Source organism: Pecten maximus, chromosome 16 (genome assembly GCF_902652985.1).
Source record: "Pecten maximus chromosome 16, xPecMax1.1, whole genome shotgun sequence".
NCBI lineage: Eukaryota > Metazoa > Mollusca > Bivalvia > Pectinida > Pectinidae > Pecten > Pecten maximus.
The window spans coordinates 10079470-10151558 of record NC_047030.1 but is presented as its reverse complement, the minus strand read 5'-3'; the positions used below and the strand labels follow the sequence as shown (position 1 = coordinate 10151558).

The 72089-nt window shown below is 34.9% G+C and overlaps 2 protein-coding genes across 2 annotated transcripts; one reads left to right on the top strand and one right to left on the bottom strand.

Moving 5' to 3' along the window:
• Nucleotides 1-37492: 37492 nt before the first annotated feature.
• LOC117344455 lies at nucleotides 37493-50743 on the bottom strand. Its single transcript, XM_033907199.1, has 2 exons — nucleotides 50440-50743; nucleotides 37493-38121 (listed from the first exon to the last, which is right to left on the bottom strand). Exons 1-2 carry the CDS (start codon nucleotides 50536-50538, stop codon nucleotides 37750-37752), a joined length of 471 nt encoding a protein of 156 aa, XP_033763090.1. The 5' UTR covers nucleotides 50539-50743; the 3' UTR covers nucleotides 37493-37749.
• Nucleotides 50744-69175: 18432 nt separating this feature from the next.
• On the top strand, nucleotides 69176-71425 carry LOC117314615 (uncharacterized protein K02A2.6-like). The gene has a single exon (XM_033868684.1). It carries the CDS (start codon nucleotides 69176-69178, stop codon nucleotides 71423-71425), a length of 2250 nt encoding a protein of 749 aa, XP_033724575.1.
• Nucleotides 71426-72089: the final 664 nt, after the last annotated feature.

Sequence of the window (72089 nt, the reverse complement as noted above, 5' to 3'; positions counted from 1 at the left end):
AGACAGTATAAATGGCACTTCAGTAAGTATATGGTAATGAAGATAAGTACTTAAAGTTTAAATCTTGAAAGTAAGATTGACGCTCTCTTTTCATCGCGAATAAATAATATTTAGCTAAATAGTTTAAATAGGTGTTACGAGTAAAATAAAATACATAACTTTTCATCAACGTATTACTGTCAATGTAAAACGACCTAAATAAAATATGCTAAGATAATTGTATACTATTTAAGAATTAACTTGAAATATGTACTTTTCTTTATGAAGGAATACAATTTTTTTTCTCTAAATAACAAACTTTTTTTGTGGTATGACTCCATAACATCGAATGTCTGCCAAGTTGATTCTACAATGATATTATGACTGCTGCGTCAAAATGGCACTGGAAAGAGAAAAAAAGGATGGAAGTAAAACTACGTAAACCGAGGAAGACATAAAAGAAGAAAACAACAAACAAAACCTAGCCGGAGTACATATTTAACTGACAGAAAGACAAAAGAAAACACTAGAAACAAAACGGAAGGAATGATAAAAACAGGAACTCGAGGAGACGAAAACGGAAGGAATGATAGAAAACAGGAACTTAAGGAGACACAAACGGAAGGAGTGACAAGAACAGGAACTTTAGGAGACGAAAACGGAAGGAATGATAGAAAACAGGAACTTGAGGAGACGAAAACGGAAGGAATGACAAAAAACAGGAACTTGAGGAGACGAAAACGGAAGGAATGATAGAAAACAAGAACTTGAGGAGACGAAAACGGAAGGAGTTGCCAAGAACAGGAACTTGAGGAGACGAAAACGGAAGGAGTTGCCAAGAACAGGAACTTGAGGAGACGAAAACGGAATGAATGATTAAAACAGGAACTTGAGGAGACGAAAATGGAAGGAATGATAGAAAACAGGAATTTGAGGAGACGAAAACGGAAGGGGTGACAAGAACAGGAACTGAAGAAAAAACAAAAGGGAAGAATTAAGTGGACAGGAACTGAGGAGACGAACAAAGAGGAAGGAACTACAAGGACAGGAACTGAGGAGACAACGCAAAACGAAAAAAAAAAAACTGAAGTGAGGAGACAAAAAGAAACAAAACGAAACAAAGCAAAACAAAAAGTGGAGAGAAAGATAAAAAAAAAAAAAGAAGAAGCAAAAACATCACAGAAACCAATAACAAATTTCGAAACGCATTATACACACACAGAAGCTAATGTAAAATGAACTAAGGAGATACATAAAAACAATAGAAGAAGACAAAATGAACTTTTCAATTCCCATATGAATTTACCGACAACAAGTAATCTGCTGCGAGTGTTTTGCACAAAAAAACCAATCAAAACAAACAAATAACAAAAACAAAAACAAAAAAGTGAAGAAAAAAAGCCCGCTATCAGTGAGTTCACGTTGGTACTACGTGTACTCTCTAGTACACACCCGCACATATCCTATTCCAATTGTAATCCGTAGGCAAATTGATACGTAAAGGGAATTTAAAAGTCAATATACGTTTAAATCGGGATCATCTAAATACACACGATGTTCCTTACAAAAGATAGGCTATCTGTAACTGGTTCGTCTCCAAATTTGGGTTGTTGTCGCCACGAAACAACGGGCATGGCATGATACAACCATACCTAGTATAAATGTCCTAACTTTCCAATTTAAAAATAAAATCGAAAAAGAAAAAAAGACACTTCCGAATTGAATCTCCCGGTGAACCGTAAGATGTCCTAAAGGAGACACGTTAATTTATTGTACTGGAAACTGGAAACATCTCTTGACACGTTTAAATAGAAATAAGATATATGTCACAACTCCAAAATAATCCATATGTACCACTGAAATGTAATATTCAAGTTAATTCTTCAAACAATGGCTCTAAAATTAATTTAAAGCATAGTTCAACTATATTCTTGTATAAGATAAATAAAAATAATAATCTAGTAGGTCATAAAACTAATAACATTGACGGTTTGTTTTTTAATTACAAAGCGGTATCCAAGAAAATACATATTGTCTCTGCTGTATTGTGATACTCCATATTGTATTGCGATACTCTGATTTTGTCATGTCCTATATAATCGCCATTTCATCACGATCTGTATTATGTAACTGTGTATGGGAGTTATTTCCCTTAGATAGCTCAGTAAACAAGATCATTACACTGAATCACTGGATGACATCAATATAAGTCTTGAGTGACTTCTATGATGTATGGTGGCGTTTTCCCATAACTGGAAATTATCTTTCGTGACTTCCTTCTGGTTGCACACACACTTTAGTATCATCAGATTGTATTTACACTTTAAAAGTTCTGAAACACATAATATATACTCAGAGTATGAAGTTGAAGTTGGTCCTAAAAACTAGTTTATGTCGTTTATGAAATGAGTGATTTATGCACATTTAACCAGCAAATAACACAATATCAGTATGAAACAGTAGAGACCCGTATTATAGTCTGAACACAATCTGTGTACATAATGTATATCTAACAGAAGCGTAAGGGTATATTCAGCCTTAGTTGTCGATAGGACGTTAAATAATAATCAAACAAACTAAACTAGTATATGCAGGAGGTTTATATTTAAACATTTTAACGTCACATATAATACTTCACTTAATTATAGACACATTTATATACATATGTCTCAGTACGTATCATGAGAAGCAGTGAATTCAAACGTAATGCAAACTCTTTTCGTTTCCTTCTCAAAATTTCTTGTAGGGCTATTTGTTCCACAAGCATGCCAATCTAGCAGACAGAAAAAAAAAAGAAAAAAAAAGTTAGGACATAATCAAATGTTGCTCATTTGGTCAGTTTGTGACAGATTTTTCCAACTCTTTTATTGAAAACAACAAAACATGCATCTCTACAAAAGAGTACTAATTAATATGCAACCCCGAATTGGCTTTTATACCTTTTCCATTACCCGGTTTAATTCAAGTGCAATTTTGCATTTTTTTTGTCTTTTGGGACATTAATGAAATCAGCGACACAACAAATGTTTAAGGCATCGACATAATTTAAAGGGCAAGCGTACTTTGGTTCGATTTCAACGTTAATGTCTCGATAATAGAAACACGAGTTCCCCTATGGATAGTGTCATCCAAGGTGCAGGAGTTACGTCTCAGTTTAGGACACCGATATTAGTTGTTAAACACGTGAATCAAATAACATTGATGCAAAAATACGAAAACAATGATAAAAAGAAAATGCAAAATATATTGTATTTTTCTTCATCAGCAATATCTGATTAACGACAAATGGACAAACTCCAAATAACGGCACGTTCTCAGAAGTAGAATCAGGAAAATAGTGGTTAATGAACGAACTAGCATCAATACGTCGATCTCCATATCGAACAAAGGAAAATAATAAATAATAGTCGGTCAACGATCCCGCGCGATCATCAGTTTTAATACTTTGTCGTCAGCAATACAATTAACCACGTAACTGATAAAAAATACTGGTGATTAAAATAGTTCAAAACTAGTCTGTCCAATATGCTCGCAATATGATCTATCAAAACAATTGTAAAAGTCCTTCCATTTTTTTCTTTGCAAAGCTGATCAATTTTAAATGACTTCTGTACAGCCAGAAGCTACTAGTGAATTTAACTCCCGGGATAACACGAATGTATTGGATTAACGGGAAAGTAAGCCGGGCCTTGATCATTTTCTCTACAGAGTTTGGACAATGTCTTGGTTCGGTTGGAAACATCGGTAAGATTCAAATTTGATTAGGATACATTGCTGCTGGGTTGTGTCAAGGAATCAGTCTCTCCTTCAAGTTCCACGACAACAATGAAACTAACCTTAACGGAAAAAAAAAATAGAAAAAAAAAATAGAAAATAGAAAATAAAGAAATGACGCAGACACTCTTTACATTAGAAGTACGATTTCCGTCACCGAATGGAAAAGTAAACTGTCTCATTTTGTTTTACCTTGATACGAAATATTCGACAAAATGCATAAGATGTTGAAGTCACGATTAAGACACTCAATTAAGTATAGGTACAGGGTAATTTAGAAACGGTCGTCATTGTTTTCTTCTTTTGATGTTTACCTGTACCAGTGTTGTTTAAGAAGCCTTTATCCTTCTACAAATATGTCTCCTTCTTACAAATCGTTTACAGCACGGCAGTAGGTCCTTTTTTATTAACAAAATGACTTTTTATATTTGCCTCCTTAGTGAGGAGTTCCAGGTGAGGAATACTATCTTGGACACCTTATTTCTTTCTAAAATTGTTATAATGCGCAACGCGAAAAATAAATAATGTAATAATATTGATATATAAGACTTCCCTCACAAGTAAATAATGTACTGTTTCTATATGTGCTCCAATTACAGGGGAAATGTAAATTTATCACATGATATTCCACAGACATTTGGATAATCTAATTGTATTCATATGCTACTCCACTTACAGACGCTACACCTGTTACATGTAAATAATGATATTGTATTGATACACGGTACTACAATTACAGGTAAATAATATGATTTTATTGATACACGCTACTACACTTACAGGTAAATAATATGATTGTATTGATACACGCTACTACACTTACAGGTAAATACTAAGATTGTATTGATACACGCTACTACACTTACAGGTAAATAATATGATTGTATTGATACACGCTACTACACTTACAGGTAAATAATATGATTGTATTGATACACGCTACTCAACTTACAGGTAAATAATATGATTGTATTGATACACGCTACTACACTTACAGGTAAATAATATGATTGTATTGATACACGCTACTACAATTACAGGTAAATAATATGATTGTATTGATACACGCTACTCAACTTACAGGTAAATAATATGGTTGTATTGATACACGCTACTCAACTTACAGGTAAATAATATGACTGTATTGATACACGCTACTCAACTTACAGGTAAATAATATGATTGTATTGATACACGCTACTCAACTTACATGTAAATAAAATGATTGTATTGATACACGCTACTACACTTACAGGTAAATAATATGATTGTATTGATACACGCTACTCAACTTACAGGTAAATAATATGATTGTATTGATACACGCTACTACACTTACAGGTAAATAATATGATTGTATTGATAGACGCTACTCAAGTTACAGGTAAATAATATGATTGCATTGATACACGCTACTACACTTACAGGTAAATAATATGATTGTATTGATACACGCTACTACACTTACAGGTAAATAATATGATTGTATTGATAGACGCTACTCAAGTTACAGGTAAATAATATGATTGCATTGATACACGCTACTACACTTACAGGTAAATAATATGATTGTATTGATACACGCTACTACACTTACAGGTTAATAATATGACTGTATTGATACACGCTACTACACTTACAGGTAAATAATATGATTGTATTTATACACGCTACTACACTTACAGGTAAATATTATGATTGTATTGATAAACGCTACTACACTTACAGGTAAATAATATGATTGTATTTATACACGCTACTACACTTACAGGTAAATAATATGGTTGTATTGATACACGCTACTACACTTACAGGTAAATGATATGATGGTATTGATACACTCTACTACACTTACAGGTAAATGATATGATGGTATTGATACACGCTACTACACTTACAGGTAAATAATATGATTGTATTGATACACGCTACTACACTTACAGGTAAATAATATGATTGTATTGATACACGCTACTACACTTACAGGTAAATGATATGATGGTATTGATACACGCTACTACACTTACAGGTAAATGATATGATGGTATTGATACACGCTACTACACTTACAGGTAAATAATATGATTGTATTTATACACGCTACTACACTTACAGGTAAATAATATGATTGTATTGATACACGCTACTACACTTACAGGTAAATAATATGATTGTATTGATACACGCTACTACACTTACAGGTAAATGGTATGATGGTATTGATACACGCTACTACACTTACAGGTAAATGATATGATGGTATTGATACACGCTACTACACTTACAGGTAAATAATATGATTGTATTGATACACGCTACTCAAGTTACAGGTAAATAATATGATTGTATTGATACACGCTACTACACTTACATGTAAATGATATGATGGTATTGATACACGCTACTACACTTACAGGTAAATGATATGATGGTATTGATACACGCTACTACACTTACAGGTAAATAATATGATTGTATTGATACACGCTACTCAAGTTACAGGTAAATAATATGATTGTATTGATACACGCTACTACACTTACAGGTAAATACTATGTTTGTATTGATACACGCTACTACACTTACAGGTAAATGATATGATGGTATTGATACACGCTACTACACTTACAGGTAAATGATATGATGGTATTGATACACGCTACTACACTTACAGGTAAATGATATAATTGTATTAATACACGCTACTACACTTACAGGTAAATGATATAATTGTATTAATACACGCTACTACACTTACAGGTAAATGATATAATTGTATTAATACACGCTACTACACTTACAGGTAAATGATATAATTGTATTAATACACGCTACTACTCTTACAGGTAAATGATGTAATGGCTTTGTTTGTTTTTGGTTTGTTTTTGTTTAACGTCCTATTAACAGCCAGGGTCATTTAAGGACGTGTCAGGATTTGGAGGTGGAGGAAAGCCGGAGTACCCGGAGAAAAACCACCGGCCTACGGTCAGTACCTGGCAACTGCCCCACGTAGGTTTCGAACTCGCAACCCAGAGGTGGAGGGCTAGTGTTAAAGTGTCGGGACACCTTAACCACTCGGCCACCGCGGCCCCGGTAATGGCTTTGATATACGCTCCAGGTAACGATGTAAAGATGTTGCATTTCTTACTTATTATGCGATAATAGTGGGATCCTATTTTTAAAAAAAATGAAATAAAAATGAAATAATACCCCAAATATTTTCCCATTAAAACCATGATATTACGAAGCTATCACTTTGTTGGTAATGGATTCCGCTAAAGTTGAAATGTCAAAAAAAAAAAAAAAAAAAAAGGAAAGAAGAAAACAAATGTTGCGAGGAGCTAGACCTCAAATCTCAAATCAAAATTTCCCTGGTCAGATACCAGTCGTTTACTTGATGAAACACATGAAGTAATTAGTTTTAGCTTATATCTTACATGCATATAAATGTAAGATACCAGGCTGTATAGTCATGGTGTTTTCATTTCTTTCTGAACAGATGCTTGCTTATGGGTATTATGTCTTATTGCATAACTGGTCCGATTCATCGTTTGATATGGCTATGTCATAAATAATGTAAGACACGTTTGTTAACATTATTGTGAGAATAATTTCAAGAATGCAATAATTTATGGCGTCACAATAAATAAATGACGTCACAGGATTGTCTTAATCCGCCTGTCTTAAGTAGAGATTATTCATATTATCAGAAATATGAGTTATGTGATAAACTGAATCTTTAACCCGTGAATATGCAATGTAATATTTATTAATGTCAACTCAAAGTTGTGGCGTATCAATTTTTTGAACTCGATTAAGAAATAACAAATAGCATAGCCAATCACATAAGATCCTCTGTGTATATCACATCTAAGTATGTTTGGGCTTTAACTTCTTGAATGATTTATTGCTATTTTGAACAAAGTAGATTTTACCTGTAGTTATGCCTGGCATCGATTTTTTATAAGAAAACTATTTAAGTTCTCATCAGATCTCTAGGTGTTGATTTCTGCTACAGCCTCATCTCGAAATACACCGAGATTTACACATCAACGAGCAACAACAAAAACGTATCATGACGTTTATTCCTCTTTGGTGAGGAATTATAATTAGTAATCTTCCAAACGGAAGTGGAAATCGATAAACAACAAAAATAGTACGAAGTCGGTAGTATTTTTCCGGAAATTTTAAACGCCCTAATTGTAGTATTACATGAATCGTGGCAAGGTGTCTGGCAAAGACCTCCTTCACGAACAATACATTTACGACAAATAATTACATCGTCTTGTTTCCAGGGGTATTCTAGACTGCATCTAATAACTAGGTATTATCTATGGCAAGGCTTGGTAGATAAGTGTGGACAAGGTGTCGAACAATCACACCTGGACTCATTTGCATACCGTGACAAGATGTGTATGTTGCCAAGGACACACGATATGGGTATGCAGCTGCTCCTTATATTCTGAATGCAACTATGATTAACACACTTGTATAAAAGTAATCTGTAATACATATACTTTTTTAAAAATATTTTAACACTGTTCAGCAGATTAAAGTTTGTATACATTTTTCATACAGTAGCTTATAGAAATATACAGAAAATATTTTGAAAATAAATTTTATCGGGAGAAAAAATAATACTAGTAAACTAGTAAAAAGCAAATTATCAGAGCATTTGTACCAACAATGATTAATATAAACAGTGCTTTATATTGGGTTAGACACATTTAATCTAATACTTGTTAATAGGTAATTTTCCTATAAAACATTCAATTGTATGAGATGATGTGATATCTGATCTGACAATGTCTCTCGTCAGCAGATTTAATGTAGATCATAAATTCATGAGAAATGCTGACGTTCGACTTACTAATTGGCACAAACAGGACATTATATAAACTGGGGCGACCTTGGTGCGTGTAAACAGTTCAGTCGATAATTCATTGGTATAACGTGCACTGTAACGCATAAGTACACCAGACCCAGAGCTTCGTGTGTTCATTTATATAACAATGGAGAAATCTTCAAAAATGAAAATCAAAGGTATCGTATCATATAGCATAACATACCTACTGGTACTACCTATGGCCGACTGCCTCACTATGCTTTTGTTTAAGATAAAGGGGCGCCCTAGTGTTTGATACCGGCGATTAGAACCCGGAACCTGAAGTATTTTTCCTTTGAACAATACCCCCTCCTCTGAAGAACGAAAAACTATAATACAATTATTTCTAGATTATATCAATCTTTTCTTTTGTGTTGCATTATGTGTTGTATACACTCCAGGTACGGGTGGCGTGCCACCTCGGAAATGTACTATCTATACAGATCGAGGCCACTTTGTATCAAAATGAGCGTCTAAGTATATAACGAGTCTAACATACCACCAAGGGAAGTAATTTGACGAGACAGGTTAATTGTTTATATGTGGTTCTGATTCACGCATATTTAATACAAAACGTCTTCGATGATAAGAAAGAAAATTGATATCAATTGAAAACAAAAACGCATAAATCATCAAACAATTATACAATCATTGAATGCTTGGCATTTACTGAGCTGGTTGTGTTTGTTAATTGTACTTCAGGTGGGTACTATTTAGTACTAGCATTAGTAGTAAGTCCTTTTAACTCGACACAAAGTAATATCGATTGATCGTAATTGCTCCACAAAATAACTAATTATGACACATTATTGTTCTGTGGTAGATCATTGGGATCACTCGGTAAGACCAAGTGAGGTCGTACAACAGTATTAACATATATGATAGTAATCGCTATCATTGAGTAAGGTTTATCTCAAGCTTTTGTATTGATGACTTAAATGTCGAGCAAACTAAACCGGTGAACTAACCTCCACGAAGAAACACTTTGTGTATATACATTGACATTCCCGTGATATAACTGTTTAATCTCAGTAGGTATAACTTGTTAGTGTCACTCAAAGCCTGGCATGTCTACAGAATAATAAAACACATTTTCCTTTTTAATTATTACAAAAACGATTATTATTCATGCGATCATTCTCCTGCCACCAGCACGGGGTTTATTTTTACCCAATGGATCCTCTCTATCAGGCAGAGTTAGAGTTTAGAAAATTAGGTAAACCCTGCACTAACGTGTTATATCTTTGTTCGAGTTCTCTGGAAAAGAACAGCGGACCAGTTGACCTGCCCGTTATCATGGATAATTTGATATGTTTTACTTCCTGAGGCAATCATATTGATTCTGCTTGATTTTGAGAAAAGTTATTTCCATCATACTTTATTGTGTACCCAATATCTATTAGAGTATTACCAGTATAAATTGTAGTAATACCGGCATAAATTGGAGTATTACCAGTATATATTGTAGTAATATCGGTATAAATTGGGGTATTACCAGTATATATTGTAGTAATACCGGTATAAATTGGGGTATTACCAGTATATATTGTAGTGCTACCAGTATGGACTGGATAATAACAGTATAAATGGAGTACTACCAGTATTTATCGAGTATCAGCGGGTCATTTTGAAGTTTTGTTCGTTTTCACATAAAAAAAACTTTATTTTCACTACACCCAAATAAACCTCTGTTCTTTAGTACATTCTCAGATTAAAATCGCGAGAATTACTCTTATATTACACATGTAACCATGGTACCGAATGTTAATGAGTTTATATGCTGTTTACGATAAAGTACGATCCGTGATGTAAAGCGGTGAACTGTATGAATTTTAAATCTACACACAGAATAAAGTTTGTCTCTTTAATAGTATATGTGCCATACTACTTACGTTTTGTATCCGGCAAAGTTTCTTTCGTAATGTTCTGAAAAATAAGGTATTTGTTTGATAGGCTTCAATGTACCCATATGGATTGCATCCTGAATAGACTAAAGTGCTACAGGACACAGTTCGCCATTTACCAGGTTAAAAACAAGGACATTCTGGACACATACTTACATGTAGTTCACCAATACTGTAGAAGAAACTGCCGTTTTACTAAAAACATGTTTTATATCAAACAGGTGATATGATTATGGAAGTTAATTAATTATTTATTTATTTTACATTAAATATACTAGCATAGCCGATTATTATGATTCTATGAGTGTCATAACAGAAAATATACAGCCAAAATTCTATCCGTTACTTCTTGTTGTTGGTATCGGATTTTGTCTCACTATCGGCCTGTTATACAGTGGATTCATTATATATATTTGCATGTCACCACTCTAATATAACCTTCTAATTATTTTGTTTTTCATTTCATTTTTCTTCTGGGCCAATCAGAAATCGATTGTGACACCTGTCAAAATGTAAGGTAAGAAAAATTATAGTTAATATGTTTTCAATGTATATGAGATTTCAACAAACTCGCCTTGGATTTTTTATTTTTTCTAAAACTCATTTCATAACATCTCATATGCAATAAAAACCATTCAAGATCAAATGTTATGTATATACATTTATTATCGTTTTATGTCTAAATATGTATATGCGTATGTGTATATGTGTACCACTAGCCCTCCACCTCTGGGTTGCGAGTTCGAAGCATACGTGGGGCAGTTGCCTTGGACTGACCGTAGGCCGTGGTCTTTCTCCGGGTTCTCCGGCTTTCCTCCACTTTCAAAACCAGGCACGTCCTTAAATGACCCTGACTTTTAATATGACGTTTAACAAAATAAAACCAAACAGAGGCCTACGTTCCTTTGGTGTATTGAGTTGTCGTGATATTGTTATCTCTTCTTCAATTTCACCTGGGTTTCATTTTGGAGACATATACCATAACTCATTTATTTTGTGTGTTTGATACCATTTTAAACACTTTTACATGAAGAGCCAGTGAATGAAGGCTGGGTTGAAAACACGTGTCTATATGTAATTAACGAATAAAAGTAATGCATATATTAAAGAACACGCACCACTGGCAGTATAAGAAGATGCTCACTACGACATCAATATCATGAACTTTCTATTACGGAAATAATTTTGAAGAGAACGGGAGGACTGCTTATGATGTTACTATTTGTATTTTATCAAACTCGATTTAACATTATTTTTATCATCTTTCCACTTTAAAACTGAAGACTAAACTGAAATAAATGATATATTTTTGACCACGCATTCCCATTACCTGCTAAACTACCGATGAAAATGATCTCTCGAATGCCAGTCATATGTTTTAACCTCTCAGGGTTCAACTTGACACCTAATTTTTATTTCTAAGTTTAAAGATTGGCGTTCTTTTATTGCTGAAACATATGTCCTAACCAATTAACACTCAGCTTACCATGTAATCAAATGAAAGTAAAACAATGTTAGAGCATTGTCATGACATCAGTATTGGTTCAATAGGCGACGATATAAGTCATTAATGAACACTTTACATCTCCAAAACTTAATGGAACTGACACGTTTGATAACTAATATATTAGTAAATGCCGTAACATTCCTACTTTTCCAGCGATTTCGTAATTCCATTATGTAATTTCTTCAGTTTTCTTTGTTCAAAGTGTTGGCCACCTTCAGCATATTGCACCCTAATCTCTTAATGCAAAATATGTTGCTTTTTTGGGATGTATTTCTGATTTTTTCACCTATATCACATTTTCAATTTAAAATATGAAGGTAAACTTTACATGAAAAAAGGAAACAGTTATAAAGTGATTTAACACAAATTGGTATTTATTTATTTATTTATGTATTTAAAGCTCAATAGTTTGCCCTTTTGGCATTTGACAAGTGCATAGTTATTTTGTTAATTGATTTCACGGTCAAATAGACATCATTTTGTGAAAGAATTGGGGTAGAAGGCTTTTGTGAAATAATGACAGCCTTGTCAATGTTCTTGTCTTTTACATCTTGTTGTAAGTAGCCAAAGCTAACATCAGCACATGAACCCAATATGCATTAATGAATGGCGACATCTCCATTTTTTTTTAAACCTGAAAATTACAATTTTAAAACTGCATTGATCAGGAGTACATATCGCCCCAGTGATGAGGTTCGTACTAAGCTGTTCCTGTCTCCAAATGCCTCCGTTTTATACATGAATTGTTTCAAAGAAGATGTGTGCCTGCTATTAGACAGTGTGATCGCACTGTGATGCTTCTATAATGATCAGGTACGGTGTTAAGGGCCATTTCCTCTGTTATCACGCATGACTGAACAGCTCCTCGACTCGTATTGGCTCTGAAGTGACAAGAATGGGATGGTGACCGAGATGCTATATTTGTACTCAATTAAATAGTATAAATCATACTCGTGCCACTGGCTCCGAAGAAAACTATCCCTAACTAGTATCTCAGATGGTTCTAAAGCTCTTCATGTCAGGCCTGTGTTTAAAATGATACCCATGGTCTGTTATTTGATGGTAAAGACATACCTCTAATGTCTGTTACAATGGAATAGTATACCCTTTGTTGTCTCATCCTGGTTTATTTATAGATTTGATGTCTATATTAGTATACACATAACAATCTGTGTGAAATCAGTCATGCTCAACATCACAACACTGGGTATGTTCGGAAACATAACAAGCTATATCACTAAATATTAACTGTAATTTTATTCATTAAATTTTCTGTGACATGTCAAGGGAAAGTGATATTTTATTAAATCTTCCGAAACAGAAAAAGAAAGTTGATAAAAACGACAACAGCAAACAAGGAAAAAACACGTTACACAAAACGAGCAATGCTTGACAGGGAAGAGGTATGAATTGCTTATGTACTTAGCATCAATATTTTACTTTATTCAATTTATTTCCACAGGTAGATTAACAACCATTGCAAAACAGCAGATTCCACTAAAACTAAAAACATACCCACAATGCATTGCATATAAACAGCCTCTTTGGTTTTCTGCGGCTATGTATTGACTTGCTATCACAGATTCACATGTACGGTCTTCTTATTGATTTAAGCTTCCTTGATATGTTAAACTCTTTAAATAGAATGCGAATTTGGATTTGATATTCAAAACGTTTTACAAACTTTCTTTTTTTCAATTTTATTAATTATGTGCATGGATCAACTGAAACCGTATAACATTTATAAGTCTCTTTGGAGAAAGGATTGTTGTTTGTCGGATGTTTTACGTTTTTTTAGTAAAAACACTTACTATGATAAAAAGTAAACTATTTTTTTCATCTTGAAAACTATTTAATTCTAAAGAAACACCTGTATTTATTACAGATCACAAAACACTCAATATCAATTTACAAATACCATAAATGATTAATTAAATAATGTTTAAATGAAAAATTCGAAACAAAAAAAATCATATATAGACTGAATACCTAGAAACAAAGGTATACTAAGACAAAATCATTCTTCCAGAATGGAGTCGAAATGGATGAAATTCTTTACTGCATTTTCGAACAATTCAAAACACATTATCCAGGATATCAAGTGCGAATTTTCGTAAAGACATTAAAAATTGTCATGACAAAAAGATAAAAAGGCGAAACAAAGAATTGACATACTCATATTTGTTTGTCTCATAAGATAAATAAGTATATCGAATATCAATAAATCATGAAATCAATGAACAATTTTTGAATGCGGAATAGATATTGTTTTGATTGTGGGACCAAAGAGATATTTGAGAATACTGCCTTATACAGAAAACAATAGTCAGGACTCAGTTGTTTGACAAAGGAAGCTGATGACAGCTATTATCAGCCCTTCGACATTTATATAATCAATTTCCCCTGGTAACGATGATCATAAAACTGGATCTTCAATCTCATCATCGGAATATCTGCGTAACACATTTTGCATATTGAATGCCAGAAATGCAAATATAGTAACTGTCGAGGAAGTGGAAAGTTCAAGATCTGAAATTTCGGTCCGGCTAGGACGTAGTGACTTAACACTTTCAAGGATTAAAACAATGCGATCGGTGTTTTAAATAAAGTTCTTGTTATATGAAGACAACGTCACCGATATACCTGAACGTTAAATCTTATGACGTACTGATTCAATACGTATTAAAATATTGCTTAATTATGTTAGTATACAATGTACCTTGCTTGTTATTAACAAGTCTCTAAGTTCATATATTTCAGTAAACATTAATCTCATCGATTTGAAAGAAACGCAAGAACGGTCGTATTGCTATTCTTATGTGGTTTTAGGTGCAACGGCATTGTTATACCCTACTTGGATAAGAAACAAAAAGGTATGAATTTTTTTTTTTAAATAACAAAATGGCGGCATTGTTTCAGTTAGCCTTTATGACTTTAGCCTTTATGACTTATACTTTTCGGTTAATATTGGGTGTTTTGTTTTCACAAAATAAAGATCAATTAAACCTGATAAAACTATTATTGATTCGATTATCTAGAGCTTCTGATGTTACTGATGAACAAAACTGTTATTTAATATAATAACTGTATAATATCACTGGAAATTCTGCTGGGCACACAGAGCTATTTTAACAGTTGTATTTTTATATTTCATTTATTTTTACTCCATTCTGGAAACTAATGAATTGATTTTCAATATATCTGATAATTATATCTTAAGATTGGCCGTGTTAAATGTCTTCAGTAATTATTTGAACTCCCGTTATACCAAAATGCATATAATACTTGGAAGTTTTAACGAAAATATGACGTTAGTAAAGCTATGGAAAGATTTTAAGTAATGGATATAGATTTGTGCAGTATCATACAACGATTTCATCATTCCCAGACAGTTCGGTAAGGCTAGGTGCCAAGCGTGAGGGCATCGAGACAGGAAGTAAGGAAAAACATGGTAACTTAATCCAAATTACTTTGTTTTTATGTTGTCGGGAAGTATAAAAAGCAAAAATATGGCGATGATAACATTTAAATTGATAAGTATTGGAACGATTTGAGACATCTGAGACTCATGAATACTACAATTATTTTAAATTGCAGAAATTCTTTGGTAAGATATGTAAACGGTATATATCTCTGTTTTTAGAAAATACAAAGGCATGAATAATTGAAAAATAATTTATTTGAACACGAAATCCATACACGTAACAAGAATATTTGCAACGAAAGCGCTTTTATCGAACACCAATACCAAAAGTACATAATGGGGTATGATCTATAGGCACAGTCACTTTGGAAGCACCACATAGATGAAGAACACATATCATTATACTCAAGCCAAAACAAGTTATAAGATTAATACATATTGCCTCCATTTACGCCATTTTCATCCTTACAACGCACTTCCATAATGAATATCAATTAACGTTTCTCAGAGACCACCTAAACATGCCAAACCTAAAAAAATCAATACTGATCTCTTTTCAAAGCATACACTCATATCCAATTGTCAATAATTACATACAGCTGTCATTCACAAGAACGCATGTAAATGTACTTAAATAATTATTTTTACGTACCCATTTCCATCACTATCCTCATATATATGTTTGTCCATGATAAGCCAAATGGGCACATACACAGGCATACAGGATTACTCACAAGATGAATAGGATAACTTATCAATTACAGAACCACTGATACCATTATAACACATCGAAATGAATATAAAAGTCAACATAATCAGAATATACGCGAATCAGCAAGGACAAAAACACCTTACACATAAGATGTGATTCCTGTTTACAAAGCAAATATATCATAAGTTCCCATATATATTGTTCATATCAAAAGTAACAATAAAGTTTAAAAAAGCAATAAATTATGTATATATAATTGCACATGCCCAAGCCTTTTGATTGATATGGTAAGGTAAAGCGCCTGGTAGACACTTCAAGCATCACGGTACATTGCATATTTAACATGGTGGATCACGATGTTCGACACGATGTTGAAAATTTGACGGATCGGCCATCTCCAAAACTCGTAGTGCGTCCCGTTGTCTTTGCAATTCCTGACAACGCAACCGGGAAAGTTCGATACTGAGCTGTTCATATAATGAGAGTTCAGTTGAGGTTTGAGGGTACAGATCACCATCAATAATATCCATACTGTCCGAATTTCCGATCAGACCTTGTCTTTCAATTGTCCTTCCTCGCTTGGACCTTCGCGATCTCCTGTAGTTATCCGTCTTGACAATATAGTCGAGAATGTTTAAGACTTTTGGGATGTCCTTTTTATTGATAAACACTGGGTATTTTGTATCCTCTGCCCTACCTTCCTCCTCAAGTTGGGAAAGTTGTACGCCTGTTCGCATTTGGTTCCTCGCCTGATGTCGAGCTAATATCCTTGGCCCAGGAAAACGTGTTTTCCTTCGGTGCGATCTTCTGGTGTTTGGTATTCTCACATCCTCTAAAACAGGGAAAATGTCATCTCTCAGGCCTGGACTTCTGGTCTCAAAAGAAGCTAAGTCATCGCGTCGAGGAAAAAACATCCCTTCAAAGCTCGTTCTCCTTGCCATGCCACCCCAGTTCCTCCGCTGCAACGTCAAATTGAAAGGATAATTCTAACAGGAGTACACAGCATTTATACAGTAGTGCAATGAAGTTCAAAAAGGTTAGAAGTAGAATGTAAAACAAACGTGATTATGTATCTATAGTTTAGATAGCATCGTCAGAAAGATTAACATTATTTAAAAAGTTGTTTTTATATGTATCTTAATACTATAAACTTAAGCTAAATTAATTTACATAAGTCCTTATTTAGTTTTTTCCTGTTATCAGCAAAATTATAAACTATATTTTTTCTGTGAAAGAAATTCAACTTGGTTGTTATAAAACTATGCTTACCTCGCCATATGGTAATCCGGAAGTAATATCGAGTACGACTCCGATAATTATAACGATTTCTAAACTCATGAACTCCATATTAAATGTCGATTGTATTTGAGCTGAATAGTATTACTGAATGTTCACATCCGAACTGAAACAAACTCGACAAACCTTTCCTTTATATAGGTCCGTTCCAGACCTCCCACGGACGTACCCAAACGCGAATCAGCTTCAGGGGGGTAAATGGAATAGCCATTAGAAAATGACGTCACCAGCTTCTAATTATAGCGGTAATATCATTTATAAGTTGTATACATAATTATAATTTAGATTTATTTGGATTCTACTTTTACTCTCTCTGGTGTATGCCATCCGATGCCAGATACTCAATATCTGATCAGGTCAAACATAAATCTAGCATATCTGATATAATCGGTTTTATTATTATCATTTCTAACTATCATTGAAATTCACAATCAAAACTGCATTTATACGAATATAAAAACATATTTGAAGAAAACGAAAAAAACAAAAAGCATTTGTTAAGTTAATGAACATTTAGAGATATAATTTATCGCCGGATTAAGCTAACAATACTTTGACAACATTATACGGATTTTGACCTCAGTTAAAGTACACGATTTTGAACGCTCCAGCAAACCTACCCATAGGTACACACAAGCGTTCAGTTAACTAGACTAGTAGAATTGTATACCTAAACGATATATTAAATAGTGTTAATTAATATAAATGCTATGAGTGGAATTTTATTTTTGAGACTTGTACTTGCAGTAGGACAGGGCCCAACCGTTATGTTCCGCTATACACTGACCATGACGACAAACTCTGGTCATCCAGGGAGATTCAAATTTCTGACGCATGTGATCAACTAATTGCTGGAATTGATGAGGCAGATTTTTCATGGCTATTTTGTCCATAAACTGGAAAAATGACACTAAGTCACCTAAGTGCGGAACTCCCTTTGGACAGAAACTATATCAATATTGAATAACGTCATTAAAGCTAATAAGGTGTACAAAATGTATTCGTTAGCAACAAAATGGCGGTGAATGATTTGTTCCTGGGATAGGTCTTCTTCAAATGAACACTAGAGGAATATTTATAGAAAAGATTTACGATGTACGAAAACAGATATTTCTCAGCGCAAAATTCTTCTGCTAAATCAAATATGAATAATATTGTTATTTACACATTTTGTACGATTTTTTTTCTACAACTTGCATACATAAATCAACTAATATTGTTGTTCACATACTTTATGACTATCAATAGCAGGTAATTGTACCTCAAGGATAAATCTGTACGCTAGGGTTATTTTATGATAGACGTGTGTTGTCATAGAATGTGAATTTAAATCCATCCGCGAGTGCTGGTGTACCTACATGTATTGGTGTCCATCCTTTTTTCGTCGAAATATGTAAAAGAAGGAAGCATAACATTTCCACAAGTTTTCCGATTCAATATAGAAATAGAAATAGGAATAGCAATCATTTTTATATTCTATTGTGTTGTCGTATATCATCCGCAACCTGAATTTTAATAGAAATTATACAACAGACTCATATGAATCTAGCAGGTAATGAAGAAATCAAGTAACCCCTCTAATGGCGAGATAATCAAATCATATTAAACATGTCACCCACTTTTTCACCAAAGTTGTAACCCATTGTAGATTTAGTATTCTGTTATTGCGCTACCATCATAAGACATATTGTCATCCCTTAGTACACTTCTTGGTAATGTGCAGAATCAGACCAACAATTTTCGCTCTCGGGTAGGCCAGGATTACTGGAAACCCTGTTCTGTTATTGAGAAAATCCAAAGTCAATAGCATTGGTACAAAAGTCTGCTCTACTTCAGATGTAAACTTTGTTTAGAACTGATTGACCCCTTTTCACTGTCAGATTTCAGGTTCATGATCTTTTGAATCGTAATCGATGGATACCATTTTTATAACATGATAAGGAAAGTGTTTTCGAAAAATGATTTCTGCGATAAACAAGTACAGTTTGATAAAGCAAGTCATTATGATGTTATTTCCTTGCCATGATGTATACACAATTTACGTTTTATTAAAATGTACCAGAATCAGGTAATATCGACTGTTTACATCTATATACTTTTGTCAAAGTTTCCAAAATATACAATGAAATAAAGGTAAACGATAATAATTACATATATTACCTTGAAAGCAAATGTTAAAAACACTCCGTTGTTAAATAATTAATAGGGATCCACTGTATAAAATCATAAAGAATAACGCCGTGTAACAATATAGTCATGGTATGATATTGGATGACCTAACTACACATCGGTGATAGATGGTTGCTTTAAGACATTATGATGGGAAATAAATGTTAATATTACCATTTTAGATATAGACGTTTTGATGAACAAACAGCCTGAAAATGTCATTTACGTGCTGATCAAATATTCAGTAACCAAGCTGCATCATTGTGCAGTATAGACGTGAATGGAGGTAAGCTTGACAAACAAATGTGTATTAAAGCAGACAGACTACGGTCATTAAGTAAGAATCGATATTCAATGAAGAGTGAAGATTTGTCATTTCGGAACACCACACCCATCAAGAGTCAGGGGGTAAGCGCCCACTATGATACTCCCACAGTTGACAGTCGTGGAGGTCGACCAAACCCCCAGGTAGGAGGTCGCCTGGATACCCACAGAGGCTGTACTCAGTCATAACACTGAATCACGGGTGTATATACAATGTATAATGGCACTATTGACACAGACTTTCGTGTGTATATAGCATTCTGTAGTAGTATATAACAAGCATGAATATCAATCATAGGCATGTGACTGTACAAAGTAAGTCTTAATCATAATCATGTCAATCAGAGGACTAGGTAAGTGAATATATTTTCAGCAAATCAAAATATTTCTATCATTTACATGTTATATCAACTATTTGCTCTCTCGGGAATCCTCATAGAGCGACCAATCTACTGCTTTTTATTTTGCAACACGAAATCAGCCGACCCCAAACTCATTGATATAACGTCAAAGAACGCAGCAGACACAGTGATGATATTGTTTGAACATAGCAGAAAGAAGTAAAGGATTTTTGCACTTTAATTTGGGCGCATTATCGTTTGAAAAAAACTCGCGTTCATGTGATGAAATAGCCTATTCCCAATACATTTGTATGGCATAAACGATGATAGAACGAATCGCTTTTGCAATTTTTCAGCGATAAAATTGCTAAAATTATGCAATCGCAAAGATATGTATGTTTATAGGACATAAAGTTCGTTTCTGCACAACGTTCCTTTAAATCAATATATAAGCCACACGTTATCGTTTGCTCTTATGATTCTATGTAGTATCAATCATCAATTTCGATGACAAGTCGCTTATCTGGTGACCCTATGGAGACTAGAGAAAAAAGGCAATAATAAAAAGAAAGGTTTTTAAAACTAAGTGTAGACCATTCATTTGTGTATCTTATACGATCCCACTTGGCTGAAGACACAATTAATGTAGCAATGCATCATATATCTTTGTTACAGATTACCCAACATGCACAAGGTAGTAATATGATGACATGAATGAGAGCAACATACGAGTAAACCGACAAAATAACAAAACCATAATTCTAACTCAAAATCGATAACGAGGACAACATACGAATAAAAAAATATCTATTTACAACAATTGAATACTCGGTGAGAGTAAGCGTCTTCATCCACTGGCACACGTCCTACAAATCTAAGTTAAATCCGAAATCAGTCTCCCCCTCCAAAGGAACTAGTGTATGGACAATGGAACAACTAGGTATATCAACAAGTATCGAACATGAGGCGTCCTATCGCTTTGGATATTGAGTATTTAGAAATGCAATCATGATGTCGGCTATAAAACTCATTCAAGGTCTTCATTAACGTGTATTCATCTTGTGTTTTTAATGTTTTCCTCGGTGATGGAAAATTGTAATGGAAATCATGATAATAGGAGCAAGGCTTGAGCTACAAGATGTAGTGCAATGGGTCGTTAAAATCTATTCGTGCATAGTGAAATATCATTTGTGGTGAGACAAAATAGCAGGGTTATAATGAACATTACCAAACTTAAATGACATTAAAGTCAAGGAATGTTTAGATGAATTTGTATGACTAATATACATCGCAGTTAAATATGTGATACCATCATCAAAATACCTTATCGATATAAAAACAATCCAAATGAATTGAGTTAAGGTTTTACCCAATGAATCAAGACATTTCAAAACATGTTGTATTGTCTCCAGGATGTCCTTTTGTTATACCATTTCGATAGGTAAATTTTACATGTAGGTTTTATTTTCCTCGATTTTTTTCCGCCTGTACCATAAATACCTTATACAGCATACATGTATATCGCTAAATCTGTCGCATTTATACTTTTTGTAGCCGATTGTCATTTCACATAATTTGTGAACCCCTGTGAACACCCATGTTTATTCTTAATTACACTTCAAATTGCTTCCAGATACATTTCCCGCTATGCACCAGTTGACCAGCCGTTTAAAAATGATACGTCTAAGGCGTTTGTCATCAAGACATGAATAATGATGTACATACTACGATTGGATCTTCGTTTTAATTGTGCTTCCGGAATTAAAAATATTTTATGGCCTGTTAAACACCTCTGTGACCACAATATCTGTGTATGTATGTTTGTAAGATTTATGGGAATTGATCACGAAAACATGACAGATATGTGAACAGATGGCAAAATGGTACTTAGTTAATATGATACCATAAAGAACGCCTACGATGAGTAAAACGAGACATATTTAATTGAATCGGTAAGAAATGGGTTTAGAAAGGAAATATATATCAGCAAACATTTTCAAACTTCAAAGTGTCTGTCTACGAGGAAAAAAAACAACATATGGGCTCCTTTTGCAAAGATATCGTGCAGACATAAAGCAATTCCCTGCACTACAAAGCCAGCGTACATGTAATTTCCGCGCTAAAACAAGAGGGCAAACTTGGTCGAATCCCAACCTCGTCAAACAAACACTTATTCATACAATCGTGTTAAATTTGTTCAAATTAGCATTAGTTTTCTTGCATAACTCAAAACGCCTTTCTTGACGATTATAGTTTTCAAAATAAAAACCGAGTAAATTAATTGAAGCGTAAACAAAAACCTTTACATTTATTGCAATATACACGAACACAAACGTGTAAATTATGTGATTTCCATCAAAATCAATAATTGTTTAAAGTAAAAATCGAATTTAGTTGGGAAAGTCAGTCGACAGGGGGTCGTATGTAGTACTACGCCGGTAGCTAATACACAGGTATTCCTCACTCAGTATGAATGGGAATTGTTGCTTGGACGGCGGTCGTAAATCAAATTTGTTTACGGAAGCGTTATTAGGGGGACAACACAGCCAGTACAGTGTACATATACCGGGGTCGTATCGCTATTCATTCAGAGTATCTGTTTCATGTATCTACATCACGGGTAGTGATTACTATCTCTATTATACTGTACTGTATACAACATGGGAGTGTGTTAAGAGTAACTGGCAGAAGGATCGGCGTCTTTTTGGGTTTTTAAGTAATGAGAGTAGAAGCCATGCTTTAAACAAGCATTAGTGCTTTTCAGAAATATTTCATTATTAAGAAGTGTGTTTGTTTTAATTCCATGGCATATAAGCCTTCTACTTTTCAAAAAAAAAAAAAAGTGATGACAAAATAATGAAATTCTAATTCTAATTAACAAGCCATAAAACGACGGAAAAATACTAATAAAAGTATGGGTAACCCTGGGAGACTGGGAGAATATGACTAAATGTTTCGGAAGGGTAAGCGTCTTCTACTACATCAACGACAGCCGCCATATTTTTTAAATGACATGCTTACAATGAAAGGGATGTTGACAACGGAGCCACCAGGTATATAAACAAGCATCGAACACGTCCGACTTCATATCGCACAACTCTATAAAATATGACGAAAATAAATACTTTTTAACCATTTGAGATTATTAGTTTCGCTTTATTTCCATCTTTTCTTTTCTTTTGAAGGCATCATTTTGCGACGCCCAAATTTGATTGAAGCGTGGAGAGTCCGCCGAAGTAGGAGAGGTTGTGGTGTCTGTCTTCTAACCAAATAAAAGCAACGTAATAAAATGATGCTCGCTGCGTTACATGTTTCTACGGCAAGGTATGATACTTCAGTGTGGCTGCTCTATAGAATCGCTCGTCACTTGATGCTGGCTAAGTTATTGCAAGAGGTCCAGAGGGAAACACGCTTGCAATTGATTGTATGTAAATCATACACGTTAGTACACAGGGTAATATATTTAGATTCTCAATGAAAATGCCATGATATGCACTAAATAGTCTTATAATTGAGTGGCGAGACTGTGAATGTCATTCGGTGCGTGTCAGTAATGACGTCATAATTATAGCCTTGGAAACAGAAACAGTCATCCCGTCTTAAATTTAGATATTTAAAAATGTAAATTTAAACATGGTTTGTCGGACTTTTATAATATTTACAACGCATCTATAAACCGAAAAAAGTATACCTAATGCTGACTTGGTTTACCATTGTCGATCAGTAATACTCAAGAGCTTTTTTTATCATCATCAGAGCATCAGAAATCGCTTTCTTTTCTGTAATTTTGCGCACATACAGATGCCACATGTTTATAACTGTATTCTGGTAGTATTGACATAACTACTTACCCAATATGGAGACTTTTAGAATCTGTTCCAATGACTGTAATCTTTTCGTTGTAGTTTGAAGCTGTGTTGACTATTCATGTTTTTCGTACATATTGTTCCAAGCCGTTTCGATGATTATATGTCTGTTTTAAAGATTTGCGAATATCTTGTTATAACTACATATGTCGTGGAAGTTGTTGCATTGAGCAGCATTCGGTCCCAGAAAATAACGTATTTAATTGTCTGTTATAATACCTGCCAATTCCTGTTTAACCTGACCGTTTATTGAATTAACTTTTTACATTCCGATTCCGATTAATACAATATGATTTACGATATGTAGGATTTACAAGTTAATCCTGAGGGAAGTCACTGCTATAGAGATCAAACGAAATGCTATTACATTATGTGGTTTTATTTAATGTTATACATACTACTAGAGCTGCGTCTACCTTTAGCTGCCATTACCCCAAATAATGCTGATTTATTGTTGATAATTTGTATTATTTTGATATTTTCTAATTAAGAGCTTAAGACCATAGTATCAAATTAAATCCTCTGCATAGAAATTATGACAAAATTACAAAGATATATTGAATGATAGAATGTATACCCCAAGGCGATAATATATGAGAATCAATACCGTAGTTTTTCATAATTGCATTTTGAACCGAGCAACCACCCACTTTTGTGCGTGGAAAATCTAATGCGGTGCTCCACTGTCTATATCTAAACGATCCATAGGGGAAATTTGCGTACACGCATGCGCAAAGTGCTCTATTTTGAAGAATGGCGAACTGGCGTTCAAAGCCACGCACCAAAAGCACAAAGAAGGGTTTGTTCACATTCTATTTTTGGACGTTTATAACATACTTCACTTATGAATTGTTAACGTAATTGAGCAGATTCGAAGGAAATAAAATATAGATTAACCTATATGGATTATGAGTAAAGTTTGATAAAGTTTTGCATCTATAAAACAAAAACAAAGAGAGCCCTCATGTCATGCATTGTTAGTTGTAAATACATTATATTGCCCATAGCAGGTAAGCGAGGTTCACTTTGTGCTACAAACGTAGCATGATTAAAACTTTCATATAGTTTTTAATATCCAAATTTTAGCCAAAATATATTATGATACGGACGATAACAGCGGGATGACTTGGTTTTCAAATTTGTTTATTGTTACTTAATATAACATTATAAAGAACGATGAAAGTTATTTTACAAGAAGATTGGAGACAGCATAAGCAATGTCTAAAATACTCGTAAAATTACTATTTAAGACTGAGAATGCCTTTATATATGTGTTCCGTATCTGTCCGTACCATGAGAAATGAATTCGAGGGAACAATATGAGCCTATCAATCATCAAAATAATAAGTCTATAAACATTCCGCGCATAATTGATAAAGTAAAAAATAACTATCATCAGTGTTTATGACATACCTATCAAAAAACGACTTGTACCAACGAAACAGTTTTGTTACTTTAAATAGACTTTTTTTGTAATACTTCTAACATATACCACTACTAAGTCTTAACACGCAACTTTATTTCGAATATAAAGACCCCATGCACCAGAAATAAAAACATACACATATTTACTTAAAAATTCGATGCAAGAAAACCCATTTTCTACACCTCAAGTTGTATATATTTGGTAGAAACGTACTTTTAGGATGGTGACAAGTTTTCGGGAGTATATATCAAAGCATCTAGCTGTCAAGTCGACAGGTCGTTTAGATATTTTCTGTACATTGTGTAGCATTTAAAAAAAATGTATTATTATATTATGCAATATAAAGCGCATTAGAGAAATTTTAAAATTAGTAATTGCGCTATAGATATGTGGTATATTATTATCTATTATAACTATTATTGTATGTGGATAGATAGAAAATCCTGGATTGGTAGTTTTAAAATACCTTTCATTTAATGCATATTCATTTGTTGTATGTGGTTGCCCCTATTGCACATATTGTCTTTATTGTATGATCGAACAAGGTGGTTAAATTTGGTATCTTTTCTTTTCTTCCTAAACAACTGTCCTCTTCCTAATTTCTCGCTTGGTATTGACTGCCTAACATTTTGGCTTTAATTGAACTTTTTGCCATGTGAGGAAGGCTTTTAGGCTGGGTTCCCTGTCCAAGACATATCAGATCAGAGTCTCTACAAATGGTAGCTGCTACTCTTGTTTTGTTTATTGGTTTGGCCATTGTCAGTATAATGTGGGACATCCTGCGGAGTGTCTTCAGAATGATGTTTCAGTGAAGTAGCAGTATATATACAGCATCAGTCCCGCGTTATCACAGGAGACAAAAACGAATATGCTGTAATCTTTCAAAACATGCACACACATACCACATCTTGCACAATGAAAAAGCCGTCTTTTAAATAACAATACGGTAGCTATTGATGAAACGCATAACAATATTGAATCAAACTAAACCAAACCAAGCCCCTGTAAGGAAGGTTATTGGTTCTCCCATCTTGCAGAGATCAATCAAAATATAAAAGTTGCCATCTACTGCTCTTTGTTCAATACTCAGCTCTCAAAGTGGCGGTTAGGAATAATTCACCTTATGACAATATATTGAGATAGGTTGTGGAGTCACGCTACCCTGTATTGGTGTGTTATTTTAGTGTGGTTGAACTTTAAAAGCATCCCTTTGCAGGCTTGCGTTTAAGAGTAACCTAGTGAGACATGTTGTTACATTGTCTGTAAGCTATTTTAGCCCACATACATTGATACGGGAGTGCTCCACAAACATATGTACTATTTAATTGTCCATAAACCTACATTTGGCTAAGCATTGTTTTACTTCAGTAAGAGTTTAATTCTTCAAGAAAGCAAGAGACAAATGGTAACAATTGTACTTATTAACGGTAGGCACTTATAAACATGTTCAATATATTGCTTACAGGTATTTAATGAAAATGTAAGTTGTTGAAGACCATAGGGGAACTTTTTGGTCGACATCATGTTCATATTGTTAAGAATCGTATTTCATGATATGATATGCTAGACATATTCGAGGTTTCTTGATAGACCAAGCTGATCCGCTACAATACCTCACTAGATCTCACCCTTTGAGTGTTTGACTCTAACACGGACATGACCTAGATCTTACCTAGCTTTTTAGGATACTGTCATTGTACACAAATTCTTATTATCTTATTAAATTTTCCTAGGATTACATACATGTTTAAATCTGGTTTCGTGCATTGCTATCGTTTAAATGACTTTATATAAGAAGTTTGATCATGTCAGGTATCCTCAATACGCTTCTACATTTTGACATAAGTCGATAATACATTTCAAACACACTTGACACAAACCGTTTAACGTTGATACAAATGTTTATTATTATCAAAAAGAAACAATTTGAATTTAAAGAATTGTTAAGGATTGATAAATATCACTCACTGAGGTACAGAGAGAGTAACCCTTGGAGAAAATATTACATAAATATCGAGTTATAGGGAACATGTACGAAAGAGGACAATACATCGATTCTTGTTATATGACCAACCTGCCCATTTGCCTATGTTGAATCGGAACAATATCATGTTGTGAAAGGGAAATATTTATTTTTTTATTTTTCTTTATATTTATTCATTTACTTATATTTGTAGTTAGTCATTATTTTTTTTTTAACTGAAATTAAAATTGAACGAAGATAACATTCAGTGTTAGTGGAAAAAGGAAGCAATAATCAACGTTGTTTCTCCACCAAACAAAATTGATTTCTTTTGCATAATACTCCCCACACGTCGGTAGAGGACCAGGCATACATCCCGGATCCTGGATTGTGATTGACGGGGATCTTAGGTTACATTAATATTCCACATCTACTCACATCCCCCGTCATCGGAATTAAAATGACACTATATTATTGTCCCGCAATTATATTAATGAGGTTCAGTCGCTATATATCGAATATGGCAACGTCATATAAAATGCAAACTCTGTCGTAGACATAAACACGACCATGAAGTGATAGGATGAGGATGAGAATATCGTATCCCCTCTGAATATTTTATGTGACAGCGTCGTTAAATCTAGGTCAGGCCGTGACACAATTAGTGTTAAGTGTTACTTTCGCTAATCCAGGAAACGGCTCAACCAAATATAACGACAAACTGTGCCGTACTAGGGTATTACCCCGAATTACAGAAAAAAACAATCATTTAGAGGATTCCAAGCAAGACAATGCGGCTATTGTTAAAGTTGTAATCGGAATAAATTTTGATGCATTTTTAGGTAAAGAACTCATTTATGAGTGAAGTGCTTTATTTTTCCAGCGGGAAGCTTACGTTATTTTGTTTCGGCAATGTATAAGTTTGCAGTGTAATTTACAATGCCACCACAAAACTTTCAGTAATACATTGCTTATGCTGCGCAGGACTAGTCATGTCTAACATTAAAGTGGAATTGGTTTGTAATAAATGTATATTTAAAAAGATAAGGTGTGCTATTAGCATTTCCACAGAAGATATTACAGATCATTACGTTACTTGACATTAATGGCATCAACATGAGTTATCACATATCCTTAGGTTACTTGACGTTGATGGTATCCACATACGATATCACATATCCTTAGGTTACTTGACGTTGATAGTATCCACGGGAGATATCACATATCCTTAGGTTACTTGATGTTGATGGTATCCTCATACGATATCACAGATCACTATGTTACTTGATGTTGATGGTATCCACAGAAGATATTACAGAATCTTAGGTTACTTGACGTTGATAGTATCCACGGGAGATATCACATATCCTTAGGTTACTTGATGTTGATGGTATCCTCATACGATATCACAGATCACTATGTTACTTGATGTTGATGGTATCCACAGAAGATATTACAGAATCTTAGGTTACTTGACGTTGATAGTATCCACAGGAGATATCACAGATCCTTAGGTTACTTGATGTTGATGGCATCCACAGGAGATATTACAGATCCTTAGGTTACTTGACGTTGATAGTATCCACATACGATATCACAGATCCTTAGGTTAGTTGACGTTGATGATATCCACAGAAGATATTACAGAATCTTAGGTTACTTGACGTTGATGGCATCCACAGAAGATATCATAGATATTTAGGTTACTTGACGTTGATGACATCCACAGAATATATCATAGATCTTTAGGTTACTTGACGTTGATGGCATCCACAGAAGATATCATAGATCTTTAGGTTACTTGACGTTGATGACATCCACAGAATATATCATAGATCTTTAGGTTACTTGACGTTGATGGCATCCACAGAAGATATCATAGATCTTTAGGTTACGTGACCTTGATGGCATCCACAGAATATATCATAGATCTTTAGGTTACTTGACGTTGATAGCATCCACAGAAGATATCATAGATCTTTAGGTTACTTGACGTTGATAGTATCCACAGGAGATATCATAGATCTTTAGGTTACTTGACGTTGATGGCATCCACAGAAGATATCATAGATCTTTAGGATACGTGACGTTGATGGCATCGTCAATTTTCCTATTATCTCCAGATAGATTCCTTACACTCAAATAATGCACCATCAGTCTCTCGTCTACCTCATTATTGCTGTAAAAGGGCATTTTTACAGATGATGTTTTTCGTGACCACCATTGATTTTATCTGTTTGATATTTGTTTAATAACTTTTACATCTATCAAATCAAATGTACAATCGATTTTATCTGTTTGAACAATGATCCATTTATGAAAGTTATCGGATTGCTCTCTTACATAGAGTCAAGCGGTTTATATAGATATGCGCGAACGAGTTATCGCCCTTATACTTTGTTTTAATTTGCACTGCTTAAACGGTGATATTGCTTTTACAGCGCGTCCATAAAGCCCAGATGGGTATATTACCTAAACTAATATTCCTTACGCCGTTTACGATAAAATAACTAGATTAAAATATGCATAATGGTAATCTAATTAAAAGTAATCTACTCAATGTTGTATAAATTCCTTGACGAATCCAATTTGTAAACACGGTGCTGACTACGGTTTTCGTTAACTCAAAAGACGTGACATTTATTAACCTATAAGTGGTCTCTGTTTCGCTTACTAGTATGAACTGACGCCATTAGATGTTAAATACGTACAGTGTTTAGTGCATCGTAAACTATTATCTGGCAAAGTACTTAAACAAAATATCTTTTAACGCTTTTTCTTCACATACATTACTATATATAATATATGTTGTCTATGAAATAGCGAATTAATTTGGAATTTGACGATAACTGATGGAATTAATAAGTGTAAAAATAAACAGTAGAAATAAAAAGTATGAAGTGACATTTATTAAACGCCGTGTATTTCAATACAAAAGTGCTTTTTACTCCATAATTTCGACAATGATCAACTACAACTTTATTACAGGTTGACGTTGTGTCACTAATGGATGTTCACCAGGATTTATCAGTTATATAAGTATTGAGTTTATTGTATGCAAAATGATAAGGGAAAAACTGACGTGTTCATGAACCTGTATTTTGCACTCGAAATCGATAAAACATAGAAATGAATATCAGTTTTCAATATCGAAAGGCGGCAAAGATACCTCAATCTATACAATATATTTGGTTTCATAGAAATGTCGCACTGCGCATTACAATTACTCAATACAAAAACACCCCTGGTATGTTTCTCCTTACCATGTATTGATATCTGGTTATCAAACTAGGAAAGGAAAATGAAACGCTGCCAGTCGTGATATTGTGTCATATTAACATTTTAGGGAGGCTCATAATTACGAGCTGTCTTGGGCTTTAGATTCAACACAACTATAACTGGATAATTAATTCCCTCCCCCATCGGCTGTCAAGCTTCCGGTACAGTTCAACGACCGGAAGTAACTCTGATAAATAAAAATTGGGAAACAGCTCACTTGACAATTATTATTACAATTATCACATATTAATACACATTGTTTGCAAACACTTTTCTACTACACTCAAAGAAGGTGATTTATTTTTGCTTATACATGTAACATGTTCTTGATAGTGTTGGTAAATCATTTGTCTTAGTAAGCATGAGCAAATGATACACGATATTGGCGCATTTCAATGCAAATTGAGAATTAGCTAGTGTTGAGCCAAAAAATAGATCAACAAATAAGTGTTAAAGCTTCGCCATATGTTTAGTCGTTGTAGGACTCGTCAGTGACATAAAGGCTTGAAGTGTACATTCCCTGAAAGCGACCGACGAAACTCAATTTAAGTCAAAAGAATTCTTTGATGCACTTTTTCTATTCTGAAGCATGCCATTTTACAAAAGATTTAAAACGTTTTATGTATGTTACGACAAACATCGGTGTTTCAAGTCCATCCAGCAGTGTCAACCTTCTGCAATCTACAAGCATCGGGAAAAAAGACACACGTAACGTTATATTGAAATAGATACAGATATATCAAAAATGAAAAACAACTGCACCACACAGCCGCAACATAACTGAATAAATTTTAGCAATCGTTTCTTATGAATGTTTGCACCGTTTCAGAATATAAACAGGTACAATGTAGGTAATGGTTTTTCTCGGAACAAAAGGATTCATTATCATTCATCATTTTCATTATGTTTTTCACAGGCCCCCGAGTGAATATCTCGTTCATACTATGCCCGAGTTTGATTGATTTTGTGTTAGATGTCCCATTTTCTACATTGGTATCCCCCCTTTTATGTGGTTTTCCATTTATTCACCTCGTCTGTCAATACATCCAATCAATAACCAAGATATGTAACTCAGTCGACTTAGCGAAACAACTAAAGGTCGGTAAAATTATAATTGTCGACAAACAGCTTAGATAAAGATGGTCTCATTCGACAGACTGATAATGTTTCTTTCTTTCGTATCTAATTCAATGGGTATTATGTCGTAGAACTGCCGGTAGGCTTCATGAAATGCCTGAAAATAGCAAAATATCAGTAAGTCAGACACTCACCTGTCCTGCGAATAACAAGCAAAATCTCTAGCAAGCGGCTTCAAAATACCACATGTCAACACTTAAGCTTTGTAATGATGGAACGAGGAAACAAAACATCCTGTATATAAATTCATATACCTGTTCATATATGTAGATTTTAATGTTGCTCACCCTTGCCCACTGTAATCGCAGATTGAAAAATCTGTGTCAAAATCTGCCATATTTGAAACAAATCTGTAAGTCTAACGCTTATTGGTTTTTTGAAATTAATGAGTCAATAACTGTTGGGATTACAGGTGGGTTACATAGCTTGAAACATCGCAGGATTTGACGCAACATTTCCGATCAGCGGTTACGATGGGTAATGGTGAGCAACAGAATACTCTTACAGATATGTAGACATGAACTTGTATATATGATTCTGCCCTACCTAAGAGTATCATTGTTACAACGTTTTGACACAGTATATTTTTAAAGCTAGAAACTACTTTGTGTTATTCGAATGAAAGGCGAGTGTTCAACTAAATTATGACCAATCCCTGATCTTTCATGAATTCAAGCGACATTTCTAAGTTGTATATTAAATTTAACCATATTTCAAATCAAGAAAATAATTGCCTTTCTGTCGATTGAGACCATTCCAATCGACATTTCTTCAACGATTTTTCGACAATCTAAATCCATATCCACGATTAATAACTAATCGAATGATTCAATATAGACGTGTAATCATGTCCTTGGAGCTGTATTATTATATATGTATATGGTATATGTCGTCGTTGCTTGATGACCCTGTGATAAATCTTTGATTCGTGACGATGTGGCACAATTTATCGTTAAAATAGACCAACATATTAACATTGTAATATTGCATTTTATGGTACGACTAATACATATTAAACCCAACTCAATAAAAAAATTAATCTGCAGGGACAGCTTACAATTTAGCTGAATGTTTCAATTTTCCAATTGATGATTTTCCATTCTTGGGGCATACTGACAGACGAGAACCTCTTGTACAGGTATATGCAATCTATCATCAATAAAGCGACAGGAAATGGTTACTATGTTTTTGCTCAAAATCTAGAGTAATGAAAACAAAACGACTCCATAGGCTTACGAAGATATGACACAAGAAAAATCAATTATTCTCCGATCAAATAATAACTGTAATTCACCAACTCCCCCGAGTCCATCACCACTCGACACGTTTCGTTATATCGTCATTTGGCAGACAGACAAATCTCTGATTCGGTTCGGTCAATTCCGAAGGTGAGGGTTTTGACGGAAACAGGCAATTTAAACGTGCCATAGGCATCATATCCTAGATACGTTATCATGAATACCACTCTTTCTTTTTTCTTTTTTTGACTATTGATCACTTAGGCGTTGTATTAAAAGCTAATCTGTTTTTCTAAATCAATATTCTGAATGATGATCATGAATTGATCAAGTTGTCAATTCTGAATGCAAGCTGGTAGAAAACAGTCGTTACCTCGTAAAATAAAGGGGTGTCAGTCATCAAATTTTAGTTCCGGATGCTAGCCAATCAACGTGACGGATGTTAAATCAATTAACAAACTGATTAACACATACGCTTACGTAAAATCGTGTATTGGATGGCCTTGTCGTTGATAACAAGGTGCGGTTATGATAAAATTAATATATCGATATGTAACTACCGCATTTCAGACGTGTTTGTGGAACGTGTAATTAATAACAAAAACACAGTACTGTTTTTTTCGAACCATAGAATATAACCATATCCTTGACACGGATATCTGTGACTCATGTGGACATGGAAAATGTCATTGTTCTGTTGAATGCGGAGAATAGTTCGAGGACATTGACGTTTGTTATAGCTCATTGGGGAACTAGGGGGTACTAAATCGGTAACGGCAATGCTGGTATCGCGCTAAAACATTACTGTGTAAATGACAATTTTTCAGGAGATAGTAAAGTCAAATCCTCAGATGTACTATCAGCGGTTACTTCTTTCTTCAGATTTAGTTCTTAGACTGATACAGGAGCCATGCTAACTTTTATTTACACACCGTACGTGGGAAAAAAAGAAAAAAAGAACTTAATTTACATTAAATACGTTCAAATACTTTAGCTGAATCTTAATCAGTGGTTTTAAAGCCTACACTAACTGCAACACTCCTATATTTAAATATAATTTGCTAATACCTTTTTTGTCTGTTGTTCACTGCAGGTTTTAGACATTACTGCTTCACTGAATTTATTTGATTAATGACACTGTTCATAATACACAAATGTACGTTCTTTTGAAATTCAATATTGAAGAGAAAATAAAATGTATCAAATCATTTGGGTTTTTACACTTCCCCATCATCCTTATGCCATTGAATTGCCTTCGGTTTTGCCCTGGGTCACCTCCTAGGTACTTCAAGTCGTCAACATTTGATTTATGCAGTTACCATATGTCTGGTACAACGTACCTAACTGGTAGAAATCGTATTGTAAAGGTGCTATTGCCATGTTATGTATCATATCGGGTCTGATTTCTGATTCACTGAAAATTGTCTTCATATCAAAATATTGGTCATTTTTAATTACTACTGTATGGCTTAATTCATTTGTTTAATGAATATCTATCCAACCAATCTAACCCAAAGAGTCAGTGACTGTGACCGTGTGTGACAAATAAGGTATAGAGCTAACAAATATACGAAAATGTTTAAAATTACTATTGATATGCGATACTCTAATATGTAAAGCCAGTGGACGAACAAGTACGATTGGGATGTAGTGTTACTGTTGTCATCTGTAATCGTAGATATCGCAATGACAAGAGCAAGATCACAGGTTGGGCTGAAGTGTATCATCATGTCATACTCGTATTTACTCCTCCGCTGTTGCCCAGTGGGCAATGTGGTTTCAACAGGATGCCACAAATCAGTCCTCATCTTTGTACAATGTATGATAGTTACAGTTGAATATAATGATCACGTTCTCTCCTCAAAACTTTAGTGACGCTTGAAATATAACCTATGCATTATTTTGGTATTGATTTGCAAGATGATTGTATCAAATTATTAGTTTATGTGTAAATGCAACCGTTATCTTTGGAAGTCATTGACATTTAGACTCAATGTATTGCTTAACAATTTGAGAACATTGAGAAGTGGAAGGATTAATAAAATGTATCCTCGCTGATATATTTATCACCATCAACATCAAATGGTCATTTGGTATGGATTATTCAGATTACATATATTTGTCATTCGATTCAACGTCGCTTAACGAAAATGTTGATCAACAAAATCATTCCTATTGATATCAATGTTGATTTGATTTTGAAAGTAAATACCTGCCAATATTATAAACAATTTGAGCGTTGAGGTCTGCCTCGTTTGTGAACCAAATGTTGAAAGACATTTGATGCTCTCTGCGTTAGACTCTTGACTCTGGACTGAAATGAATGTTTTAGGAAACAAACATATCATTGCGAAATTCAGGTGGAAGTATTATGGAGTGAGAGAGAAACCCATGTGAGTGTACCTTCGACATGACATGTCAGTGAGATGACCCTGTAAGCGGGCCATAAGTCGGACGCGCCGTCTTTCGAGGTCCTAGTTGTACGTGTGCAATAAAGTTAAAAAAAGAAAGGAAGAGTACTGGAATACTGCAATATACTAGTTACACAGTACAACATTACTGTCCAAAGACTGTCCCCAATAATAGCCTTTCATAAAGGGCAGATATTTTTACCAGATACATTTCTATCGCAATATGGAAGATATATTTTTTCGCTCTTCATAAAGCATTAATTACACACTACAGTTTGAGAGATCCATCGTATTTAATAATTCGCTAATTGCTTTTCGTGGTATTAGTGCAAAAACAAAAATACGGAAAACCACATTTTTTGTCAGTAATACGAGGGTTGATTGAGCCTGATATTGCCGGACATTTTGTATGATGTTTTCAACATAATCTCCTTCAGTATCTGTACACATTTGGTAGCAGTGTTTAAAGGTCTCAATGACACTTTTATAGAACTCCTTTTAATAGATGTTCAGAAAGGCATCCACTGCATGCATGACCTCTTCATCGGACTGAAAGTGGGTGCCAAATAGCTGTTTTCAGTTTTGGAAATAGTAAAGTCTGATAGAGCGAAATCAGGTGAATAACGCGGATGCTCAATCAATTTAAAGCCACAACCGCGAATGGCACCATGTCAATGACACACTATTTCATCCTTACCCTAACCCTAACCAATGTTGTCCATTTTGCAAAAAAAAACTTGTCTTATATGCTTAAGAGTGCTACCTCATTAACATAAACTAACGAAATGAGAGCAGTGCTTGGGTACACGGATACATATAGTCAGAGAATAGTAGGACTTAAAAAGAACAGCCTGAGTTCTCCTTACATATGAGGAGGCTCACAACGTAACAATCAATCCTCGTATCAACCCTCACATACAAATAACTATATAATACCACAGAAGGATGAACACTGTCTCCACGTTAAGTTCTAGTGACGAGAAATACAAGAAATTCATCCCGAAATAACTTTTTTCTTTGCTTTAATACAGGCACACAGTCAAAATTGTGGTTAGGTCAATCTACTGGTTGCAAATTACACACCGCCTTACCTCGGTGAATCTATGTCCCTTTTGTGGTAGAGAGTTTCCGGAAATATTAAGAAAAGACGTATCGATTTATCATTACATTGTATGTATAAGTTGGTGATAACATACGGGTTTTGTCCTCTTTTGTTTTATATGTATCTGCCTCTGAACTGTCTGCTGCTCAACACTTATTATGTTTCATCTTTCTGTTTCAGTTTTTTTCATCAGTTTCACGTACTCGTTGTTGCATGACAACATTTAAGCTGTTGATGTATTTGCTGTTTCTGTCGTTATATGTATAATTAATACTGTATTGTTATGATATTTCAAATAAATAAATAAAGCCCGTTAACAATATATTTATAATGTATCTGATGTCACAGACTAAAATCGATCAGTTGCAGCAGTCAAATGCTTTCCGTTGAACAATAATATAATTGGTATCCATCCACATTATATTTGATATTGGGTTTATCCCATGTTGCCATATCTATACACATCTCATATAGTCTAATAGTTATTATACGATTATGACTGTCTGGTACGTGCATGCATTTTCTTCATATTCTGTTTTGAATTGTTAAACATCCCATCACAGCTTTCTTGTGTAGGAGATGTGTATGATGAATGAGTGTGTGTATGTGCTTTGGTGGGTCTGAAGTATATGTCGTATTAGTCTCCTCGTGAAGCTGATGTCTACTTAATAGTGCTACCTCAATGAAGCATTCTGCCGGAAACATCCAGCAGGACACCGTCATACATGTATTGCAATAATAAATAAATTATTGAAAGCAACTAAAATACTTTTATTAACCTAGAAAACAGCGAAATTGGCCAGAAGAATACTTGCGGGGCCACTCTGTTTCATAATGAATAGTTGTTCAGTCCTGATAGTAATATTCACCATTTTGAAATATTACATTAACATGAATCTTTAAAGGTAGTTATTATCTATACAAATGTCCGTAAAAATGTATTTATTGTTTTCTACAACTCCGTGAAAATACTTTATTAAACCGAATATCAAAATAAATGACTATACAAACATTATCTTTTACCAAAGCCACCGAAATAACTGCCATACGAAATAGAGTCAAAAGGTCGCTTTGACAACATATGGGACCGCTTGGTAACACCCTGGTATGATGACACTTGTCGAATCAAACTGAGAAGCAAAGACTTGACAGCCTGCACGTTACTTCCGGTTGTTCGTTTATGTTGTCCAAACTTCATCCCCTCGTTCATCACATGATCGTCAGCAGGAATCATGTCTTCGAAGCTTCCATCTTGAATCATAAATGCTAGCTGTGCTGGAAATTCGTTTGTCGGGACGTAAGCATAAGTGGAATCTTCCATGTCGAAACAGATGCAATACTTTTCTGTTTTAGGTGAAGGAAAACACAAGAACCTGCCGTCATCCTGTTAAAAATAATAAAATAAAAATCAGCATAACTTATGTGGTGTCTTTTCTGCAGACAAAGTGATTTTTTATTAGTGTACTGGTGACTACATACTTTGAATTTACACCAAATGTAAAGAAGGGTCAAGAGTTTTGTCTACTTGGTTTCACCCGGGGAATAATAATGGCTTTACTTTAGCAAAAATTCAAAAAAAACTTGACGAAAGTGTTTTCCACTACTGATGAGGAAAGCGGGTATTTCGAATAGAGATTAGAAACAAAATGATGTAGTGGTTAACACTTTAGTTGTCTAAAACGTACCATGGGAAACACAAACATACACAATATATATTTTAAAGGATTTACCATGCAGTATGCTATATTTACAATGTAGCATGTAAATGTATGAGGTACAGGTGATTTTGTGCATGCATTAAGAAGATGTGGGTGTGTTCTTGATAAGCTGTAAGGATTCAAAATATATGACGACATGTTCGTGCAAGCAGCTGCCGAGTTGAAATATTAATCTTACACACGCATAACACCAGGAAATCAATTTGGTCTGACTATATTGAATTAGACAAATCGGTTACTACAATGTCAACCCACAAGGATAGGTCGCCAACATGCAAGAACGATATGCGCCAATTTGGTAGGTAAGTTAAGTTGATGGTTAATGAAATGCTGTATATATACATGAGCTATATGACATTATACTGACATAGTAATTGAAGCATTACTCCAGCTGAAAATCGATAAAACGAAGTATACCAATAAACATAATATAGATTTACATGGCGACCTACAAGAACTACAAGGAAACAAGACCAGTCATTTCGGGAAAGTTAGTGTCTTTTACTTCATCGACAAAACCCGCGTGACAAAGTTTTAAAGTTTGAAATGAAATAATATACATTTTATTTTTTCAAATGCATTCATACCTCCATAACAATATAAAAATTCTAAAAATAATCAACAAAAGACAGTTTCTAGAGTAATGGAGTTCATTTCAAACAATAAAATGGAAATTGAATGTCAAATACCATGATTTTACGTAACGTTAGGTTGAACAATCACGGAGCAGGTTTTTTCAATTTAATTTTGTGGAAAAAATGTATAGATTGAAACTATTTTGTACCACAAATACACACTTTTATGCTATTTTGGCAAAACATGTCTGATTTGAAAACATTTTAATTGTATTGTCTAGTTTAAAGTTGCAATTCAATGAAAAAGTGATAATAATTACTGTGAAATGTATCAACAGAAAACATGTTCTCAAAACGTGTTACCTCAAGGGGAAGTCGTTTATGCTATTCGCGAATGAATAGTGTTATCAAATACAACTTGATTGTCTTTGAGTTTAGCACTCTCGCGAAGGTCAAGGTAACGATTGTAATACTAATAGAAGAAAACAAGGCAAATGACGGCAGAGCAACAGGAAAGAAATGAAGGCACAATTAGTTGTATCTTATGTTATGCAGTAAGATACAAAAAAAACACGTTATTACTCCGTTTCTACACGGGTTCGTCGATTACAGAATTCCAGATGGCAATGAACGAACGTGTTTTTGCTTTTATTGTTATCAACTACGAAGTTATATAGGGCAATAGAAAGCGGGGCTTTTTCTCATCGGTTTGAGATTGGGCCTTTTTTTCTGAGTTTTGGATGAAAATTAGTGAATTGGGAAAGGCTTTTCAGGAATAAACTGCAAATTTGGGGAATTTGGCTAAAAAGAGAAACAATTTCAATTGGGAATGGAACTTATTAACGGCTACAAAAAAACCCTCAGAAAAAGCCGTGGACAGTTACCATGTATAGTCTGTTGAAGGTCTGGCCGCCAAGATCCTCATCAAGACAAACCGATCACCTTTGGGGTATACATTAACAAGGCACGGGGACAGTTTATTACAGCATGGAATGTATTGACGTTCAGTTCATAGAGTGAGGTCAAGGTCTAATAACATTATCACGCCACCTAAATTTACTGATTCGACGAAATAATGAGCTAAAAGCTAACGTTGTTTCTCTTATATGATGTAATATTCACCATTAACATGATCCTACAAAAGGAGTTATAACATACACATAGTATAGTTATTATGCGTTAAGTAAATCGAGAATGCATATCGGGGGGTCCAAAAGTGTTGTATTTAGTAATGAAGTAGAAAAAGTTGGGAGGTGACCAGTACATAAATAGTATAAAATGGCATGAAATAGTATTAAATAATACGAGGTAATACGAGGTATATTATTAGAGAAAAAGAAAACGAAGCCGGCATCATGCAAAAAAAAAAAAAAAAACGAAACAAAAAACAAACAAACCATTGATAGATAGTACCGGGTTCAAAAGGAATTTCATTCGACCTAGTAAAGAGTAATATATTGCCTTGTTTGGGGAACCCTGAAAGTCACTAGCACAATATTTGTCCGCACACAGGAGGTTCTCTTCTCTATCAACACTTTCTTTCAAAATGTAATGGTTAACATTTTAATATCTTCATTAAGGAAGTCAAAATCGACAAACTGAGGGCAAAACTAGATCTGTATGACGCCCCAAAAAATAGCACAAGGATGCTAGGACCGTGTGCTCCATAAGGGTAAGCGTTTCGTACTTCATCAACTACACTTGTCATCCGAGTTGAACCACATTCGATGGAACCACATTTAAACAAACATCAAACACGTTTGGATTTATATCGGACCAGTTTATAGTTCGCAACACAAGAATATGATATTATTGAACTGAGTAAAATGAAAACAACGAATTGTACACCAGACACACAAGATGTCAACATCTTTCTAGGAAATTGCGAGTAACATATAAGGACAGTGAAAGCAAAATAGCAGTTTTCGCCACACAGTAGCACTAACCGTGTTTTATTTTTCATGACAGATGTCAGTTAAATTCTGGTGATTGGTTTGTGATGAAACCTCACTTCAATTGACCTATATATCATATACCCTATCCCGGAGATATATTCGTTTATTGACAATTTATTTTGAAGACGAATTTGATCTGATGACGTAAATGTTACTTTAATGTTTTTCGTGACAAAACACAATTCATCCATTTATCCATCACTGGTGGTCGTGAAACCTTAAACTATGTAAGCATTTGTCTGTCGTAACGCCCGCCCTTCCAGAAAACCGTTTATCTTACCGTGAACGTTCACTATTGACAGTAGCTAGTAATGTAAAACAATTTATCAAAGGCAGATCCTCGTTACGGAACAATTTAGTGTTAGAGTTGTTTTACCACTCCGTGAATAATGAAAAATAATCGTCTGCTGTCCTTAAGAAGCAAATAAATCCCTCAAAAGCCGAGAGGACAATGTCCGGCAGAAGGGTTTGGTGTTGTAGTGTGATAAGTCCTATTAATGTCACTCCTGGACGCACAGCGTGATACCGTAGACGTGGAAGTTATGACGCAAAGGTCATTCAGCCGCAAACTACCTCCTTTCCCGTTAATGTTTTGTGATTTTTTTAAAATGTATAATGTGTTTATAAAACAGGTACCTCATGCAGTCAATCTTCACTTACAAGGAGAGAAACAGTCCTGACCGCCGACTTTAAAGCTGTTGTCTAATAAAGAGTACGGGTACTAATTTAATGATTTTCTCTGACAGTGGCAGAACCCATAACTTTTCTCACGGGAGCGCACATTCAACTAAAAAGCAACCGTGAGTCAATGTGAATGATGCATTGGAAAGATAAATGACAAAAGATAGCATTCCAAATTAAGCCGCCTCTTACGAATTATGCAATGTGTGCTATAGAAATAAGTCTAGCATCTGACAAAAAGGAAACGTAATGACTTATAACGTTTCGGAGAGCAAACAAGCTCTATTCCAGCTGCTAAATGTGCCCACTTCTAAACCTCCTTCAAGATTTTGGACCTTATCAATACAAAAACAGAGCACTGTTAATACGGGATCTGGTCTAGACACGTAAACAAGTAAAATATAGCCTGGAACATCTCACCTTATTTGTGTCTTAGATTTTCGTCATTTTTTCCTATTGTTTGATCACTTAAACATACTGATTTTGCCTACGTTGGTTTTGTGTTTACCGTCACAAAACAAATGATGTAGTTAATATCTTGTGGAACGGAGTCTTTTTTAAAACATTATACCTGTTAACAAAATTGATTAAATAAAGAAAAAGGAAAGAAAAAAACACTTCTGCGATCATATGTTATGGACGTCGTTGTCTGGTGATAAAAATATTTCAGAAACACAATTTCTATGCATTAATCAATAAACTATTTACAGACTATTTTAGCTTATTTTTACAGCTCCAGTAACACAAGCAATACACCTAATAAGTGACACGTTTTACATTTCAGGAAGTTGATAATATTCATCACAAAATTATAAAAGATTTTTGACTCGTGTATTTATAGCAGCTAGACACTTTCTGTTTCACTGATATGCTTTCCTAATCGGTGGTATTCAATTTTCAGAAATATCAATATGTTACCGCTTGGATATATATACCGTTAATATCTTAACATTAATTCGAAGTAATACATCAAAAGTAAGGAAGCTCAAAACAAACACTAATCCCGTATAAACTGTTAGTCAGTATTACCAGGACATAGTCCAGGTATTGATATCCTTCATTATAACAGAGCTTACCAATTTTTTTTTTTTTTGTAGTTTTAGAATTTTAATGTCTTCCAGTGAACGTTTGGGTCCCATCCTGAATATATCTCATTGTGTACTTAGTATTCCTGTGCAGGTACACTGTAACCGCAGGAACGGCCAAAACACAATTGCATGTTATTGTCTTTCACATAATTAAATTCCCCGGCAGTTCAAACCAGTTAGCTTTCATTTTGATATATTTATCGCTTGAGACTTATTACTGCCTCGTTGTCCACTCCCATTGGTGATTACTTCACCTACACACATATCGGTTTGTCAATTTCTTTGCCAATCGATACTGAAATCGACATTACCAACTCGATAAAGAAGGAGCTTTGCTTTCAGGAGGTCAGAGTTAGAATGGTTGTTTATTGTCTTTGTGTAAAAGGGTGCGGGCCGCAGTGGCCGAGTGGTTAAGGTGTCCCGACACTTTAACACTAGCCATCCACCTCTGGGTTGCGAGTTCGAAACCTAAGTGGGGCAGTTGCCAGGAACTGACCGTAGGCCGGTGGTTTTTCTCCGGGTACTCCGGCTTTCCTCCACCTTCAAAACCTGGCACGTCCTTAAATGAGCCTGGCTGTTAATAGGACATTAAACAAAAACAAACCAAACCAAAGTAAAAGGGTGCAATGTCAGCGTGATATTTGAAATTAGCACTTCCAAATCGAATTATTTGCAACGTCCGTTCGGGGATCGGGGATGGTACAATTAAGAAATACTATTTTCACCATAGGGATATTAAAAGAAATCCTTGTATTTTTTTCTTATATATTGAGTTCATTAAAGTACAAAAGCTAGTTTTAATTTGCCACCTTATTTATACACTGACACATATCCCGTTCCATTAATTTGATAGAAAAAACTGGTAAAAATGTACAAAAGTGAAAGTTAGAAGGTGAATGAAAGTCATCTACATCATTAAACACAAATTACATACATTGAACATCAAAATAATACATTAGTTTGTATTTTATTTCTTAACACTGAGCATATATTTCATTATTCTAAATACAGTTTATCTCTTATGATGAAGTGATGCCTTGCATTATGCCATATTGCCTTCCAAGGAACAGATAGCATACATCTCAAAACTCTCTGCATTGCCATTTTTAGTATAATTCATTTTCATTATAAATCCTAAACCATCTTGTTTGGGAATTATTGTTTTTTATTCACAACAGAATGGAAAGGAAACCTTTCTAAATAGTGTATGCATTAGATGATGAAAGAAGAAAAACATAACATTTCCACATAAAAGAGAAACAATACAGCACCTCATTGTCGTTCTTTCTTTCATCACATACAGCAGAGTTATTTCTCCTTTATATTTCATCAAGCTGTTCTGTCGTTTTCTGGTGTAACAGACCAACATGAATACATAAGCATACGTATAAACGCTGACAGGGGAAAAACTCTTGCGAACTTTACCCAAGTGAAGGTCTGTTTGATCGGAAATATTTTTCTCTGGAAATGGTATTTCCATAAACCATTTTAACATGCCTATATATTGTAAATATTAGAACTGAATTGTGTGGCTATTCCATCTTTTTAGTGTTACTCAAAGATTCGTGATATACAAGCAATCTAACCCAGAATGTAACATGGTTGTACATGGGAATGTATTATCACTGTTTTCTGTATAGAGAATCCTCTTTATTTTAAATGTGATGTTTCAACAAAAACAAAAACAAAAAAAATCTGAAGCTGTATATAAAAATACAAACTCTACAGTAGCAATGAATATTCATTAAAGTGTATCAAAAGATGTCAGTTTGAAACAGATTTAGATTTGTATTTAAAATACTGGTCTGTAAATTCCAATAAATATCCATATCTAATGTTACGAGGTCTCCCTCGAGGCTTCTACAGTTTGTATACTGTACATTGCATTACAAATGTATGTTAATTAAAAGTTAGAAATGTGCTCAAAACAACCGCTCCTTTGTCATCAAAGAGAAGATTAAATCAATCCAGCTTTATAAATAGATACAACTAATGTAAAAACAGAATTGACATTGAATATATTAATCATGATATAGGCACTACAAATGTGATTCCTGTGAAGTGGATATCGATGACGTCACATTCTGTATCCCACTTTGTGTTTCTTTTTAATGGAATGTACCTGCAGGTGTTGACGTAGCCAAACATAACGGGCCAGAAAACAAAGGATGCAATAAATACGTGATCAATGTGATTAATTAAGGAATTAGATTGAAAACGTTCATCTCCACAATTGTGCAGCGATCCATAAAATTGCATAGAAATGACAAGGTGATAGCGATCTACACTTGTTTTCTTTTGTATCTGTTTTGTCATCGCAAAGCAAGTAGAACGAGAGAATCGAATAAGGCGATTGAATTTTAAAATCTTAACTTCTGTTTTTACATATCACATTTTCCTCTCCACCGTTCCCCTTGCCACTGCCTCAGCTTTGGAATTGAAGTAACGCGAAGAGGAAGAAACAGCAGAACTAGAATGAATAAAACTGCATTATGCAGCTGTTTCAGTCATGTTAGGGGCATCATACAACGGTTTCGTCCTTACAAGACTCGTCAGTGATGTGAACGGCTACCGTACGATGCGACCGAAGGGTCTTAAATAAATGTCAATATCTTTATGGGGAGGTGTAGAATACTAAATGTTTCAATAAGTTTCAATATTGGGTTTGAAAAGAACGCTAAGTACTTCTGTAAAAGGTTATAAGTTATATCTTTGAGTCTAGACAGTCAAGCCCGTGAAAATTATAATTTGCTGCTACTTGACTATTTTGCATCTTTTGTTTACATAAAGGGTTGGTGAGTCATGCTACAGGGTCCAAATAAGTCATTTCAGTGTGCTGATACCTCTGTTCACAATCGTCCGCCATACACATGTATATGTTTTCTAGTGTCATCAGCACGAAACGCGACATATGGACACGGTAATGCAGCAGTATACTGGTACTATCATTTAAAAATGGGAATATACAGTGTAGTTACCTATTATCATTATATTTGATTCAGGCTTATGCTGGTCGCTTTCGTGGTGTCCTAAACAGAGAACAGGAAATCACACATCCAGTTATAAATAGACCTTTCTATAGTAGTAACATCATACGTACATATTGTAAGTAAGAACAGGTACATTGTTTCCCATTCCCTAAGTAGTACATGTGATAGTGTATACAAATTGGTAAACAGAATTAAAAGCAATGTCTTATCAATTACAGTAGAATGCTAAAATATAATCAAACCTAAACAAATCCCATAGGAATCCCTCAAACCCGTATCACTGCCGTAGTCATCGGCCGAATATATCACTACAACGATTGATTATCCCGCAACGCCGAGTGGTGATCTTAAACTTAATTATACATTAGAACGTATTTTTGGAAGTGATACCGATTATTTGGTTCCTAACTGTTTCATTTGCATTGAAGGTAGTATTCAAACCTATGCTGAAATATTACTAGATGTGCACTCTATTCCCCTAGCATTCTGATAAAATAAACGCAAATGAGAAGGGTAAACAAACCCATAGAAAATGAGGAATTTGTTTTTTACCGGGAAAATATAAATATATGTATATACATATTAACAGAAGACTAGTGCAGTTCACCACTCAATCATAGAATTAACTGATAATTGCATCCATATTGATCTCATGTCTCTATGGAATACTATTTGATGTGAATATCCCATAATTGCTATTAATTATTATTATGAGCACGCGACGATAACTAATAATCGTGACCAACGCTAAAAAGCCTTCCTTCCCAAAGGATTTATCATACATATTAAGATAAAGGCCCTTCGGACCAATATGATTTACAACACATATTGAGACTGCATGCTCATACAAGTAGACACCAAAGGCGATATGCTTTATTCATTTGGGTGATAATTAGCCGGGAAGTACAACACGTTTAGCCAATTAAACTGTGTAATGAGAGCAATCGTCACCAGTGTGATTGCCAATTGACCCATTTGCCTATAATTAGTCTGATGCTAGATGAGGTTTCGGGTTCACCTTTATTTATCCAGAGATACTAATAGAATCAGTTGTTAATACATTTATCATCTTATCAGTTATTTCATACAGACTTTTTCTGGTTTTCCAACGTCCTATCAACAGCAATGTGTGCCAGATGAATGGTCTAATATACAAATTAACAACGAAATATACATATTGGAGAAAAGTAATTTTTTTCATACTTCTTAAAAAAGAAATTAACCATTATACATTTTGTGTATATGACTTTTGATAAGATAAGTATCATTGCTTTATTAAAAACGTGATGCATGCGACCCTAATTGATGTGAAGCAAAAGTCTTTGTTTGATTTCGATTTATCCTTACAACAATATAGACGTTTATAGAAATATGTGGAGCGAGATATTTCTTCTAAAATCAATATATTTACAAATCTAAAGATAGGCATTGTTATCAGTAAAATGTTCAAAATATATTGTTTATAAAGTGGTGTCGTGTTAATGAGTGAGTGATAAACATCCAGCATACTAACAGTAAACATCCAGCATACTAACAGTAAACATCCAGCATACTAACAGTAAACATCCAGCATACTAACAGTAAACATCCAGCATACTAACAGTAAACATCCAGCATACTAACAGTAAACATCCAGCATGCTAACAGTAAACATCCAGCATACTAACAGTAAACATCCAGCATACTAACAGTAAACATCCAGTATGCTAACAGTAAACATCCAGCATACTAACAGTAAACATCCAGCATACTAACAGTAAACATCCAGCATGCTAACAGTAAACACCCAGCATACTAACAGTAAACATCCAGCATACTAACAGTAAACATCCAGCATACTAACAGTAAACATCCAGCATACTAACAGTAAACATCCAGCATGCTTACAGTAAACATCCAGCATGCTAACAGTAAACATCCAGCATGCTAACAGTAAACACCCAGCATACTAACAGTAAACATCCAGCATACTAACAGTTAGCATCCAGCATACTAACAGTAAACATCCAGCATGCTAACAGTAAACATCCAGCATACTAACAGTAAACACCCAGCATACTAGCAGTAAACATCCAGCATACTAACAGTAAACATCCAGCATACTAACAGTAAACATCCAGCATACTAACAGTAAACATCCAGCATACTAACAGTAAACACCCAGCATACTAACAGTAAACATCCAGCATACTAACAGTAAACATCCAGCATACTAACAGTAAACACCCAGCATACTAACAGTAAACACCCAGCATACTAACAGTAAACATCCAGCATACTAACAGTAAACATCCAGCATACTAACAGTAAACATCCAGCATATTAACAGTAAACATCCAGCATACTAACAGTAAGCACCCAGCATACTAACAGTAAACATCCAGCATACTAACAGTAAACATCCAGCATACTAACAGTAAACACCCAGCATACTAACAGTAAACATCCAGCATACTAACAGTAAACATCCAGCATACTAAGACTAAACGGTCAGAGTAAGACATCGTTTTGTACACAAAGCTAGTTTTTTATGACAGTAGTGTATGCCTTCGGTGTAGTCTAGTTTTTTTAATCGTGTTGTATGGCATATAATCTAATACCACTCTTTTACCAAGATAAAAAACCATTCTTAAAATGTGATTGTATTAACTTTATAGCAGCATCGCTGTTCCCTTTGACCTACTTACAGGTCAGATATTTGTTCTCAGGAGATTACTTCGATCAGGATTTCGGTGATATATGTCGACGTACAAATGTTACAACACAGTTTTCGAGAAAAGGATAATGATGAAGACTAACGAATCGTTTGAGATATAAAGATATTGATGAAAAGAGCAATGATTTTGATGTTCGTTCGATTTCATTAATATCGTTATGCTTAACTTCCGAACATGCCAATTAATGATACAATTTGATTAAAAACATGTCTTATTAAATTAAGGTGATGGCGACATTAAAAAAAATTGTTATATACCCGTATTCATTGAGTAATATGAAATAACTTGTTCCTAGTCATGTGTTCGTTCCTATGAATAACAGTAAGTTAACAGGTTCCTGAGCGATAAAACATGATCGCGAACACTTCTTTTCGTTCAGGCAGGACGTAATACAACTAAGAGAACCGATATACAAAATGTAATACCCAAATCATAATTCCAACCCAAACTCAATTTATATAAAAAAAAATAAAATACAGAGTTCTTTGGAAAAATACAAGTATAATAAGACCAGATGTCTAGAAAGAGTAAGCGTCGTTTGCTTAATCGACAAAGTTGTCTTCTCTCCATTGTATGATTTGTTAGCGGCAACATAATTAAGGACCTGATGTTATCTCCTCTTTCTTAATGGATTTTATTCATGTTAACTTTTAGTGAACGGAGACTTTTGTCCACTTTTGGTACCCGATGCCCTATGTTTCAGGTAACTTAACTAGCTTATATATTTTCCACTGAAAATATAGTGTATATTTTTAAATCGATATACTTATTTTGTGAAAACTGAATAATTTTGGTTTCTTTAACAATATCAATGTTTGACTTGGTTTTATTTTTTCTCGAATAATGCTATACACAAGCATATATGAAAAAAGGAATATTCGATGCGTAACACACAATGAGACAAGATGGAACAAACAAAACACAAGATGACTCATCATTGGCGAAAAAACAATACGTGAATTTTTCAATTATTCTCTGAGGTAATTTAGGAAGGTTGGAGTCTCATTCATACAGCGATAAACAGTGTTATCAAGATTTAGATGTTACTTTGCAACACTGACGAACCATATCATGGTTTTCTGTCACTGACGCCTTTATGTCCACGTCTGAATCGAATGTTTGAAGACAACATTTGGAATTCACTGATGCAGTATTTATTTGGTTTCAATATTTGAACTAATCCAATTTATAGAAGGATGTGCGTTCATGCGTATGATAATTACATCAAGGGCCATAACTGTTCACAGACATTGTGGTTACACACGCAGGCTTATATAGTTAATTGATTTGTAAAATGTGTGAAAGACAATGCATTTTTAACAAGAGGGCGTTATGTATGCATTATGACGCATGCCCGATCTCATCATAATATACGACAATATTGTATCAAAACTGTGTCTTTAAAAAGAAACAAAATGTTTGTTTAGCAGAAACAGATGGATTCCAGTATATATTTCGTCATTTCTTTAATGAATATTGCAATAAATATACTTTGTATTTCGTCAGATAACAAACCATTTTAGTAGCTTATAGACTTCAGCATTGTACATGTATATTATTGTATATGACAAGAAACACTTATTACAACAAAAGCGGTGTTAATTATGTGTATTAAATTTTTTTTTTCGACTTTACACAGTACTGTGATACACATCTTTCTGGTAAAACAACCATTACATAATTTCAGCACGTGAGCAATATTCATATTATTTCAGTTAGCTAAACTAATGAAACTAGTTATATTAAAGTGGAGGAGTACATATGTAACACGAAATGTTCATTTTAGTATCTAAATAGGTATTGTAAAATTATGATAGATCTTAAAAGTGTAAAATTGAAAAGCCCTGTTACACATTTTGTTCATCTTCTATAAAATACCAATATGTTCGTTCACTGTAAATAACCTGTATATATTCGGTAAAACAATTATGTACAACAGAAAACTAATTGCAATACGTATTATTTGGCGTCAAAATACCTGAATCGCACGTCCGAATCCTAGAAGGAATACATCCGCAAGAACTAGAACTAACCACACCTGTTGAAACTTGGATAGACATGGTATCACCTGAAGCATGGTGTAGTTCTAAGTAAGTCAAGTCTTTGAGTGATCCGGATTTGCACCCAGCTCTTCCAAAATCACGGTAACGGTGACGTTTACTTTGGAGTTGTGATGAGTGGCGCGTGTGCGCGCCTTATATACCCAGTCAGTTTATATCAAGTTATTCAAGGGTTAACTACCGACCAATTGTTCAATTACGCACTGGGGGATTTTAGAATTAACCATTAAATATTCATTCATCAGCCTGTCTTACGACCCTCTAAGCTGTATTTTTTCATGTTTCCGACATACCCGTGAGAGTCACGTGGTATAACAGGGTGCGCTAGGTAATACGTTTCTTGCTAGTTTAACATATCGATTTTCGCTGCACGTGATTTTTTCGTTTGACATTAAAACTGGTACATGTATTTGAGCTTATCGTCTAGTTCGATCATGTCCTTGATTAAGTTTAAAGTTATTTTGTTATACTTGGGACTGTGAAAATATTAGTTATATCGTATTGTCATATGTTATTTCATAGAATAGAATATTCCTAACAATACTAAAGATAGATTCTAAGCACTTTAAAAAAAACAGCTATATGCTAGATTGCAGTCACGGGAACCTTCGATTTTGAACAAGTAAGCATGCTGTAAGTATGAAATTATAAGGGCTGCATGTTGCTGACATACGTCATTTTGTGTATATATGTGTTTTCTGTTAATGCTTTTAAGACATATAATTTATTTTTAAGCCAGGCCTGGTCATATGTGAAAGGATTGCGTGGGAAACTCTCCGAAGACAATGTATCTTTACATTTTAAAATACCACAATATCCTTACTGACAAGAAACTTTATACAAAATGTTGGATAGACAGCGATTGACGACTATGTATACCATCAATCTCCTTTTCTATATATTGATGGCCATATTAAACCAACGATGGTTACTTGGTACTGACGTCTCTGCTAGTGACGTGTCCATCGACGGAACTTAAATGTTAAACACTATTAACACGAAACTGCTGTCAAGAGGTGTTTGAACTACGATTTCCAACTAAAGTCAAGCAGATAATGTCTTCCATTCAACATGTAGCCTTAGATTAAAATAAATCGATAGATGATGCTTTATCTTGTCACTCCTGAGACTAACTGATTTCCATTCATCAAACATGAATAGGTTAGCATTCCATAAAAAACAATGACACAACTTATCTCCTATCCTCTTTTTTGGTAAAGTATTGATTGAATATTGAATATAACAGCTTTCCGACACAGTTTATCAAAACGTTACATACATCAATCTGATTCACTGCTGTTCTGCTAAAATGCTTTTGTAATTAAATCCTGATCTATATATTATTAATCAATATCATCCATACTTCTGAAATGCCATTACAAATACCATCTTAATGCGAAATCAATGTATTTGGGTTGATTGGGGAAGATCTCTGTATTAAATGGTTTATAGATAGACAGAAGGCGGTCTAACCTAAGTGACGTATCTATGACGTCGATCGTGCGTCATTCCACGACCGTTGTTTAATAATAATTATTTATAAACACCATAATACTATAAAGTCTGTTATAAGATATGACACAATTATCATGCAAAATATAGCAATATGAAATACAACTTGCAACAGTCATAATTGTTATCTATTTTCTTCTCTTTTTTGTGGTTGTAATGAGAGTACGACTTACCGGGATGGTTTAAGTGAAAAATATGAAATTGTATTGCGTACTATTTCAAAATAAAATATACATGTATAAATTTAACCTATTAACCGTTACCTATTTTACATCATTCATATACTTCTATTTGATCTTTCACCAAACAAATTTAACACCCACCCGAACTTTTATTATGTCTACATGTACTCAAATCTATCCTTACAGCTAGACTACTTCTACGTAAATAATTTTCTATTATTGATTTATCTTCATTTGATGCTTACGGAGCAAATGAGGGAATTAACCGAAAAACTATGAATTCGTATAAGCTTACATGGAAGAATAATGTGCAATATAAGTATAAACAGTCAATACATTTATTTTCTGCACTGACGAGTCTAAATATGGAGATTGGCTATTTTACTCGAGCTGCTTTCATTGTTCTGTGTAGGAGGTGACCAATGTATAGATTTAATCGTATCGAATTCATTTGCACTAATGTGTTTTTTCTCGTTCGGACGGTACCATATAGGAAATTAAAAAAGTGCATATATTCCGGAATATCTTAAACATGAAAAATGTTTTGAAATATGACGAAGTGCTAATACTGCGTCTGAAGGTGCCGTCCGACATTTAAATCAATATTTATTTCAAAATACAAAAACGAACATGGCTTTATCTGATTGGATTCTAGTAGCAATGACCTTTCATCATTAAGTGTTTGAATTGCAATATAATGCATAGGATATCAGTGAACTAGGTAGGGATAGGCGCTTTACAATATATAAATACAGCATACATCAACAAGGTCCAGGCTATTGTACTCTAGGTAACCAAGTAATCATCGCAACACAAAACCTTCGTCGCAGACTCTTTGCCCTTTGGCAGTTCGTGAATGTATTATCGGCTTGATTTAGTCAAACTCTGTAGCAAACCGCAAAAAGACACCTAATCAATCCCGGAGAAGAAAACAAGGTTGGTTTTAATTCTGATAACTACCACAGAGAAAGTCCTCGTTATTTTGCTTTAATACTAGTGTTTTTGCTTGTGAGTAGAAGGAAGGATGCTTTTTTATAGCTCGCTAGTTAAAACTGGGAATGGCTAGCTTAAAATATTGGTTATTCATGAAAAATAAAAACTGATTTTCACTGTAGACGTTAAAAAATATCACAATAGACATATTACTAGAAGAACGTTCAGATTTCTATATTTTGTATTTAGATTTTGTTTTATATCATTAAGTTTAATTTCTTCAACCTGCATACTCTTATAAGTACAACTGCGTAGTAAACATCAAAAGAAAGGTACATACTCCTGAACGTATAGCAAAGTATCCGTCACGTGCTTCTCGTCAGCGAAATGACCAATCAGAGGCCTAGAGGGAAGCTTTCATTTTATCACGCCATCAATAGTTTCAACTCGATGGTTTCGTTGACAGAATGGACCATTTAGATTCTTCACAATTGGTGTTTATACGACGAATTTAGATTTCAAATATTGATGGCAACCATTTAATTTTGATGATTGCCTTTCTATTGACATAGTTGTAAGAGTAAATACATCGTGATTTAATTAGTTTAAACGATTGTTTGCACATGTTAATACGAATACAAAGTACTAAATACGAATAATTGAATGTGAATATAAAACAGCATCACACAGCTGTCTAGTCTTTCTAGAATTCGTCGGTGGTGTTTGTGGCAAAAATGTGAAAGTCCAGAAGGGATGTAAGTAAACTTAATACTGTTCAGCGACGTTTAAATCTATAAAACTTTAAGCTACATCACGATAACATGCAATGTATTTGTCTTTGTACTGTTTTTCCTTTCCGAGTATCATCATTCCATACTGTATATATATTTATATACATATCAAGTGTATCGGCTTATGAATATTAACAATAGGTTTTCATTGAGATATGTACATGGAGGTGTGAATTAATTATTATAAAAGGGAAATCTTTCGCTGCTGATCGACAGTATTAGATGTAGATTTTTTTTCATCAAATATGAGTACACATGCGTACAACACGCCAAATACCTGTAAACAAACAGTGGCCTCCTAATTTCAAATCGTCGCTGGTTAAAAACGGTTAACGCGTCATTTATTAAACAAATCATGGTCATATGGGCAAAAGATATCCCTAGAATAGTACACAGCATGGTCGGGAATGGCATATTGACAGACGAGGTAAACGTGTGTGTATGGTTAGCTCTACCTGTTGTTTACACATATAAGTTGGTACACTGCTGGGAATAAAATTAATGTTTCTTTTTCATAATTCTGAATTGAATTTGAGTAAACAAATGGCATTTCCAACATCTATGACCAAATCTGATGTAGTGAAACAGGTGTTTACGTACTGTATTTACGCATGCATCATGTGTTCCTGATTACAAAAATGACTTCAATGTTTTCAAAAAAAGCCAAGATGTAGTTTCTGCATTATATTTGAGAAGGGTTTTCCGAATAAATCGTGTGGTCAAGCTTGAAAATGGAAATCGATATGAATATCGGGATAGATGGAAACGTAACACGGAGTGTATATAACACGTACAGTAAATAAAAAGAATAATGTTTTACCGAGTTGTCCCTTGAACCTATTTCATAATTGTAAGATCCCTGTTGTTTTGTAGATTAGGCACAAAACTACTTATATATCAAATATTACACACAAAAATAATAAGTAAACAATGCAAAATATAAGGATGGGAACTACACATATTCCATATTTTGTGTGTCTTTGGTACAATCCTTTGAATCCGCAGGAGGTAGAGACTGCTTATGGACTTCAGTATCAGTCTTCTGTACAGAATAAACACCTGTACAATTTACCTGACATTTTTGGGGAGCAAATCATTAATAAAATATGAAATGATTGAACTTTGAGGCTATATTACCTTCGCATGATGATTTTGACATTTCTTTTCACTTATTTCAAGTTTTCTCCGTCGACTACTAGGCATAAACACATTGTCTTTGGAATCATTGGCGAGGCCTATATTGAAGAAATAATCATTCGGTAAAGTATAATTCATATTTCGTTCTACTGTATCTAACTTCCAATTTGTATGGAAAAGTGCTGAATAATATTTGTAATTTGTACAAACCTTTTATAGGTCGAATATTATACAAACGGGATATGTTCCAGTTTCCGTTATGATCCTGTACAAAATGTCCACTGGTTAGATCAGTGCGCTGTGAGTCATCTATATAGGAGAATAATGTTGGATTTTAAACACGAAAGTTGTACTGATATAGTCAAATAATATACCAAACTGTTTGTTTAGACGTGTAGATACCAATACTTTGCCGTTGTAGCTAAACATAACAGCTTCTTCTAAAGAACTACTTTGTGGTTAGATATAGCATGGGACAATTCTAACTCGCACAAATAATCAAACCTGAAACAAAGACATGCTGCTCAAAAGTGTCTATAGCACAGGGAAGGAGCATTTGTTTGACCAGATTTGACTTGATGTACGTATAAACACCTTTTTTGTTTTTACCCTGAAATGCTCCGATTTCATACTTACAAGATATCTAATCGTAGTAAGAAGGTCGTTTTAAAGACAATTCGTTAAACTGGTGAAATTGAAGAACAGGCGATTGATCATTGTTTCATAAAAGCAGTCTTCTTGCCCTGTCTACAGTTTTGGAGAGTACCTAATAACAACATTTCTGATATTTGAGCTACTTCCTTATTCCACATATTAGTTTGATATTTTGCACGGTTGTCCTTTGCGTTTCAATGTTAAAATAGAACTAATGTTCATACTTATCATTAAGCCAAATCTGGTCAAACAAATATTCCTTTTGTGCAATATATGTGATACAAATGAGGTAATCGAGGTCCTAACAAGCATTTTTCGTATGTTTTGTTGAAATTTACAAACAGATCACATACCAACAGCAGGGCCGGCGGTTTGTTGTGATACATACTTAAAGCTTAACAAGTTATTTTTGTTAAATTGCACATTAGTAGGAATTATGTTTTACTGATTTTGATAAGCTTTTAGATTTACTTTCGGAAATCAAACACTGATTTTGACAAATTTGCAAATTAAGAATTTGTATCGATGCTGTTGAAAAGCATGATCCTCGATGTCACAATTAGTATGTCTTCTTGATCCTTCTGTCAACCAACATATATTGTATGCGAATACGTATCTTGACGTCTGACAAAGCTTTAACCAGCAAATAATCCCTGTTTGCGAGTGTCAGGGTAAGCGCATGCATGTACAACTTGATGTAGGCACATAGGGTTTAGAGATACCTGGAGGGAAGCGCCTTATATTCTCTTAGACGTTAAGGACAACACAATATCGAATATAAAATGATTGTATTACACCATAGAAACCTTCATATCTAAACAGGGTTTTCCGACAAGTAGGGCATACAAACTGTTCATTCTTCCCTGTTGCATGATTAGGAAGATATGACTTTTTGTTTCTTCTATATTTTCTCTCTTTGTTTTTCTATTTTACTTCCTTTTTTCTAAATGTCTCTCTTGACACTGCCCCACCTATTGTGTCTAGTTGTTCATTCGACCTAATCAGGAAGATTTTGCGCTCATAGTATGATATAAACTGTAAATCTATTCAATATCCTTGTTATCAACAGCATCTAACATTAAACTGTAACACAAACATGTTTAGCTGTTTACCTTAATAACTGTAAAGTTTGTCTGGGACGTTACCTTTGATACATATTAATGTTGAATGACTTAAAGTAGAGTATAGTGCATCCTACTGGTATACACAATCAAAGATACAAAATAAATGGTCCCTATTCTAGTTATCGTATTAATTAACTAATCAGATACCTGAACCTGAAATGTTTACGAAGACTGTATCTTAAGTCAAAAGTCCATAATCTTTCAGGATTACTGAATCTTAATTTTAGGAGACATTACCGTGTTAGACTTTAATCCCCGAGACCTTACATTGATCCGATACTAAACCACACCTCCTTAAAATATAGATCCGTGATACACGCATCCTCATGACAACGCTTACATTACAAACGACAATACTATAATGATATTTCACTTCGGCAAACAATTGACTTTTCGATAATTTAACAAGATTGGGATACAATTTGAAATCACGTAATAAAATACATCCAATGATAACACAGACAGTGTGAATCCGGAAATAATTCGACTAAACCCGTTTGAATGATATCAAAAAGAAACAAAACATATTCATATGGAGGAGGGCATATGAAATAATTTTCGATAGAGGAAACACGCTTTGCTTTATGGACGTCGTCCATGTCCATGAAGCAAAGCGTGTTTCCTCTATGGATGACACCAGATTTGCTCTACGTGGTGTGATGCCATCACGTAGAGCAAATGTGGTGTAATCCATTTAAAGACTGGTTATATAATCATCGAAGACACCTGCTATACAATAATAGATGAAATGCGAGTTGGGTCATTTTCTCAGAATAAAAACAACGATGTTAACAATGGAACCATTAAACATAGCAACTTCATATTGCACATGGAAATCAATTATTTCCTGAACATTTCGTGGTTTTGAATATCTTAATTTTTTTTTTTTTTTTTTTTTTTTGCAGGATGGGTTTTTAATCCGTCAAGGGAATGTGTTGGCCTTTCCGTGTTGTCTTAAAAATGTCATTAGAAATTGACATTAAAGATCCGTCGGCTGTCGCCTATTTCAATCATTATCTTTTATACCTACCTACATGCAGCATGACGAATATCCCCTTTACAATTAAACTGTATGTAAGATGTGGTGGTTTTATATATCGCTGTCGTCAGCTGAGAAATCAGCACTGTCTAGACATATGTGTCTACTAAGTCAGCATACTAATTTACGAGAGTCGTCCATCTGCGGTACAGACATTTTAAAGGGCGATCTGGACACGATAGATAGGGCTTTAGTTAAAATCAATGATAAAAACGTCTACATCAGGTCGTCGTTGAGGTATGTATTCCTTCCATGATACCACAGAATCAACTTTTCGCACAATTGTCAAATTGTACAGAGAAGCATGGTTGCACCATGTTGTTGATGCTATTTCAGCATAAATGACAAGTCAACAACGAAAGCACATTTGTATGGTGCACTCATAATCCGGCGTAGGATGAATCAGGATATCCCTATCTAAATGTGTATATATGTATATGTCTAAATGTGTATATTTAAGGATTGAATAATGTTATGTTGAGGTGTATGGGGGTATAAACCTCAATAGGTCTTGAAACAAATTTTATGACTGCGAAGCAGTTTATAATAAATTTGTCTCAAGACCTATTGAGGTTTATACCCCCATACACCTCAACATAACTTTATTCAATCCTTATATTTATATTTTTTTTTGATATTTTGTACAATATTTTGTCTTTGACGAATAGGGACTTGTGCAAGTCTACCACAGAACTTACCGAAATGTACGTCATCACTCTTCGTCTACATATTATGGTTAATACTTTTAGGATTTCTTTCGTGAACAAACTTAATAGCGAATTAAAACAAATATTAGTTTTAAAGGAATTTATTTAATATAAATATGATCACTCTTGAAAAGGAATTCAAAAAATATAGTCCAAGCTCAACAAATGTATTCCTACGCCGGACTTGATATAGTTCATTGAAAAATGACTCGAGTTAACTGTGATAGGTTCATTAAGTCTGAATTGAGTGGAAATATAAATATATGTATATGTCTAAATGTGTATATATGTATATGTCTAAATGTGTATATATGTATATGTCTAAATGTGTATATATGTATATGTCTAAATGTGTATATATGTATATGTCTAAATGTGTATATATGTATATGTCTAAATGTGTATATATGTATGTCTAAATGTGTATATATGTATATGTCTAAATGTGTATATATGTATGTCTAAATGTGTATATATGTATATGTCTAAATGTGTATATATGTATATGTCTAAATGTGTATATATGTATATGTCTAAATGTGTATATATGTATATGTCTAAATGTGTATATATGTATATGTCTAAATGTGTATATATGTATATGTCTAAATGTGTATATATGTATATGTCTAAATGTGTATATATGTATATGTCTAAATGTGTATATATGTATATGTCTAAATGTGTATATATGTATATGTCTAAATGTGTATATATGTATATGTCTAAATGTCAAGGATGTGTCTCATTTCCTTTTGTGTAACAATGTGTGTAATGCAAATAAAAACGAATAAGAATAACATAGTTTAGAACAATATTGGTATCATCGAATATCACATATCACTATGGACTGGATGTTTTGGCATCATACATCTTCCTTAAGGGGTTGACGAACTCGAAATGTCTGCTTAACCTAGAAATATTGTCTGTACCTGTAGGTAAGCTGTCACATTACATTATACTTAAGACGTCCTAATGTCGGATCTGGCGTTTCCTCTTTTCTCTGCAGTTTAAATATTGGTATTTTACCTACTTGGTGAGATGACGCTGTCGTATGTTTTGTTACTATGCGTGGTGACTCTGTGATATGCTTTGTTACTTTGTTTGATGAAATTATGGTATTTTGTTAGTTGGTGTGAAAACTATGTGGTATGTTTTGTTACTTTGTGTGTTGACAATCTGGTATGTTTTGTTACTTTAATTTGTGTGAGGACACTGTGGCATATTTTGTTACTACATTTTGTATGTGTGATGAAATTGTGGTATTTTTGTTACTATGTGTTATGACATTGTGGTATGTTTTGTTACTTTGTGTGGTGAGGCTGTGGTATATTTTGTTACTTTGTGTGGTGACGATGTGGTATGTTTTGTTACTTTGTGTGATGACACTGTGGTATGTTTTGTTACTATGTGTGATGACGCTGTGGTATGTTTTGGTACTATGTGTGATGACGCTGTGGTATGTTTTGTTACTTTGTGTGGTGACGCTGTGAAATGTTTTGTTACTATGTTTGATGATGTAGTATTTTTGTTACAATATGTGCTGAAAATGTGGTATCTTTGTTGCTTTGTGTGGTGACGCTGTGGTATGTTTTGTTACTCTGTGTGGTGACACTGTGGTATGTTTTGTTACTATGTGTGATGACGCTGTGGTATGTTTTCTTACTTTGTGTGGTGACGCTGTGAAATGTTTTGTTTCTATGCTTGATGACGTTGTGGTATGTTTTGTTACTATATGTGCTGAAAATGTGGTATCTTTGTTGCTTTGTGTGGTGACGCTGTGGTATGTTTTGTTACTATGTGTGGTGACACTGTGGTATGTTTTGTAGTATGTTTTGTGTATAGTTTTGCGGACATCTTCTCAAAATGTGGTGACCTAGTGATATGCTCCTTTATGTTTGTGGTAAATCTTGTCCCTGTCTGTTGAGACGCTTCGATATACTTTTTCTGCGATATTGTTTATATCTTAGGGATTTTGTGACAAAGTGGTAATGCTTTGTACATTTACAAATGTATGTTCATCTGCAATATCATGGTATAACACTGACATTTTCCTATAAAAATGTGTAACAATGGGGTCATTTATTCATCTTTCCACGCCCAGCACGAAGGGTCGAGTCCAGAATCCCTGGCTTACCAAAGGGACGCTCTTCTTAATGACACCGCCATTTTGTAAGCATAGCGACGTGTTGTACATGTAGTTGGAATGCTCATATCGACGATTCTTTCAAATTAAATTAAAAATGCGTCGTCGACCCTAGATTAAATAACCAATCCCTGAAGTCGTTAATAGTGATACTGTACCTTCAATTCACAGGAAGTGTAGGGCAGTGAGAAAAGACTTTATTTTTAGATTTTAGGAGAGGAAATTAACCAGAATCGTCGGATCTCCATGATAGTTCCGGAATGTCAAGGGAGCTCTTCTTCAACAACCATTAGCACGGATCATGAGCTCGATGTGTAAAGAATTGCTACGGGGTACAATACACGAACATTGTCAGTTTGTCTGAAGTTAGTAATGAAATAAAGACTAACTCAAATTTTGCCCGACGAATTACTCTTCAATGCAGTCTGCAAGTGTTCTATTGTACGTGGTCTCCGACAAAATAACACTTGAAGGTCACTACCTACTTTCTTCCTGTTACATAGACAACACTTAACCCATGGTAACCATCAGATTTGTGCATACTGCTCAGTAATTAGATTTCGTGGGGCTGACAGTTCACGGTTTTCCGTGACGGATCTAGATCGTAGGTGTTCAATTTTGCGCAACTACGCCTTGTTAACATTCTAAAGGCTTACATCTATATGCTTTAATATTCATATATGAATATTCGCTTGTTATTTACTTTCGCGCTACATCTCCCTGGCCGCAAATAAAGGGAAATCAATTCCATTACGGTTAATAACAACTATACCGAACTCTCACAACAGTCGGTCTTGAATATTTGTATCAAATATTAGAAATCGAAAAGCTAAAATGTATCTCTTTTGCAATGACTTTTTGTAAGCGTTTCGCACTGTATAATTGTGAAGGAGCAAGAGCTAAAGTTTGAATATGGCCATTATGTCATTTTGATAAGTAGGTGAGCTTTGCATTTGAAATTAATACAATGTATCTACTAATTCAAACGATTTAGGAACCTGCTGGTTGACAACTGATAGGGAAGTCTCACGGATTTAGTATATCTATTTATTTCCCTGATCCACAAGTACGAATATGTTTTTCTTCCCTCGTTTACCGAGTTTACAACATTGTTAGCTTATGTTGATGTTGTGATAAACTATTTTATAAGGAGGATGAGGAAAAAAACGTGAAAGGAATGACATTGAGAAATGCGAACTCAAAACATCGAAGAATACGGACGTTAGAGCAAAACAATGATTCCAGCTAAAAGTAACTTAAACAGGGACAAAATATGAAAAAATACAGATTTGCTGGAGACCCTTAAAAACGTACATATGAAATAGTCCAGATGTTTTGGTGGACTAAGCATTCTTGGCGTCATCGATGACACCCGCCATACAGATCTAGGTTCAATCCCGAAACGGCCAAAACGCAAGTAACTAAACATTTACGTCATAGTCACGAAAAAGTACAAGGAATATAAGATCATATGATTCCGGCAGGTAATGAAATACCGCTTTTACTTAAATCTCATTCTAATATGTAAATATGAAAATTTCAGTCCAGATAATATCATGTCCTGAAAATACAAACCGGGTGGGTGACATAGGGACCAATGGGCATATCAACGAGCATAGGAGACGTAACATTGTTTTGGTACAACATAATGTTTTCCAAGATATCATGATTTCGGCCAATACAATGTTTTAGAGCATTCATCAACATACATCTCCTGAAATACTGTGTTTTAATTGTTTCATCCATCTCATGTAATTGTAACCGATGCGCTGCCGTAGATAGGAGCTCTAACGGATCGCTATCGTTTTGATGCTGTAGTACATACTACAGATGTACTACCAATATAGGATATCGAAATGACGCCGATGTACGGTAAACATTGAGGTTAGCGGAGAGCCATCGATCAAATACGGGTACTGTCGGCTTTCTACCGACATTGACGAAGTCATACCGGAATACTGTCGTTCTAGTCCCGTTACTAGCTCCGGTAACGCACATGCGGGATTTTTTTTGATTTTTTTTTTGATTTTTTTTTTTTTGATTGTTTTTTTGCACGTTTAAATTTGTACCGTGGCCTGCCGTTGCGATTATTTCGTCATAATTCTGACGATGTTTTTTAACATTTGATACCGCTGCGCTGCCATTCTATACTGATTCCGAAAACTCTGGCGAACCAGATCGTCTAGGTGTGACAAGTCCTTTCTCGACCCTTATTAGAAAGGTACAAGTTTATTCGACTCTTGCGTCTTTAGAATAACCATCGGCGTGTCTTCTTTTTTAGTAATTCTTTTATCGCTAATTGTCGAGAGTGTCTTATATTCAAAACCATTCAAGATTAATGCAAACGGTAAACAAACGAACAGACAAAAAATCCCGGTGCAGAGTGGGCTCTATGATCCGGGCAAAACTATATACTTCAGTGAGGTAACACTATAAGAGTTGGCATCAGTTTCGCACTATCAAAAGGAGACAAACACGAACTTACCGGAGTCTTATAAAACAAACATACATAAACTAGACACAAGTATTTCACAAACAGAGGAGGCGGTTTCTAAATTACTTAAGCCGGTGATAGGACGTTAAAATATAAAAACAAACCAATCCATAGCATGCTTAATGTTTGTGGCCCAAATCACGACTTTGAGCTAATCTGTGAGGAAACCATAACCTATTTTTGAGATCTGCTTTTTAAGACAGGAATATTTTAAGTGGGGGTCTTTTTAACAGTTGAAGGTATTACAAACTGGACAAAATAATTAAGGAAATGCGTATCCCGCTCTATCGCATCAAACATAGTCAGACCAAGTGATAATACATGTACATTACAAGCAATATATCTTACACGTGTACCTGTTGGCTTTCTGTTTACTAAGTGTTTATATTGTACAAATTATACTATAATTCTGAACCAAAAATGAAGAAATATTTCGATTATAATTATGTTGATATCACAGAGAATACAAATACAGTTAAAACTATAATGTATCCACGAAACATTAAATTCTATTTTCGATCAATTTAATTAAATTTAATTATTAATTTGGGTGATACTCACCTGACAACCGGATGTACTACAGCCAGACAGAATGAGAACGAGTACAAAGATCAGAAGACCGAAGGTGCTAGAGCGCATAGCTGGTAACTCACAAAAAGTGTATTCCATTATTTGACGGATTATAACAGAAGGCAATGAAAGCAGTTTAGTACTTAAGTTTCCAATGTTTCCAATCTTATATTTTCATTAATGAAAATTTGGCAAAAATAAAAATGGAACTCTTTGCAGAAATGAATGGTAACGTCCGCAAAATTACACTTATAATCTCCAAATAGGCCTATGTACTTCGTTTCTATATCACATAATGTCAGTCAATGGTAGGTGTTAATAGGCCAAACAGGATCTTCAGAGGCGACAATCTCAGAATCCGAGTTATCGCGGTGCTTTATATTTGATAAGAAGAGTTCTCGCTACCTCTCGTTCTCTCTCAGACACGTGCGTTGAATTGTCTGCCGTCTGCTCGAACATGTCTACGTCATATTAAATGTACTTGCTACTTTGACACCTCCGCAGACTAAAGAGCTCTAAACAAGGCAAATCCTTTTAATCTCAATCATACAAATAGGGCGGGATGCCTCCTTATTGTGAGGCCAATTCTTTTTGGTATAATTAGATGGTTATTGGAGCGGCGAATGTCCCTCTGACAGAAGTATGGTTAGTTTGACGATGATATGATATATCAAGTGAATACAGTATGTATGCAGGATAGGAATATTCCGCCAGAGGGCTAGCAATTTTAGTTCAAGTTTTTTCTAAGTTTTGCAAAATTTGTATGGTCATTCACGTGGTATATCGATATTCTTCAAATCTCCTATAACTTGTTAGTATCATATACAAATATATTAATGAACAAACTAATACACTTGTTTTAGAGTGGATGATAGAATATTTCAAACATTTCCATTTCTAAGTACATGTATATCAAAGTTTCTTTCATGTTCTTGTAACTGTCCATTCCGTATTAAAATGTTATGTATCAACGCAATGTTGTTAACGACACGTTATCGATAGCCCTCCACCGTGGATCGCGAGTTCGAAACCCACGTTGGGCAGTTGCCTGGTAATGACCGTAGGTCGGTGGTTTTTCTCCTGGTACTCCGGCTTTCCTTCACCTTCAAAACCAGACACGTCCTTAAATGACCTTGGCTATTAATAGAACGTTAAAAGAATAAACTAAACTAAAATGGTAACGAACTGACACGTTCTCATAAATCAAATTAAGGTAAACATTTAAGTGAATATCTAATGGATTTATTGTCATTGCTGCTGGGTACAGTTAAGTGAGGAACACTATTTGTCATGCTGTCGCATACTTTCCTGGTCCATCCTGTAGTCCGAAATGGAAAACTCTTCTCCTGGTCAGACGGAACATACAGTATATACAGATTTACTGCATCACTCACTACCTTAGCAGGCGTAATATGACAAACTGCGAAAATCCATCATATCGACATTTAACGCATATAGAAACAATTGTGTTGAAGGTTTCCGTAATAATTGAATCAAAGCGAGACAATAGACTCTCTCTAAATCGCCCGAGAACATGTCGTCAGCTAATGCGATTTCACCCTTTTACAATTCAGTAATTTTCTATCGTATAAAGCGGCAGTTTGTGACGGAGCTCTGTTCACTTGTCAGCGAATTATGTTATCGTTGAGGTGTTTTTGCTTAATTTTATTACATGGAGATAAGTCCAATACTAATTGATGTAGCCAACAGGTAACGTTGATGGTATATGTGATATTGTACCGTCATCGATCACCAAAACTACATTTTTGTTCGAATTATTTTAATCTCGGACAATTGCAAGCGTCTCAGAGAGACTGCCGGCAACCAAGTACACTAAGTAAAAACGCGTACGCAGCAGAAAATATTTTAATGTATTAAAAATAGTAAATGAAAAGTAAAATCTAACAGATCAGAGCTCGCATCAATTCAATCGTTACTGTACTGTACGACGTCGTGAATGTGTCTGGTAGATTAGACCCATCAGAAACAGTCCTGGCGTCTATTGATTTCTTTATTCATATTTACAATATGTACAGATATTACATATGTATATACAGTTCAAACAACTGTAATTGAGGATTACTTGAGCAACGCATTGAATCGTGTACTGTTAACATATTTTAATTGTATCGGTGAAGCTTTGGGAGGGATGCTGCCTTAATCAAACAAATCCTGCCGGTACATTAATTTTCAATTCATGTTACTGTAAGTACTAATTGTTCACACGTGTTTCCATTTCATATCCGATTTTATGAAACACGTCTTAGAAGTTCTTTTTTCGTGAGTTTTGAGACATGTTATATATTTTTTTATTATTTAAAGTACTCTCCACATAACTCAAAAACAAATTTCTGACAATTTTTATAATCATAATGTGGATGACCCAGACAGCTATTTTGTTGTACTTTTTGACAATTCATGACGTCATGTTATTATCCATAGTGGTGAGTATTGAGTTTACAATAATATGCTCGAAAGTCCCAATAACAGCCCTTTTGCCGTAGCGTCAGTGTATGTGTACTGTAAGTCACGTTTCTGGAAATCAAGAGGGCGAGAACGAGGCTCGCCAGGGCGTGTCTAAAGTCCGGAGGCGGAGGACCTAATATCCGGACTTGTAAAAATCCTCACACAACACTTGTATTTCGTCACAATCAATTTTTGACTGACGTAGCCATATAAAAACTCCCGAGGATGTTTTCCACTTGTAATAAATGCAAAAAAATTCAATTGGTCGCTTCATGCAGAGCCATTGTCATTTTGAGCAGCGGGGATAATTGTGATAGTTGTAGTAACTGGTGGCTACCTCACTGAACATATGCCCGTCATACCTCCTTGAAAACTCATCAGCGATTAGTTGCCCGATGTTGTACTGGCAGGATAATGTCGGCATCTGAAATGGTAGCGAAACATGTTAATGTAATTTATATCAGGACAGACCGTCCAGTCCATACATACTGTGTTGGTATTAATAACTGGAGTGCATAACGTTTAAAAAAAAATATATTAAGACAAATATAGTAAATTATCATAGATCAATGACATTAACAATGTTAAAAGAAATAATTCAAAAAGGCATAATTGGATGATCTTGGTTTAATAAACAATAATGCAAACGTACACCGCAATTGGCGTACCACAAAATACAATATAAAGGCATCAAGACGATCCTGGGAACAGACAACTTCTGATGTCGAGTCAATATGTTTGACAACGGTTCAATGCAATTAATAGGATCCTGGGTACAGACATCCCCTGATCTCAATAAGTTAATGCAATGTTTGTTTCCTATCATCAATCAAGGAAACTTCAATCAGATAGAAGTTCTAACTGTTTCCAATCATCAGTCATGGAAACTTCATCAATGATAGTACTGATTTCCTGAGATGTAGCTGTCATGTATAATGGTTCAGTTATAAACAAGTACTACTTGTGCATAGTACCATTCGTATGATTCACATGCAAGCTTGATTATATTATATCATCAATGTATATGTCAAACGTTTGATTGATCTTGATTAAACAGAACTACTTGAGAGCCGCCATGCGTTAGAGTTGGTAATACATAACATGGTGTCAGAATCGGAAAGAATCCGCCCAACTACAAGACATCGGTCTTGAGAAACACTGAACAAAGGTTCAAGAAGTAATATTGCATCTAACATGGAAGCTTTAGTGGGCTCAACACCGATGATGGACTGGCAAAGCCAGGATTTGGAATTTGCATGGAAAACTTTCAAGCAACATGTGACATGTATGTTCTCGGGACCGCTGCTGGGGAAAACAGAACCAGAAAAATGTGCCTACCTGATGATCTGGGCAGGAGAAAAGGGAAGAAACATGTTCACAACATGGAACCTCACAGAGGATCAACAGAAAGAACTTAAGTATTATTATGAACATTTTGAACAATATGTCAAGCCACGGTCAAATGTAATATACAACAGATATAAGTTTCACAGTAAAACACAAGGTGAAAATGAAACATTTGAACAGTTCACAACACAATTACAGATTTCAGTAAGAGATTGTGATTATGAAAACTCTGATGAAATGGTCCGGGATCGGATAGTTATTGGTGTGAGAAATTCGAAAATCAGAGAAAAGCTGATCAATATTGGAAATGAACTTACACTGAACAAAGCTTTAGACATAGCCAGGACACATGAACTGTCGCATGCACATGCAAAATCTATGTCTGGTGAAGATGCAAGAGTTCATTCAATCACCAAAGCCAAGTCAACTAGCAACTATAAATCCAAACGTGCACCCACAGTAGCTAAAGTAAAGGAAAACACGTGTACAAGATGTGGATATAGTTACACCGGAAGTAGTAGGCATGAAAATTGTCCAGCTTTTGGAAAGACATGTTTGAAGTGTCAAGGAAAAAATCACTTCGCAAAACTATGCAAAACAAAGAACTTCAAAATCAAAAAGAAAATAGCTCATGCATTAGACCAAGAAAGTTCGGAGGACGAGTTCTACGTCGGATACCTGGAGACAGAAATAAACTCTCTTCAAATGGAATGGAGTGAAAACATCACAGTAGAAGACAAATCGCTACTGTTCCAGTTAGACACAGGAGCTATGTGCAACGTTATCAGTCTTCAGACGTTAACAGAGATCAACGCTCTTCACAAGCTGACATCACAATCGGTGATACCACTCCGTTCATATTCAGGACACGTAATCAAACCTGAAGGGAAGGCAACATTGAAGTGTAAATACAAGGAACATGTCAAGAACTTAACGTTTCATGTTGTTAATAGAGATGTTAAACCTATCCTAGGAGCTCAGTCATGCAAGGAAATGGAGCTGGTACAGCGTGTAAACAACCTGAGTAAGTCTGTCTTACCTGCTGATCTTGAACAATTTGTTGATGTATTTGAGGGTTTAGGGTGTCTACCAGGAATACACAAAATACAAGTTGATCATACTGTCCAACCAGTCGTTCATGCCCCCAGGAAAATTCCCATAGCCATTAAAGACAAAGTAAAGGCAGAGCTAGATCGTATGGAGAAAGAAGGGGTAATTGTAAAACAGTCTGAACCAACACCTTGGGTAAACTCCATGGTAACGGTAAGCAAACCCAACGGAAAAATACGCGTCTGTGTGGACCCACGGGATCTCAACAAAGCAATTTTGAGGGAACATTACCCAATGAAGACGGTAGAAGATATAATTCTGGAAATCCCAGAGGCAAAGATATTCTCAAAATTGGACGCAACTTCCGGATTTTGGCAAGTTTGCCTGGACGAGGAGTTCCAAATTATGTACATTTAACAGCCCATTTGGGAGATATCGATTCACCCGACTCCCATTTGGAATCAAATCAGCACCTGAGGTGTATCAGAGAATCATTTCTGAAATGGTACAGGATATCGAGGGCAGTGACGCAATAGTGGACGATATACTTGTCTGGGGAGCCAACATGAAGGAGCACGACGAGAGGCTGAAACGAGTTCTCGGACGCGTGCGAGAGTACAACCTTACACTGAGCAAGGATAAATGTCAGTTCAGGAAGGACCGCGTAACTTACGTTGGACATGAACTCTCAGATAAAGGTGTAAAACCTGACCCAGAGAAAGTACGAGCAGTCCAGGAAATGGACCCACCGAGAAATAAAGAAGAACTCATGACTTTCCTCGGATTTCTGCAGTACTTGGGAAAGTTTCTTCCCAGTATGTCGGAAAAATCTGCACCTCTACGCCAACTACTGCAAAAGGACATAGCATGGCACTGGGAAGAGGAACACATGAAGTGTTTTGAAACACTGAAGGATCTTGTTATCAAAGCGCCAGTTCTGCGTTACTATGATAAAAATAAAGAACTTGTACTGACAGTAGACGCTAGCTCAAAGGGACTTGGTGCAGCATTAGTCCAGGAAGGACAACCCATAGCATTTGCCTCGAGGGCATTAACCACATGTCAGCAGAACTATGCGCAAATTGAGAAGGAGACATTGGCTATCGCCTTTGGTTGCACAAAATTTCATCAGTACGTGTTTGGCAGACATGTCCTAGTAGAGAGTGACCACAAACCATTGCAGTCAATATTCACGAAGCCACTCTTCCAGGCCCCGCCTCGTCTTCAAAGGATACTGCTGACGTTGCAGAAATATGACCTGAAAGTGTCTTATAAACCAGGAAAGGAAATGTTCCTAGCGGATACATTAAGCCGTGCATTTCTGAAGGAGTCCAACGAGGACTTAGTTCCGGATATTGCGGTGAATGAGGTACACCTATTATCGTACTTGCCTGTGTCACCAGAGAAGTTACAGGAATTCCGCAAAGCTACAGCTGAAGATGTAGAGTTACAACAACTTCAGAAAGTTGTTTTGGACGGTTGGCCGGACAGGAGGGATCAAATATCATTAAATATTAGACAATATTGGGATAGTCAGGATGAGATATCTTGTGTGGACGGCTTACTGTTTAAAGGACACAAACTTGTAGTTCCCAGAACCCTACGTCCGGAGATGTTGAAAATCATTCACAGCTCGCATCTTGGAATTGTCAAATGTAAGTCACGAGCAAGGGATACATTATTCTGGCCAGGCATGTCTTCAGAAGTAGAAGATGTCGTCTCAAAATGTTCAGTTTGTGCACAGCACATCAACCGGAACCCGAAAGAACCCCTGGTGGAAACAGAAATTCCTAATAGGCCCTGGTCAATAGTGTCAGCAGACATATTCGAGTACAAGGGACAAAACTACCTGTTATCCGTTGACCATTACTCGAAATGGCCGGAAGTAGCAAAACTTGACAACATGAGTAGTAACAATACCATTCAGTATATCAAGAGTCAGTGTTCCAGATATGGAATAATGGACAAATTAATTACGGACAATGGCCCGCAATTTGCAAGTGCAGAATTCAACGAGTTCACAAAACAGTATGGAATTCAACATGAAACCTCCAGCCCTCACTATGCACAGTCTAATGGACAGGCTGAACGTTGTGTACAAACCGTGAAGAATCTTCTTCGTAAAGCTGACAATGGTGATCCATACAAAGCCTTGTTAGTATACAGAAACACAGCTATTGAGGACATGAAACTTTCTCCTGCGCAAATGTTTCTGGGCAGACGCTTAAAGTCTGACTTACCAACGACTGCACCTCTTTTAAGTCCAGGTGTGATACAGCCAAATGACTTGAAATCGCATATGAAGGCAAGACGAGTAAAACAGAAGTTTTACTATGACCGACATAGTGGTCCAGCTCTTAAACCACTAAACCCAGGTGACAATGTTATCATGCAGAAAACACAACACAAGCAATGGATTCCAGCAACAGTTTCACAAAAACACCACAACCCAAGATCCTATATTGTGGAAACAAGCACCGGAAGTAAATACCGGAGAAACCGGAAATACCTTCGACTTACAAAGGCGGAGTTCCCCAATATGAATTGCGATGATGAGCCATTTATTCCAACAGTGAATCCGCCACAACAAGGAACAGTTGTAAAGCCTGATAATCAACAACCAAGCACCAGTGACAATAATCAGGAAAACGCGAATCCACCTATGTCACAATTTGGACAATCAACCCCACAGAAAACCAGATCGGGACGAATTGTTGTGCCAAACAGAAAATATCGTGATTATGTGACATAACGCGTCGCGAATAAACTTTCGAACTATTGTGCTAGGAAAAGAACTAAAATGCACAGCGAAAGATTATGATTTGAATGATTTTGTGTTTATTTTTTATTTACACTGTGCCAACTAGATAAAACGACAAAACGCGTTCGATATATCCTATCGCGCCAGTGATTTATTACACAAGTAGTGTTATTTGACTGTTAAAGTTTATTTTAAATTGCTCATAAAGTACTCAAGAAATGCAGAACAGTTAAGATTATAAATTGTGTTTTGGACACTTGAAAATAATTGGACTTGGAGAAAGTAAGAATTTTCTGTTATTATATCTGTGCTTATTACAAGTTTACTAGATATAATTTCTCTTGTATGTATATTGGTAAATAATAATTCCATATTTTTCTTAAGGAGAGGGATGTCATGTATAATGGTTCAGTTATAAACAAGTACTACTTGTGCATAGTACCATTCGTATGATTCACATGCAAGCTTGATTATATTATATCATCAATGTATATGTCAAACGTTTGATTGATCTTGATTAAACAGAACTACTTGAGAGCCGCCATGCGTTAGAGTTGGTAATACATAACAGTAGCGACATCCGTTATGTGGACATGTATATCCAAAAATATCCCCTCTTCATCTTAAGTTCCATTTCACAGGATTTTCTTTCTGC

Coding starts and splice junctions, on each gene's coding strand:
- LOC117344455 (XM_033907199.1), bottom strand. CDS start 50,538: ATGCTTCAGGTGATACCATGTCTATCCAAGTTTCAACAGGTGTGGTTA. Junction 38,122..50,439: donor GATTCGGACGTGCGATTCAG/GTATTTTGACGC, acceptor TATTTTTAACAG/GATGACGGCAGGTTCTTGTG.
- LOC117314615 (XM_033868684.1), top strand. CDS start 69,176: ATGGTACAGGATATCGAGGGCAGTGACGCAATAGTGGACGATATACTT.